We start from the raw sequence: 72,089 nt of genomic DNA, 5'->3' as shown, positions 1-72,089 counted from the left end.
GCAGCCTATGAAACAGGAAGACCCAGGAGAGTATCAGGTTGTGGAAAAAACATTTCCATAAAAAGGGAGTGACCGGGGCTGAGGGTGTAGCTCAGAGGTAGAGTTTATGCTAACATTGCAAGGTCCTGGATTCAAAAGAAAAGGAGGAGGAGGAGGAGGAGGAGGAGGAGGAGGAGGAAGGAGGACGAAGGAAGGAGAAGGGAGGAGGGCAGAGAGAAAGGAGGAGGAAGGAAGTTACCCAATTTGGATGACATTTAGAATAAGAAAATGACGGAGATTGACCACAGGATTTGGCAACCAGCACACTATGCCATTTTGATGAACTGGTGGTCAGAGGTGGACTTACCACAAGGCTAAGGAAGCTAAATGTCTAAGGTCCCACACTTGGGTAAAGCTCCAAAGGTCCTAGAAAGGGCACCAGCAGTATGCTCACATGTTCATATGTTTTTGTAAAAATTGCAAAGGAAAAACATATTTTAAGGCAGTTATCTCTTCTGACTCTGACTTCTCCATCGCACTTCCCCCTCATGTCAAGTGGCACTGGAGTGACCAAGGACATTTTTGGAAAGTGGCTAAGGGTAAGTTGAGTTGCAGACACATTTACTTTGGGTTTAACAGTGTGTATGTATGATTCGTGATCCTTTTCATATGTAATAGCTGCTATCAGTCGTTCTGGAGTACTCATGGCTTCTAGGAGTACTCCCACCACTCCTGAGGTAACTACCTGGTACTGTGAGAAAATGTGGGACCAAAGGTCCTACAAGTATGAACATGTCCAAGGTATCTGACATCTGGAAGGCATTGGGTAGCAGAAAAGAGACAGACTTAAAATAGATGTAGTGAGAAAGTCGTCTATATAAAATTCATAATTATTCTCATCAACACATTGTCAAAATTGAAGTTCCCTCCTGTCAAGAAAATACTTGACGATGCAGTGAATTCCATTATGGAAACATGCTTATTTTTCCCTTTTTTTATGAGAATCATGTAAAATATAGTTTATCAGAATTCCTCTTTTTAAGAACAGATCTGTAACAGTAATACAAATGATAAGGATTTCTTTGTGTAAAGTCATATGAATCTCAATTGCCAATGATAAAAGACTAATTTTGGTCAACTGTGCTAGAGGAAAGATTAGATTATCTTTTTATTCTCACTATAATATAGAATTTTCTCTTATGGAGAGGCAGAGCACACAGTCAAGAAATGTAAGGGGAAAACTATACAGAGGTATGCCAGGCACTTAATAAAAAATATCCAGTTTTTTTTTTCTGTATTTTCATAGTGTTTATGACTTTTATAAGCTTTTTCAAAATTTATTATGACTTATTTTGTCATTCCATATATTTCTTTTCATAATTTGATCATCTTTAAGAGGTCTCCTTACCCACAAAAAATTGTCCTGTAAAAGCCTCAAGATTCAAAACCTACATCCATGTCAAATGGAGGAAGTGAAAACTAGACTTAAATATGTTTAAGAAATAGAAGGAAGAAAAGAAGTAGCAAGTATGGAAAGTGCTTCCAGGGTGTAGTCCAGGAAGAAAGGGGATGGAGAATGGAAAATGCAAAAGAAAAATGTAAAAAAGAATGTAAAATGTAAAAAAGAAAATGTAAGTTGAAGGGAGAATGACTGGGAAATGATACCAGAACGACCCACACCAATTGTGTGGAGGTCTGGCTAGCACATTTCCCAGAGATTTCCATGATGAATAATATGGGAACTTGGAAAATACACCAAATGCAACTGAGTATCCAGAAAAGCCTCTCTTGGTGCCAGTTGACTTATGCTCTGATGTAGCAGGGACAAAGAGAGCCAGGAGGTGGATCAGGAATTGCATTTTAATAAGCTATGACACAAGTTTTTAGATTGTTATCATTGTTGTTGCTGTTGGCATCTGATTTTGTTTTAGTAGAAGAACCTATTCAATCAAAATCTTATAGGAACCTCCAGTAATATCAGAGACAAAGGATAATGATCCTAGTTTTCAAGTCCACTGGACTCCAAGCATTGTGACTTCCCTAGTGGCCCAGCTGCCCCTAAGCACAGGGTAAAGCACGGTTTGAAAACAATTGACGTGGGCACTTGGGTCACTATGACCAGCCTCACAGTTGCTTATACTATTAGAGCTAAAGGAAGAATGTCCGATGTAGGGAACATTCCTCAAGCTTATCTGACAGCAGTCACTGACACCATGGTCTAAGTAAGCCAAACAGTCTGGACAGAGAAACTGAGGTAATGGTAAAGACTCGCCATGGAATGAAGGTCTTCGGAGCTGCTGAGGCTGTGTTAGGAGCTGAGAAGAGGCCTCGCTTATCAAGCATCCTAGCAAGCTGTGATGTGAGCTCGCCTGCGCTGCCTTGCCTCATGCTATGTGCAGGAGCTTGCCGTCCTCCCAGTCCTTTGTCTCAGACTTGTTGCTGGGTAGAATTACTTAGGCATACTTGGTTTGTTTATATTATCTCGACGTATAGTTCACCTATAGTCTGATTGTTAAGCTTTAACAAGCGTGTTAACGTGATTGGATAATGTGCCTATATGTGTCTTGTACAATCCTAAGTAAAATTAGATCTGAGCCTGGTCTCTGAAGTCTGAGTGCACTGGGTAGGTATTGTACGTCCTCACCCTCAGCGGACCCCCCATCTCCGAACATCTACAGTCCAAGTCTGAATTTCAGATGAGCATGCTAATCTTCAGCGAATTTCAGTAAACAGGCCTTCTGTGCCTCCCTAACTTTGTGGTGTGCCCAAATATCTCATAGGAAAAAGAAGAATTATAGAATGCCCCAAAGCAAACAAGAAGTCTGGTAAACTGGGAATAGTTATCTTTGTGCCAAAGAAAAACTGGTGGTTAAATAATCAAGAAAAAAATTAACAGAAGATAGGTGTTTATGGGAATTAAGCTACATTGTTATCTCCTACCCACTCAAATTTATCTGATGCACATTATCAGGTACTGATTAGATATTCAGCCTTCTAGGGTCCTTACCTGGAAATGCTATTTTGGTGTGCCAGCAGTACAGCCCAATAATTTGTATGTTAATAACCAAGCAATTCATGTCATCTGGGAAACTGGAAAACAATAGACAAGAAGTTGGAAATGTAGATTATCAGACTGTACCCTTGCTATCCTGAATCAGAACTTGCATTTCTGGGGTTGCACCATGCTCAGAATATGAAATTGAAAAGAATAAACTAATCCAGATACTTGAAGATTTCAATACTCCCATCTCAGTAATTCTCAGAACAAGTAGATAGAAAGTCAACAGGAATACAAAAATTTTACTACCTCTCTCAACCAACCTGACCTTTTTTGAAATCCACAGAAGATTCTACCCATCAACATTCTCTTCAATGAACATGAAACATTGACCAAGATAAACCACATTGAGGATCATAAAATAAGCCTCCATGAACTGCAAAAATTAAAGTCACACAGAGTATACATGCACAAAACAGAATTAAATGAGAAATTAATAAAAGAAACAACTGGAAAATCTCCAAGTATATGGAAATACAAAGTATAAGGAATACAAAGAAGAAATCACAAAGGAAATTAGAAAATATTTTAAACTGAATGAAAATCAAAATATGACATGCTAAAATTTATGAAATGTAGCTAAAGTAGTGCTTACGGAAATTTATAGCATTAAGTGCTTAAATTAGAAAGGAAGAAAGGTCTATAATATTGTAAGCTGCCAGTTTAAACTGGGGAAGGGGGAATAAAATTAAGTCCACATTTCATTTCCTAGAAGGAATGAAATTACAAGGAAAAGAGCAAAAATCAATGAAATAAAACATGGGCAAAAAAATATAGAAAAGCAGGACTGGGGTTGTGGCTCAGGGGTAGAGCCTAGCATTCATGAGGCACTGGGTTTGATCCTCAGTTCCTCATAAAAATAAATAAATAAAATAAAAGTATTGTGTCCATCTACAACTAAAAAATATTTTTTTAAATAGAAAAAATCAGTATGACCAAAATTGGCTGTTGGAAAAGACTAATAAAATTAATAATCCCATAGCCAGACTGATGGAAAAAATTAAAATGAAAAAACTGGTACAAGCTGAATCTCTTTTAGCTGAAATTCTTGGGACCAGAAGTGTTTTAGAGTCAGAGTTTCTCAAGTTTGGGGATATTTGCGTATATTTTACTGGTTGAGCACCGCTAATCCAAAAATTCAAAATCCAATTCAGATTTCAGAGCATTTTAGATTTTGAATTTTTAGGTTAGAGATAATAAACCTGTATCAGGAATAAAAGAGATAATGTCACCACAAGTTCTATACATATTAAAAGAATTTAACGAATAAAAATGAAAAACCCTTAGACATGCTAACAAAAAAAGAGAGAGAAAACTCAAATTACTAAAATTTGTGATGAAAAAGGAAATAGTATTTATGATTGACACCACTGAAACACAGAAGATAATCAGAAACTATTTTGAAAATGTATACTCCAATAAAATAGAAAACCATGAAGACATCAACAAATTTCTAGAGACATATGACCTACCCAAACTGAATCAGGAGGACATACACAATTTTAACAGATGAATTTTAAACAAACAGTGAAATAGAAGATGCCATCAAATGCCTACCAATTAAGAAAAATCCAGGACCAGACTGATTCTCAGCCAAGTTCTACAAAACCTTCAAAGAAGAATTTAATGCCACTATTCCTCAAATTAGTCCATGAAATAAAAAAGGAGGGAACCCTTCCAAATTCATTCTATGAAGTTAGAGTCACCCTGATACCAAACCCAAACAAAGACACATCAAGGAAAAAAACTTCAGACCAATATCCCTGATGAACACAGACGCAAAAATTCTCAATAAAATTCTGGCAAATTGCATACAAAAACATATTAAAAAGATAGTGCATCACAATTAGTTGGGGTTCATCTCAGGGATGCAAGGTTGGTTCAACCTATGAAAATCAATAAATGTAATTCATCATATCAATAGACTTAAAGACAAGAATCATATGATCATCTCAATAGATACAGAAAAAGCACTTGACAAAATACAGTACCACTTCTTGCTCAAAACACTAAAAAAAAAAAAAACTAGGGGGAGTGGGAACATAACTCAACATTATAAAAGCTATATATGCTAAACATAAGGCCAACATCATTGTAAATGGAGAAAATTGAAAGCATTCTCTCTAAGAACTAGAACAAGACAAAGATGCCCTTTTTCACCGTTTTTATTCAACATCATCCTTGAAACTCTAACCAGAGGAATTAGACAGAAAAAAGAAATTAAAGGGATACAAATAGGAAAAGAAGACTCAAACTATCATTATTTGCCAACTACATGATTCTATATTTAGAAGATCTGAAAAATTCTACAACTAATAAATTAATTCAGCAAAAAAGGAAGGATATAAAATCAACACCCATGAATCAAATGTGTTCCTATACATCAGTAATGAATCCACTGAAAGATAAATTAGGAAAACTATCCTATTCACAATAGCCTCAAAAATAAAATATTTGGGTATCAATCTAACAAAAGAGGTGAAAAATCTCTACAATGAAAACTACAGAACACTAAAAAAAGAAATTGAAGAAGACTTTAGAAGATGGAAAGATCTCTCAAACTCTCGGATAGGCAGAATGAACATTGTCAAAATGGTTGTACTACCAAAAGCATTATACAGATTTATTGCGATTCTTATTAAAATCCCAATGATATTCTTCAGAGAACTAGAAAAAGCAATCATGAAATGAAATTATTTGGAAAAATAAGAGATCCAGAATAGACAAAGCAATCCTTAGCAAGAAAAGTGAAGCAGGTGACATCACAATACCAGATCTTAAATTATACTACAGAGCCATAGTAACAAAAACAGCATGGTATTGGCACCAAAACATACACATAGACCAATGGTACAAAATAGAAGACAGAAACAAACCCACATCAATACAGTTATTTCATATTAGAGAAAGGTGCCAAAAATACACATTGGAAAAAAGATAACCTATTCAACAAATGGTGCTGGGAAAATTAGAAATCTATATGTAATGAAATGAAATTAAACCCCTATCTCTGATCCTGCACAAAACTCAATTGAAAGTGGATCAAGGACCTAAGAATTAGACCAGAGACCCTGTACCTAACAGAAGAAAAAGCAGGACCAAATCTCCACCATATCAGCTTAGGAACTGATTTCCTTAACAAGACCCCTGAAGCAAAAGAAGTAAAATCACGAATCAATAAATGGAATGGATTCAAACTAAAAAGCTTCTTCACAGCAAAGGCAACAATCAATACTGTGAAGAGAAAGTCTACACAATGGGAGAAAAATCTTTGCCACATCCACCTCAGATAGAGCACTAATCTCCAGCATACATAAAGAACTCAAAAACTTAACACCAAATAAATAAATAACCCAGTTAATAAATGGGCTAAGGAACTGAACAGACACTTCACAGAAGAAGAAATACAATCAGTCAACAAATACATGAAAAAATATTCAACATCTCTAGCAATTAGAGAAATGCAAATCAAAACTACATTTCCTCTCACTCCAATCAGAATGGCAAGTATCAAGAATACAAGCAACAATAAATGTTGGCGAGGATGTGGGGAAAAAGGGACACTCATATATTGCTTGTGGGACTGTAAACTGGTGCAACCACTATGGAAAGCTGTATGGAGATTCCTCAGAAAACTTGAAATGGAACCACCATTTGAGCCAGTTATCCCACTCTTCCGTTTATATCCAAAGGACTTAAGATCCACATAGTATAGTGAGACAGCCACATTGATGTTTATAGCAGCTCAATTTACAATAGCTAAACTATGGAACCAACCCAAGGGCCCTTCAACAAATGAATGGATAAAGAAAATGTGGTATATATACGATACACTAAGCCTTGAGGAATGAAATAAATGGCATTTGATGATAAATGGATGGAGCTGAAGAATATCATGTTAAGCAAAATAGCCAATCCCAAAGATCCAAAGCTCAAATGTTTTCTCTGATATGTGGATGTTAATTCATAATAAAGGGGTTGGCTAGGGAAGAATAGAGGTATTTTGGATTAGATAGACAGAGGGGAGTAAAGGGACTTGGGAGTGGGAAGGACAGTGGAATGAATTGGACATTATTACCCTATGTGCTTATATGATTACATCAACGGTGTAATGTCATGTACTCCATTTATGTATGATATGTCAAAATGCATTCTACTGTCATGTGTAACTAATTAGAACAAATTAAAAATGCAAATACTATAAAATCAAAAGGTGAATATTAACTTATGTCAATAAATTTTAATACTTTGATGAAATGGACATATGTCTTACCAGACACAGACCACTTGATCTCACTGAAAAGGTAATTAATAAGCTAAATATCACTATATCAATTAAATGAACTGGATTTGCTGTTTGAAATCTTCCCATTTAAAAACAAAGGACTTCAGAGCCAGATGATTTTGTTGTAAATTCTGCTAAACACCTAAGGAGTTTAGGGGGATCCAGGAATCTTAAATGAGAAATAATACCAAGCTGAGGGTATAGCTCAATGGTAGAGCACATGTTAGCATGCACAAGACTGTAGGCTTAATCCCCAGCACCAAAAAAAAAAAAATTGTTTTAAGGAAGAATAAAGAAAGAATACCAATCCTACATGAACTTGTGTAGAACACAGAACAGAACATTTCCCACTCACTTTATGAGGCCAGCTTTAATACTTAGAGAAGGCAGGAAAGATGGAATTATTCATCCTAGTAGATTTATTCCATAACTAATTGGGAAAATAAGTACAAGAAAAATTCAATGACTACGGACTTTCATACTAAACTTCCCCTATTCTTTGGCACATTAAGTTTCCTGGACATCTTTATTTATTTGTGGTTAATTAATTAGAAGTTACCTACTCTTCAAATTTTTATAAAATAACAATTGATACTTATGTTAAATTTAAGTCCTATAAGCATAATTGGGACAAAACGGAAATAATTAGTGATTGTAAGAGTGGCAAAGCTTCATCTCTAGGGACTGGGGATGTAACTCAATGGTAAAGTGCTTGCCTAGCATGCTCATGGCCCTGGGTTCAATCACCAGTACCACAAAAACAAGCAAGAATAGTGATGAGTTTTCTTATGAAGGAAAAAGTAAAAGGACATGTAAAAATGCTAAAAATAATACCTAAGAGTGAAGTTTAATATGCATATTAAGTTATCTAGAATCAGTAGATTCTCCTACAACATGAAAACTCGTTGTTCTATTCTCACCAGAATTCCTGGGTCCTCCTAACCAGCTTCTCCTATCCAGTGTTCCACTAGCTCAACCTCAACCTTGACTCTCAAATCTCTAACCTTGACTCTTGACATAACAGTCTTTTAAGAGATCCTTTTCCACATACTGTTGAGTGGCCTCTGCAACACAATCTGACCCTGTCACTCCCTTGCTTACAGTCCTCTGGGGCCTTCCTCCCTGTCCTCAGAGGCTCACCTCTCACCGTCCCTAGCATGCATTGAGCCTTCCAGCCCTAGTGCACCACTTGCTCATCAGCCTCCTAATGATTTTCACTTACTCATCTTCCACATTATTCCCACTTCCCAAAGGGTTCTCCAGTCCCATTCCTGACCAGTGGGCTTCCTCTGGCCAGGGTTAGTTACTCATTGAAGGAGTTCTTCTCCCCATGAATCCATGAGAATGAAGTCAGAAAATGATTGATTCCTGTTGATAATGTCTGTGTCTGGCACGGGCTTGTGGGGGTGGGGGGTGCGGTGGGGAGCGTAGCTGGGGCAGTGAGGGGAAGAGGGGCAGAGGCTGTATTGCCAGGGTAGCAGGTCCATCCCCTGAATGCATTCTTCAAAAGTGGCAACTTTCTAATATAGAACACTGCAGACAATTTGGTGTGTCGATTATCTAACAATTTGTTGACTCTCAGACCTAAATTCACCCTTCAACACCTGCTCCACAATAAAGTGAAAGAAGATACGTGTGTTTCCTTTGCCAACTGCACCATGTTAAGCTTTCTCATTAGGGGGCTTGAAAGGGACCCTGAAGAAGGAGGAAGAGGATTTGGGTCTAGATTCTGGTGTGCTCTTCAGAAAGCTCCTCAAGTACACTCAGTGTCCATGACTTGTGGCTTATGCTGCATCTGGCAGCAGGCAGCCAATGGCCTGCAGTCTCCTGCAGCTCCCCGTAAGTCACTTTCTGTGACAGTCACTTCTGTGTTCTTAGGCATAGTACCTCCTGCTGAAGAGACTTCCTTAGCATCTCAGAAGGCCTACTTCTAATAAGGTCCATCAATATGGCACCTCAACACTTTCCCCACCATTGATAAGATCAAAAAGAGATACACCCTCTGTAATGAGGTCGGGGAACCTGACAGGGTAGGGGTGGTAGGCTTGGGGGTGGTCCCTTGAGGTTTGCTCCTTCCTTGGTGCTCTGTCTCTCAGCCCTGGAGCCGTGACTGTGCCCCACTACTGCTATTCCTATATTCTTTAGAGTCTTCTTGACTCCTCAGTAGCAATTCCCTGTTACTCCAATCCCTGGTAATCATTAATACTTTAACTCTTCCTTCTCAATACCATCCAGTTTTTGTCTCCCTGTTGGATCCTGACCAATAGTTTCCAGAAGAGGAGCCATGTTAACCTGCTTTCTCTGATAACAAAACCCAAAAAATCTTTCGTCTGGCACATAGGACAAGTTCACATGTTTTCAGAATTAAAAACTGAATCCATATCCTAACACTATATTCATAATTTGAGCCAGTTAAAAGTCAAGATACATAAAAGGTATAAGAAGATAACATCTATGAATGACAATGAGTACTACTTCCTAGTGACGAGATTCATGCAGTAAGGTACGCAACCACTTTCCACACATGTGCAAGTCTTGGGAGCCAAACCTCTTCCTTTAAAACAGCACCTACTTCTGTGCCACCCCCTCTGCCTCATACTTACATAAAAGTACAGTCCCTGGAGGTTTCCCTAACAATACTCAAAAGGGCAATGGTAGCCAGGTGTGATGGCACATACCTGTAATCCTAGTGGTCTGAGAGGCTGAGGCAGGAGGATCACAAGTACAAAGCCAGCCTCAACAAAAGTGAGGTGCTAAGCAATTCAGTGAGACCTATCTCTAAATAAAATATAAAATAGGGCTGGGGATGTGACTCAGTGATCGAGTGCCCCTGAGTTCAATCCCAGTACCCCCAAAAAGAAAAGGAGTAATAGTTTATCTGCATGTCTGTCTGACACCATGTAATATTGTTAATTCTTTTGAGGACCCACAACTAAATAAAAATCAAGACAATAATCTGGATCTTTGGGGCAAACGAGGAAAGGTCAAGAGTGGCTATGATTTCAGGGTGCTCCTGACTGGGCTACATTTCAGCACTAGAGGGCAATATTCTCATTCAGAATCTACTCTCTATTTGTGCACAACTAATTTTTATTATTGTTTCTTACTCCCAATTAGGGAATTAGTCCAATTAAAAAGAAAAATTCAAATAAATACATGAAATTAGAGGTCATCCAGAATTCACTTAGGGGCTATGAAGACCCGATCACTATGTTTTTTAAAACCCTGAAAGTAGTTTTTTAGTTCTAATTTTTGCCTGAGTTGTTAGAACTTATAACTTTCAATGTGAATAATTCTGTAAGCAAAGCTCAAAACCTTCATCAGCCTCTGCAGTACTCTGCTATCAAGGAGCCATCAAAACAAGCTCTACTTTTTTTGAAGAGTGAATTTTTGGCTGGAGATGTAGCTCAGCGTTTTGCATGAGGCCCTGGGTTCTATCCCCAGCACTGGGAGAGGGGAAAAAGTTAATTTCATCCAGAAACTGTGAATTTAAAAGGAAAGAGGTTATTTCCCTGACATTTCCAGATGTGGTCAAACATAGAATCATTCTAAAGTAGGGAATGAGAGAGGATGGAGACTTTGTTAATTAAGCTTCATTAGGAGACTCATAAGAAAAGAGTCCTTCTACTTCCCAAATACTTGGGGATACATAATCTCATTTTTCCCAAGCAGCAAGCTCTTCCTTCATGTCTAAAATGCATAAATATAGGTTCCCCAGCAAACTACTGAACAAGGTCAGATTGCTCTTTAGGAAAACTGTCTTGGGAGTACGACTATGAAATTTATGTAAAGTTGAAATGTATGATACAGGCCTTCATCCAATTCTCAATTAAAAGAGTTAACATTTGCGGGGCATTTATTTTTCTGCTAAATGAATTATTCATTTAACCTTCACAGCAACCCTGAATTCCATGAGGTAATACCTTGCTCAAGGTCATTCCTTTTGAATGGAGGAATGGAACAGAGCCTGACCCCTACACTCTCTGTAATTTGCTGTCATTGGCAAGTCATAAGAGTCAGAATGTTAGAGCACATGGACGACAGAAACCAGGGTCCAGTGGAACTTGTCTTTAAATAAAGTCTGCACAGAGCCTCAAATTTTTAGACAATAAGTTATGTCTATAATTGGAAGGATGAGGGGAGATTTCTAGCTCATCCTTTCAGTACCAGTACCTGGTATCACAACTTGTTTTGCTAACTCTGAAACAGTCTTGGCTTCACCCAGCAAGGTACAGAAACTATAATTCAGTTCAACTCCCATTTCAAAGATGTGGAAACTAATTTTAGAGAGTTACCATTCAGATCCAGCTCAGAGAACTGAGCTGAAGTCACAAAACATTGCTCTTTCCAGTGAAGTTATATTAAAAACACAATAAAAACAACAGAAAATGATTCCTTAGACTGGTATAAAAAGTTTAAACTTCTCTAAGAGGAGGAATTGAGTTTCTATTTCTACCATGGCAGCTCAGTCAAGTCCCTGAACACAGCATATCTTTTGAAGGGATAGGATTGGGATCCATGTCATGGAAATTGCATTAAATGTTTACTGTTTGCAAACGCCAAGGCTGCTGCGTGGTTCTGCAGCTTATTCACCACACCACAGTTCTCAGCTCAGCAGAGTAAGGTGGGGCCCAACGCTCAGGCACCACCTCTGCCTGGAAGAGATGCCCTTTTAAATTGATACAATAGGGTCATCTGCTTTCCAGGCTGTGTATCCCCAAGGCAGTCTCTGACAGCAGGAAGCTGCCTTTCTCAATTCACACAAAAGCACCACAGCTGAGCCCTGAGAGTGAAAATGTCTTTTATGGTTTATCTTATTTAATCCTCATTAAATCGCTACAACCCTATGAGGTAACTCCAATGAGCCCTTTTTCACAGTTGAGGAAACTGTCTAGTTCCAAGTCTCTCATTTACATAGGCAGTAAAGGCTGAAGAGGGAAATCAAACCCACATCCCTTTACTGCAAGCCACTACCAAGATATCCTGGTGCAAACAAATGAAAACTCTATGGTCACCAACGTCACATAGCCACATGCAGTCCCAGTGAGCGCTTTTCAAAGTCCCCATATGCACCTTCCTCTCACCTATGCCCCAAAATAAGAATACAAAAGGAGACTAAATAAACTCTAAGTCTGATGCATTAGCTATTTCATTGTGAAATATTGCATACATAAAAGCACATAAAACAAATGTATAGTTTAAAGGATAAATTAAACACTCATGTAATCACCACTCAAGGCAGGAAATTACAGGCCCCTAGAAGATGCTTCACCAGTCACAGCTTCTTCCAACATCCCTAGATGTAACCCCAGTCAGACTTCTATGGTAATGGACTTTTTAAATATGTTTGGTTCCCACATATACGTTCCTAAACAATATAATTGAGGTCACTCAAGAAATAGTCATTGAACATCTAATGTATGTCAGGCATTTGAAATAATAATAAAGATCCTTCCCCTTGTGGGACTTTTGTTCTAGTAAATTTAAACGGGTCTGTTCTTAAACCTGATATCAACATTGAACACATATAAAGCACCTGCATGACATTGTGAGATTCACTCCCGTATGTAGCTGTATTTCATTGCTGTCTATAGTATCCCATTGCACAAGTGTTTCATGGTTTATTTTACTCTACTACTGATGGACATCTGGATTCTAGGTTGGGACTATGAGTTTTCTTATACATGTATTAAGATGCACATAACCATGAAATACCTATGCACAGAACTGATAAGTCATTGGGTATACAAATCCTCAAATTTACCAGATTATAGACGATTTTCCAAATGTATCCTCCCACCAGCAATAAATGAGTTCCCATTGATCCATATGCTTACAAATACTTGACTATGTTGGACTTTAAAAATTTTGCCAATTTATCCACATGTGATGACCCATGCCTATGATCCCAGTGGCTCAGGAGGCTAAGGCAGGAGGATCACAAGTTCAAGGCTAGTCTCAGCAACTTAGTGAGACCCTATACAACTTAGCATGAACCTGTCTCAAAAAATAAAAGAGTAGGGATTTGACTCAGTGGTTAGGTGCCCCTGATTTCAATCCCTGATACCAAAAAAAAAAAAGAAATTAATTTGTCAATTTAATGTGTTAGTGATATCTCAAAGTGATCTTATTTTGCATATCTGTTTATTGGCCTTTTGAATTTCTTTTGTGGTACGCCTTTTTTTTTTTTTTCCTTTCTAGTGCTGGGGATTGAATTAGGGGCCTCATGCATGCCAACCAAGCACACTGCCAGAAAGTAAGGAACACCTGGGATTGCATGAGACAAGGAAGGATTCTTCCCCTACAGATTTCAGAGAGACCTTGACCCCAACGACACTCTTAGTTCAACAGATTTCCTTTGTTCAAAGTCAACCAGTTTGTGTTACTTTATTGCAGCAGCCCTAGGAAATAATACAGGGAACTTTGAGACTTAAAAAGTTTAAGGGAAATAAATTGATGATTGCTTCGGGGGAGGGGAGGTAATGATGCATTCTGTTCCCTTCCCTGCTGCCAATCCCAGAAAGATTGACTCAAAACTTGGACACCATCAGTGATGATTCAGGAACCAGGTAGCAAAAGATGACAAAAGCCAGAGGGGAACACTCTCACTGCACACTGCTACGAACCACAGAGCAGTTCTGGCACCACCAAATAGCATTTCCCCAGAGTCGCTGACTGCAGAGCGGATCATTAGAACAAACCTGTTCCTGAAGACAGAGCTGATGCATTCGGGAGTCCCAGTCTACAGTGAAAAGTCATTAAAATAAACTAGGTGTAAATGTTGAAGTGCTAATAGTTGTACCACAGGCTGATGGGGCCTGATATATGCTGAGCACCTACTATATGCCAGATATGATGCCAGGCAAGCTACTGAGGGATCACACCTCACAGGCAACCTCAAGGTAATTATTAACAAAGAAAAAAAAAATCTAAGGACAAATTTTGATCATCTAATCTGTTGGTGTAGCTCAAAAAGTAAAATGGAACTTGAGAACAAAGTCAAACTCAGGAAGTTTTCTCTAATAATGTGGAAGCTAGAGAGAAGGAAGGGCAAAAGGAATGGGGTCGATATCATGAAAATCGGAGACCAGTAGAGGAAGGGGACCAGGGGAGGGAACAGGGAGGTAATGGGGAATGCAACTGACCAAACTGTGTTGTATGCATGTATGAATATGTAACAACCAATCCTACTAATATGAGATATTGCAATGCACCAATAAACATTTTTAAATAAGTACATAAAGCTGCTGAGGTGCTAGAGGTATAACAGTGGCTTTGTGCCTCCTCAGAACATAGATCATCCTGAGTTCAATGCCAGCACTACGACAAACAACAAAACCTGTTAAAGAGGAAAATTTTTCTCTTTTTCTTTGAACATTCTCTGTATTAACAGGGCAATTAACCACCAAGGGGAGGGGCGGGGGGAGAAGAAAACAAAAGGAAAAAGTACTTCCTCAATCTAACGAGATCAAAGGAAATGCTCCTGTTACTTATTGATGGGAGCCAGCAAATAAATTCCATCTGGTGAGAAAACCAAACTCCAGAGTTTATAAAGAGACTGTTACTTTGTGAAGTTTGTTCCCAGGCCGTAAAGATGAGAGGGAATTAATATTTGTTGCTTATTTATATGCCAGGTAAGACATTACTTCATCTAATCCTCAAAAACCCTACAAAATAGGTATTTCCCCCCAATTTGCAGATGAGGAAAGTTTCTGAAGGGTTGTGAAGCTTTGTCAAGAATAACAGCTGAATTTGAGCCCAAGTCCACCTTGATGCAAAGTTCTTTGTACTGCACCAAGAACCCCAGGCAGTGGGTCCTGAAGGAACGCCCAATGAGAACACTGCTGGCGAAATCCAGGCAAGCCACTGAGCCAGAATTTACAAGGACACTGAGAAGTGGGGGTTGGGAGAATCTGCCGTAAAAGCTATTACTCTTTATCTAGGCCTTATTAGGCATTCAGAATAAAAGCTGATTGCTAACCAATTGCTGACACAATTTTCTGGTGTATTTAACGAGCAATCAAGGATACCAAAAGGACTCTATCCAAATTATCTCTTCTACCCACTAGTCTTCAAAAAATTGTTAATGACTTTTCTTTTTAAAATGAAGTCGCTGGTTGGGGAAAGCAAGGGTTAAGGGCCTGGGAAATGGCACTTTTTGAGGTACTAAGACAGACAAATGTCCCTGCAAAGTAGGTGGTTGTATAGATTTGGGAGGCTGGAGACAAGGAAACTGTGGAACTACAGGGGAAAATGTGGTCACGGAAGTCTAGTGCAAAGCTGGGAGGAGCTAAGGGATTGGTAGGTTGATGTGAGAGGGCTCCACAATATTAGGAGCGGTTAGTTGATACTGAAATGAGAAAATCCTACAATCCTGAAAGCAAACAGTTGGTCTAAGATGACTCAGAATTCTCCTCCAGAATGTTGTTATGAGAACAATGCAATTATCTGGATTCTCTAATGTTCCTCTACAGACTTAACTCATCTGCTTATAAGAGACCAGATCTTTAAGTAAAAAACTTCCTTATATTTGCAATCCAGTCTCTTAATGAAGACCAGGATAGCTGTTCTTATTTCAGCTAATATTTTAATAGTACACATAAGAACCTAATCTTTCAGTCCTACCCTGTCACAGTGTATCTGTTTCTTCTATCAACTCCTCAGATGTCCAGCTCCAAGTGGATAATCATCTAAATGCCAGAGTTTACCTAATGGTCCTATTTGCAAGGAATTCAGGTTGCAAAATCTTAGGAATAGCCTTAGAAGAATGACCATTTGGGAAAAAAAAAAAAAACTCATGGGTTATAATAATCTCAAAATAGAAAACAAAATCCATAAGTGAGGTCTAGATGAGTCCATTTCAATTCTAGATTAATTTAGCAACTGACATAATTGATTTAACTAATTGAACATTATTTATCTCCATCAACAAAATATTTTGTTCAACATGGTTTTTTTTTTTTTAAATAAATCAATGCTGCTTTCACTTCTATTGCCACTAAATTGGACTACATGTAAGTGAAATGCTGAGATATGGAGAGAAAATGTTTACAATACACTGGAAACCTTTCTAGTTCCATAAATAACCTTTTAAAGCATCAAGTAATCTTAGTGCCCAAACTATATACAAATGAACTGAGGGTGGGTTGAATCAAGCTTTGAAGTCTGTAAGTCCAAGGTTTCTGGAAGGAGGTTATTACAACTCTTTGTTGAATTAAAACTGATGAAAAAAGAAAAAAAAAAAAAAAAAAAACTTTGGAGGAGTTACAGAAATTATCCCAAGTGGAACTCAAATGAAACTGTTCACACATTACATTAAAATTATTTCTTAAATGACTTATAATTTAGGGTGAAGGACAAAGTGTATAATAGAATAAGCTGATGATGAATAAAGATACATTTGATGTGACAATAGTACACACGACTCCACTAAGGACTCTACAAGGTAATGCTGAGAATAATTCTACACCTTGCCATCATGGAATTCTCCTTAGCTGGAATTTCATTCATTTTAGAATAAATCATCTAAATCTGAAAATTGCCCATGGAGATAGCTTCTTAACACCCGAAGAATCCTTTAAAACTCTTTGCATTACCAACTTCACAGTTTTCCTTTGAAAGTACTGAGTCTACTGAAGATATTGAAAAGATTGGGAATTTTCCATCTTCCCCATTTACTATATAACTCTTCAAAACTGTGTGAACCTTAGTTAATTCCAAGGGCAGGGCAAGTAACAGGTGTGAAGTGAACCTGATATGAAAAGGGCATGCCCTGCCCCAAAGCAGAAAGGAATCAAAAAACAAGCTCCCTCACCCACTCAACCTCAAAATGGACATTCGTTACATTTACAGATGAGGGAACAAAACATAAGTACATCCCTCCCAGAGTGGCCAATTTGAAACCCTGTACCAATGACATCCTTTGAAACATTTATAAAAACGAAGACAGAACAACCTAACTGAAATCCTAATGCCATCATTAAGTACTTGATTCCTAGGAGTTAATGAAGGCTGGGGTGTAGCTCACCGTAGAACACATGTCTAGCACTCCTAAGACCCAGGGTTCAAGCCCCAGCACCCCAGCACCCCCAAAATACTAGTAATGTTTATCATTATCACATATTTGATAAACATTTCTCAATATTTAAATAGGTTTAACAGGAATATTGGAAAATAGTTCAAAGTTTAAATTTTGGGACTAGTTTTTCATTAAAATCTCAGCTCTGCCATTTATAAGCTTTGATACCTAGACAGGTTATTGATCAGTCTTCTTCACCTGTAAAATGGGTAAAATGATACACTTTTCTTGGGATTGTATGAGAACTAAAGTAAGATTTATATAAAGCAGTTGTCATAGATTGTAGAACACCACTCAAAATGGTGATTTGTGTATATGTATGTGTAGTGCTGGGAATTGAACGCAGGGCCTTGCATACACTGGGCAAGTGTTCTACCTCTGAGCTACAATCTAGCCCAGCAAATGGCAAGGATTTTGAAATAATAAATCCCTTCCAAAAATTTATTCAGTTAGTTGTAGATATATTTTGAAATTAACTCATTCTAACATTATGAAGAACAAAAGGATCAAAATCAAGCAAATTCTACTCATTCACATTCTGTAAGTTATAAAAATTTCTGTTTGTTTTAAATAGCTGAGGTGCCTATAAGCCCTGCATTTAATTTGGGAAGTTGTAGGACAGGCCCAAGATGGCTATACTTAAGCTCCCTCCCAAAACTTCCAGCCAGCTATGTTTTTAGTATGTACTCAAAGTCATGAGCATGTGCTCACTTATATAGCCTGTTGGCACATATACAAGAGGCCTTTGGAGAAGACTGGGTGGGGCAGGCTGCTGCCTACTCTAAATAAAGCACATCCCCAATCCCAACTGCAGCTCGCATATTCTTTTTCCTGCTGGGATCCCAAATCTGTTTCCCAAGGTCTGAACCCCAGTAGGGTTCAGAAGTCCAAACTCTCTCCTATATTGTATGATATATTTGGAGTTATCAAATGTTTACCCAAAGCCCAAACTGATTTAGAACTTCTTAAAGAAATAATTTTGACCTTACCTGCAAATATGAAGAGGCCTGCCTCAGATGATGGTTCCCATTCCAGTTGAACCTGCTAAATTTTCACTGTAAACTAAATTATACTGTCCAAACTCCTACCCCAGTTCCTCATCCATGTATGCACAGAGGAATTGTTCTGCTCACCACAGTCCAGTTATTCATGGAATCCGTGATTCTGCAGCCCTGGCTTCACCTGGAGCTCGTTTAAACACACACACACACACACACACACACACACACACACACACTCACACACACAAAAAAAAACAAACAAAAAACAGGCTCTCAAACCCCACCTAAGACCAACTAAATTAGAATCAGCATTTTAACAAGCACCCCAGTGACTCACGTGCATGCTAGTGTGTGAGCATCAGGGCTCTATAGTACAAGCTGCTTTTTAATAAGTAAGACTATCAGCAGATGCAGGAGCCACCAGAGAAATCTGCTGTGAACTAACTTTACTTTGGACCCTAAAACCTGACACAGACTATGTAAGTCCTTTTCTTTTGAATTTTATGAGTTCTTGTTCATTATTATGCAATAACAAAGAAACACATCTGGGTCATATTGTCTTACCAGTTTATTTTTTATCTGACAAACTGAATTATATCTCAAGTTATTAATGTAACTCTCTGGTTTGTTTTGTAAGATAAGCAAATTATTTGGGGAAAATCCAGTCCTGAACCACTCACCAAAAAGTGTAAGGGGTAGAGACTAAAGAAAAAAGGCAGATAGACTCAGCACGGCACAAAGGACAAATTATTAAAGTCTGTGGATGAGAGTGTGTCTTGGATGGCAGCAATTCAGGAAGATCCCTGCACCTCAAGGCTGGAGAAGGGAATCCATAGGCTGAGTTATACAAAGGTAGGTGGCAGCCAGCTGGAAAGCATCTGGCCTTTCTCAAAAACAATTAATATCCAACGTCAGTTAAGAATCAGTACAGGCGTCAGTGGCTGGCACGACATGCTCAGTTGACTATCTTAATAACTTAATTTGTACTATATGGCTTGGGGACGTATGTCAGGGTCACCTAGCAAGCTGTTATGATGACGATGGCTGTGGTCATGTGAAGGTGGATAGCTATACAAATAATAGCAGTTGAACATACTACTTATGATTTCCCTAGTACAATTTTCTATCCAAATGTATCCCCACCATTTGTAAAATCCTATTTTCAGAAATGCTTTTTAAAAGTAGAATATATGTGAGAAACCACCATACAGTGAGTACTTTACACCAGACACTACAGTGAATACTTCATATACATCATCAAATTTATCCACAGTACCTGGCACTAGAAACTATTTTACAGGTAAGATGGAACTCACAGGTTAATAACTTGCCTAATATCACATGGTTATTAAATGACAAACCTAAGATATGAATCTAAACCACTTAGGTTCCAAAAATCTGTACTAAATACTGTTACTATTTGTGCAACATATTCCATAGAATGTTGTTAGATTCAAAGCCAGATGGGCACTAAATGCTGTGACAATTCCTATAGTCAAAAATAAGACAAATACCTCTCATCTAAATTATTTGCTCAAAGGGTTTTCTCTCTTTCCCAAGACCTGAAAACTACTGAGATCAACTTTTTAGATATGGATCACAATGTGCTGTTACAACTTAAGAATTTCCCGCCACCACCACTGCCCAAGGGGTCCTGCTATGTGTTGCCCAGGCCTGGCCTCTAGCTGCTGGGCTTAAGTGGCCCTCCTGTCTAGGCCTCCCAGTAGATGGGACACAGGCCCCTGCACCCAGGTTTAAGAATGTTTTTTAAATTCACTAGCACTCAACAACTTAAAGGCATATTAAGCATGCTTAAAGGATTTCCAACATTCGAATATCAAAGCCTTTGGAAAAACTGGCAACTCAAATATTATAAGAAAAATGATTCCTAGAGCATAGATGCTTCCATGTAGTACAGAGGTACTCTGCTTAAAACAGGAAGGGATCATCTAGAGTGTAAAGAATCCAAGTGCAGGCACAATTTTAGGCGCTAACGGCAGCTTAAAACTCTTGGTAGAGGGCTAGGATGTATATACCACAGTGGTAGAGTATGTGCTTAGCATGTGCAAGGCCCTGGATTCGATCTCTAGCACCACACACATACATAAAAGGCCCTCAGTCTTTTAAATATTGAATCAATTATCATATTTACAATAGAAGTTCAATTTTAAGTTTTCAAAAAAAATCTGCAAAATATAAGGAACATGTTTGCCCTATACCATAGCTCTACTGTTTAAAAATAAAACAAAAACCATGGTATTTATTGCTTTTTCTTAAGAGTCAAAGAGCTATTTCCTAGGGCATCATAAATATCTAGAAAAAGTTCTATTTATTATGGATCCAATAGATAAACAGTAAATGCCCGATCTTCTAGCCAAAATTACCATTCCAAAAATACTTTTTTCAGTTTCAAAATGGCCAAGTCCTATCTACCTCCTTCATCCTCTTGAAAATCACCCCAAAAGTAAACAAACAGAAAGGAAACCACAACTACCACGCAACTAGGAGACATCTGTATCTGTGAACTACAATGAAGACAGAGATCAAGGAATGGCAATGAAGGTCAAATCTAAAAACCTGCAGAGGGAGAAGCTCATGAAAATCCAGTGGATTTTACCCACCCAGGTCCTGAGAGGATCAGAAATCTCAGATACTCATGTGCCATGAGGGCAGAGGTGAGTCTGTACTGAAAACCAAGGGAGATTCAGAGTCCAGTAGTGATAAAATTCTTAGTGAATATCCTGCTTTGGTGGAGCTTACACATTAATGGAAGCAGACTATTATGGTTCAGATATGAAGTGCCCCCCGAAAAGCTCACGTGTGAGACAATGCAAGAAAGTTTAGAGGCGAAATGATTGGGTTATGAGAGCCTTAACCATTAATCCTCTGATATGGATTAACTGGGCAGTAATTATAGGCAGGTAGACAGTTAGGTCCTGGGGGGCATGCTTTTGGGGTAGTTTGTTCTTGCTGAGTGTAGCTTTCTCTCTGGTTCCTGATTGCCATGTTCTGAGGGGCTTTCCACTGCCACACCCTTCCTCCATGATGTTCTGCCTCACCTTGAGACCCAGAGTTATAGAGCTCACCATCTTTGGACAGAGACTTCTGAAATTGTGAGTGCCAAATAAACTTTTCCTTCTCCAATTGTTCTTGTCAGGTCTTTTGGTCACAGCAACAAAAATGTTGAATAAAGCATTGACAAAAGTGAAATTCAGTAGTCCTATGGAGGGACTGGGAATGTAACCCAGTGGTAGAGTGCTCACCTGATATGCATGAGGCCCTGAGTTCCATCCCAGCACCGTTAAGACAAAACAAAAAAGAAGTCCTGTGGAAAACCAAGCAGGGAAAGGGGAGTAGAATGGGGGTGGACAGGTATAGCTTCAATAGAGTGGTTAGATGTTTCTTATCAAAAATGTGACATCTAAAAATAGACAAAAGTGGTGAGGGATTGTATGAATATCAGGAATAGCAAGAGTGATATGAAGTGGCTTATACATTTTTAGAAGGATCACTCAGGTTTTCCAGTTGAGAATAGTAAGTAACAGGGCAAGGGCTTGAGAGAGAAATTATTATTGCTCCACCTTATCGGGTTCTCTTCTTCCTGGGCACTCACCAGTTAACATCCTATGCCTATTAGTTAGCACTATGTGATTAGTCCCAGTCAAGGAAACCTGAGTACAAATTATGTATTAAGGTACTTATAGCTATTAGGACTCCTGTAGGTTCTTTTTCTACTATAGTAACTTTAGAAACCACGTGCTCAGGTGGTGTCACAAAATGAAGGGAACTTGTATCACCAATGGAGGAAAGCCTTTACTGATCTACAGTGGATTTTGAAATAATAAATTTTGGTTAAGTTTACAAGTTTCAGAGTTTGTTAATAGCAGGACTTAGCTGTACAACTAATATAGGGTTAAAGAAGACAGACCTGTGAGTAAGCTAGTTAGGAGGTTGGTGGTGACTGGAGGTAGCAGAAGCTGAATCCTGAATACATTTAAAAGTAGAGCCAACAGAGACTGATATGGAGCATTTAAACCCCACTTTCATTTCCCAGCTAGCTCCACCCTATATTATCAGATGATTACCTCTCCCCTCCACCTGAGTTCCTACCAATAGCAGCAACTTACAAAGAAGACAGGTGGTCGAGTTTCTGCAGAAAACTAGATGTTCCTCACTCAGGAACACTAAATCCATAGGAAAGGTCAGGAGAAGGAAGATTTACTTACTGAGTGATAGAACTTCACAGCTTAATCCCCAGTCCAGTTCTGGAGGACCATTATTCAGCAAAATGATTAAAGGATCTTTCATTAGAGAAAGAGAAAGGATGTGCGGATACTGAACTGTGGGGAGGATTCAGTAGAAGCCACCTTGTACTTGACTATGCCATAATGAAGGTCCATAGTCAATAAACCTTACACACAAAGTTACTAATCAGTCTTACTTCTTCAATCTTCACTATAGACAAGAAGGCAGGGTGAGGGGAGTGTCTAAACAGGGAATGTGAAATGGTACACTTTAGAAGGCAGCTAAGTAGTTTCCAAGAAAACCATATGATCCAGCATTCTAGCTCCTTGGTATTTATCCAAGAGTTGAAAACTTACATCACAAAACTTTGCATATGGATGTGTATAGCATTTATTTATGATTGTGAAATAAGCCACCAGTGGTTGAGAAGCAAGGTTTATATTCAAAGCATGAAGTAGACCCCTGTTATAACACTAATGTAAAGCTTAAGAGTAGCAAGAAAAAAATACATCAATGAAACAAAAGTTGCATGCTAATAAAATGTTTAAGGTGAAGCAGTCTAGTATCTGACTAATTGGGGAGCTCCAAAAAGGTAGTGATGTGAAATCGAAGGGGATAAAATCAATGAAGAAATAACACAAGAAAACTCCCAGAACTGACAGGAAATAACTAAATCCTCAAAACATGCAGAGAAATAACCTGCACTAAGAAATATTATCAAAGTTCAAAACATCATAGGAAAAAAAATAAGCTAAAAAGCTTTGAAAGAAGACAGAAAGGTCACATGCAAAGAATCAAGAATCAAGGGCCAGAAAGGTAGCTCAGTGGTAGAACACTTGGGTTCAATCCCGAGTACTTAGGAGAAAGAAAAAGAAAAAGCAAACGCAAAATGGCATCAGACTCAATTACCAACACTGGGTGTTAGGTCATTGGCGATGTAGAGCACTTGTCTAGTTAGTATATGCAAGACCCTGGGCTCAGTGTCTAGTACTGCAAATACATAAACAAACAAACAAATACTGGGTGCTAGTAGACAACAGAACTATACCCTGAAAAACTGCCCAGGAAAACAGCTTTGAACTATTAACTGAAAGAAAATTCAGAACACACAACATTTTTTAAATTCTTTGTTTCCTGAACCTTCTCTCAAGACACTGACTACAGAATATGCTGTACTACAATGAGGTCACAAACCAACTAAAAGAAAGACCTGGGATCCAGAAATGAGATTCGATTTAGGAAAGAAAGGTTATCCCTGGGTGGAAGGCAAAGGCAACCCCCAAAGACAGCCCAGGAACCAATCAGTCCACATTGAGTAGGATGACAAAAAGCTCTCGCAGAGATTCTCCAAGATAAACAAATAGAAACACTTTGTAAATGCCTTACTAGAAGCATTTTATAGTGTTTTGGAAGGTGGAAGACAACAGATTTAAAGACAACTAAATAAATGTCATAATTTAACTCCAAGAAGAAAAAAAAATGAGAAATGCAGTCATAATTCACCTACTTGACTTTATATTGAATACATGGTGTTAAAATAATAATTTAACATTATATGACATTGTCAAATGATAATACTAGAAAGTAATCTTAATATAGAGATAAATAGAGAAGAAACAAGAGTTAAAATCACTAAGAAGCTGAATGAAGGTGGCAGGTTGGAAGTTGATGTTTTATGAATCTTTTGTCATTATTTGACTTTATAAACTGTTTAGTACTTTAGATATTACAATATATACATTTTACTTTGAGGAGATTATAACATACTTTCATAGTGTTGACTAATAGGAAAGTTAGAAAAACAATGTTGCTCCAACTGTCTTAAGATTACAAGGCAGATATAGTATTTTAAAGGACATTAGCTCTGTGCCAAGACTCGTTTTAGGAGCTCAAGACTTAAAGAAAGCAGATCTCCATGTGATATATCTGGCCAATCAGTATAGACACACGCTACATTTGAACCACATGCCAATATGTATATCAAGGATTGTTTTAAGGTCTTTCAAAAGCATGCAGTGGCCTGTAGAAAACAAACCATTGAGTTTAGCTAGGTTTAAAAAGGGAATCTAAGGCTGGGGATATAGCTTAGTGTGAGAGCACTTCACTCTGGGATCAAACCCCAGCATCAGCTATAATTCATGTATGGCACATTTCAATGTATTTTGACAGTATTCTATAATCTTACTTCTATATTGCAGTTAAATCTAGCCAAAACTTTAAGGATACTTTTTTTTTCACAAAGCTCTTATTTTTTTTTTCTTATTCTTTTCTATTCCAATACAAGATTTCAGACAAAGAATAGCAAATTTGTAAAGCACTCATCAATCATCCTATGGATGATCTCCACATGAAAGTTACTAACTGAAAAACAAATATCAGAATGCTAAATGGGAAAACTTGCACACATTTTTTTCTAAGTCTTCAAGTCAGTTCCTTTTATTTGCAATGTTCTGACACTTCAGATCATAAATATCCTTCTTCAAAACTGGAATGGAACCATCATATGACCCAGCTACATACCACTCCTCGGTATTTATTCTAAAGAATTAGTCACTCATACTATAGTGATCATATTACAATGATTCATGCATGTCCATGTTTATAGCAGCACAATTCACAATAGCCAAACTCTGGATGTCCATCAATGGTATCCATCACCGAATGAACTGATAAAGAAAATGTGGCATACACACACAGTGGAGTTTTCAGTCAAAAATAAAAATGCACTTATGACTTTTGCAGGAAAATGGATGGAACTTGAGACTATTAAGTGAAATAAGCCAAACTCAGAAGTTTAAGGGTCATATGTTTTCTCTCATGCGGAAGCTAGAGAGAAAAAAAAGGAAAACAAAAGTTGGGGGTGTCAAGGGTCTCATGAAAATCAAAGGAAGATCAGTAAAGTAAAGGGACCAACAGGTGGGAAGTGGGGAGGTAGGGAGGAACTGCTGGGGAGTGAGAACTGGTCAAATTATATTGTGAAACTGTGTGCATGTATGAATATGTAACAAATCCCATCATTATGTACAACTATAATGCACCAATTAAAAAAATGTGGAAAAGAAAAAGACCCTACTTCTCACTAAGATCTAAGCAGCAGTAGCAGTACTTCTCCTCTGTCCTCCTGGCTTTACAGGCAGTGGTGGCTGCAGGCTGTGGCCAGTCTTTTCTAGTGCCACCTTATTGCTTGTATCTTCCTTTACCACTACCCATATCTTTAAGCAATCCTTTCTAGAACTTTTCATTTTAACCATCTAGGGAGAATTCCATTACCTGTCAGAACTCTTAAGAATTCACCATCCCAAAGGCTTTTGTTCTTGTCCACTCTACCAGGAATGCTCTTCACCTCAGTTTGCATGGCTCATCCTTAGCAATTAAGTGTCAACTTTCATCACTCTCCTTTGAAGGGCTTCCCTGATCACCAAATCTAACGTTAGCTCCCATATCAAGCATTCTCTAGCACCTTCCTTATTTTGGTCATCTCTCCATGCTGGAAGTCAAATTCCACAAAGGAAGGAACCTAAAGAGGCTGTCTTGTTCACTTTATTCCCAGTGTGTAGTAGCACAATGTCTCATAGATAGCAGGAATTAAGATTGTTGCAAAATGAATAAAATAGTTCCAAACCTAAATTTTAAACTAAATTTCTTCAAGTTTTTAAAAATATTTTTTTAGTTGTTGATGGACCTTTATTTGTATGTGGTGCTGAGAATCAAACCCAGTGCCTCATACATGCTAGGCAAGTGCTGTACCACTGAACCACCTCAGTCCCTTTATTTTTAAAAGCAAAAAAATCCCAAGAAAAACTCCAATTCGTCAAAATGTTTCCATACATAGCAGATAACTCTTGTGAGAGCATAATTTCTTTAAAGTATTCTCACCTATGACAGTAGTCCTCACTCTTTTCTACAGCAGTAAGATTGATTACATTTTAACTACCCCCATGGGACATACTCCCAGAGCCCAAGCAGATGAGAGTTCCTGACTGAAGATTTAATAGGTCCAGATTATGTTTCTATCCCCAAAAGGAGATAGAGAGCTAGGAGACAGAGATTACAGAGACTCCTACTATTTTTTAAAAAGCAACTGTGGAATGAGAATTAAGCAATTATACAGTATCATAGGGATAGCCTTGAATCTACTCTTATTAAACAAAATTAAAACCCATCATTAGTAACAACTTGTTATGATCCATCACTGAACACAATACCAAAACCCCATAAAACAAGGAGCATGAATGTAAAATAAATGGTCACTCATCCAGGCAAAATCTAATCTACTATGGATCAGAAAAGAAATAGAAAATGATCAACTAGACAACTGATATATATCAGTTTCATGTTAAGCTTTTCTCATGATCAGTTCCACAAGAGGATTAAAGGTAATAAACAACCATCCAAAATAATTTCATACAAAACTTTAGCTCTAAATAATTGTGTGCAGCTATACAACTTTTAACATTTTGTTTCAATTTTCCATATAAACATACTAAAAATTCCTGAAGTACAGATCTGAATAATTACACTTGACTTTCTTTTAATTTTTATTAAAAATGAAAGAAATTCTGAACAATTTATATATAACTATACAACGTTTGAAATGACTTTCTTATTCCTATTAAAGCTTTATATTTAAAAATGCCTACGTGATATGTGCTTACACAAGGCTTAAGAGTGTCAAACTTAACCGCACGTACAACTTCAGCAGCTTCATTGCACAGTGATCCACATAACACTGCATATTTTCTTAGTTTAGCCTATGTGATAAAGTGCTATTCATAGATGAGAGAGTAACAAAGACTATTAAATTCTCCACTATATTTTCTACTTAGTGCTACTAGCCTGAATAAGAGATTTTTTCACTAAAAAATAAAAATAGAAACAGACCCCAAGAGTTTTGGTTACACCATTAAAATATGTTAATAGTATTCCATAAGTGATCTGTGCTAAAATATATGACCGTCTTAGTTTCTGAACATTTTAACTTAAAAAAATAGGCAGCTTAAATAAAAATCACCTATTTAAAAGAATATCTTTCAAAAACGAACATCTAATTGAGAGAAAATGTAGTTCAAATGAAAATAAATTGCAAATTTTAAACGGATATATACAGTCATTATGATTTTAGTAATTAATTATTCCTTAACAATTAAATTTGTTTACTTGCTTATACTACAAACACTCATTACCAAACATTGAGCCATAGAAAATGCCATACAACTGAACGATTAGTACTCCACATTTTGCAATATATTTAATGCTACTAAAAATATATCATGAACTTTTTCAAACTCGTAAACTAGGAAAATCTGATATGTAATAGTTGTGTCATAAAATGAAAATCACAAGACAATTGGAGGGAAAAAATAATTATGACTGTAATAACAGTCCATCTTCACTAATATTTCTGAAATATTTAATGTAATTCTTTAATGTAAGCACAAATATTTTCATACAGTAAGAAAAACTGAAGATAATTTTTTCTGAAAAAAAATTATATGCGTGAAAAGTTTCATGGGTTAGCCAAGAACTTTTTGTTTCCTATCAGACATCATGTTTACTACACATGCTAGTTAATGAGCATTACAGCTAAAGGAACTCTTTCAGATGTCCTGATCAATACAGTTTGTGGTCTTTAAAAAACAAAAACAAAAAACCCAGCAGTACTCATTTTCCAGGCTACATGCTATTAATACACTTTGAAATATATAATTTTCCACTTAAATATGCTACTGTTTTTATGGTCTTTTTCTTTTTATCTATCTATAACTTTGTTTAGATGGATAAAAAATAATTTGTTAAAATCAAATGAAAGACACACTGCTTAGTACTCATTTCTACCCACAGCCATTTAAAACTATCTTAAGACATAAACATGATATAAAAATGAAAAACCAAACACACAAAAAAAACATAATAAATAGTTTTGTATCCCTTCCCCACCCAAAAAAGCAATACCAGCTGATATAAATAAATTAGATTCCCTGTACATAAAGAGAAAGATGATCCAGTTACAAAGTTAACCATTCCATATTAACCAGGAAAGAACGTCTTCACTCTGTCATTTGTGAAAGGCAGAACAGTAACATGGAAGAGACAAGGCTGTTTAGGTTTTCTGTTTTTTTTGTTTTTTTGTTTTTTGTTTTAAGAAGAATCAGACACAAAAAACAAGTGTGTGACCAAGACTTGGATGTTATCTAATTAGTTACAAAGGCTAACATCAAGGCGTTCCTTTGTTAACACTTTTCATCCCAGTCACACTGGATATTTCAACTACATGTCTTCATGGTAGTCCAGGTACTTCGCTGTGATGGGTTCTTCAAGCTGAATTCCTCCACTGCCCATTAATGCGAATGCTGGATACATCGTATGTGAACAGTCCACCTGGCGCTCGTAAAGGCACTTCATATGCTCCATATCATAGAAACTCACTCTGCCTTTATCATAGTCCAGGAAAATCCCTATACTTGTTGGCATGGGAAGAATTCTATTTTCAGGTTCATTAGAAGAAGTAGGTGACTTGGGAATAAAAAATTTCTTCATGCCTACAGTAACTAATGTAAAAGGTTGTGAAGAATCAAAACAGGCATCTTCACTTCCGCTGTCATGCCCACTGTCTTGCTCATATCTAAAACACAATACACAAACACAGTATCTGTACCTTCATCCATTAAGTCTTCAAATATCTTCAAAACATTTTCACAAAATAATATAAATTGACTTCAAGTAGAAATAACCTCTACTTTATGAATTTTCTATTAAAAAAATCAACTTAAAGCATACTCAGCCCCCAATTCCATGTCATGAGACATTATCCATTTTTACTTCAATTTACACACAAGTGAGAACTTAAAAATTCTTTAATAACTTTGGTCTACCAAAATTAAAGAAGCGGGGAGGGGAGTGAAATGACTGGTCAAAGATGAAATATTCATGGCACACAATCATATATAAGGAAATACAAAGGCAAGATACACGTCCTAATTCAAGGCCAAGTAAAATAAATGGGCACTTTAATGAGAACAAAAAAAAATAAAGCTTGTGTCATTCTCCTTGAGAACTGTTTCCTAATTGAACTGTCTAAATCAAGAAATCTTCCCTGCCTCTATTATAAAACAATGAAAGCTGACTATATGATCCTTCTTTCTCTTTTCATTTTGGTACCAGGTATTAAACCCAGGGGAGCGCTTAACCACTGAGTCACATCTCCAACCCTTTATTTTATTTGATTTTTTAGACATGACATCACTAAGTTGCTTCAGGTCTTTCTAAAGTTAATGAGGTTGACTTTGAACTTGTAATCTTTCTGCCTCAGCCTCCAGAGAGTCTTCCATTTTTTACCTATGTATAGTTTGCTGCTTACATATTTGAGATCACACTGCAACAACAATTTTAATCAAGTTTGATCACTTCTAATATTTCTCATGTTATGAACTTTTTAAACATTAAATCTAGTATTGTATCAACTGGGTATGCCACTATGTTTAGTTAACTACTTCCCTATGAGAATAATATCTGACATTATGTAAATTTCTCATCTCTGGGCAAAAAAAAAAATTGGTCCTATCATATTGTTAATCTGGTAATACTGTTCACATAAGTGGTCAAAAATTAACTATGCCAGTTCTTCTTATCCTATCCAAAAGAAACTAAACTGCACAATCTCCATTATTCAATCTCTTAAGAAATCAGAATTCTTTGCTGTCAAACATGTCTCACATGACCCAATTTTGTTAAGGACATATGGGAAATTTTAAAGAAACTGGGTCCCATAACCAAAGAACATCTTGTATCAACTGTGCAGTATGACAATTAGAGGCATCTCTCTCTCTCTCTCTCTCTCTCTCTGTATATATATATATATATATATATATATATATATATATATATAATTTTTATAATTTATTAAGGTACCATGTACAAGACTTTGAAAACTTAAAACTGTGAGGTGATATCATTATCAAGGCATCTAAAACAAAATTATTTCCTTGGAGCATCAAAAATTTACTGCTGCTCTCATTATTCAATGAGATAACCCAACTCCTTTCCTAAGCCAGCCACCCAGCCACAACCTAAATCTAAGAAGTACATACTCCAAGTATAAGAGGTAAGTTTAAGTATATTTTCAGGCTTATCTTGCTATCCAAGGATATTTACTTTCAAAAATATTATCACATTCTACATCAAAAGATCTACCTTGGACTAACTGCATCCCGGGGAGAATGGAGCCATTCTTGTAGTTTATCACTGGAAGCAACTCCTACTTTCACCAGGTATGAGTACGGCTCCACACGGAAGGCCCAAAAGTGTTTTCCTTTTGTAATTCCAACGTCTCCAATGATATAGTCTAAGCTTGTATAATAGCCAACTTGGATACGTTCCGCAGCCAGGAGAATATTGAATCCAGCTCTACTCTCTACCCGGTCTCTCTTCAAGTTCAGCAGGAGGTGTTCATTATTATAGCCACATTTTTCATCAAAGAGGAAACTGAAAACTAAAGAGAGCTTAAAATTAATGTAAAATCAGCCTGAAAATTAATTATTAGCATTTCTATGATTTAAGGTTAAATTTGACAAGTTTTTAAACAAGAGATTACCAAAAAGAGATGGGAAGAGGAAAGTGTCATGCTACTCAAACAACTATGTTAACCCAAAACCCCAACTTACCAATAACCTCCAGTATATTCTCTATACATGAAAATCTTCAGAAATCTTCAGAAAGCAGGAGAAAGTATTTTCATGTATGTGAAAATTTATGAATGCACCTCTTTGGAATAGAGATATCCAATCTATCATAGATATTTGCACTTACTAGATCTGTTCTTTTATCCTTAAATTAAGAGGCACTGCATTTTCATAAATATCTACTCATGGGGCCTGGAAGATGGCAGAGTAGAGGAAACCTGCATTCCAAGCTGTGCCATGGGCCTGAGACCACAGCACTAAGTGTACAGCTTCTTGGGGGGGTTGTATGAAAAAGAAATTTTGTCAAAATTCAATACTGAACAAGAAATTTGGGTACGATAAACAAAGAATAAAGAATACATCAGAGCCCAAAGAATAAAGAATACATCAGAGCCTTACATCAGAGCCCACCTGGCTGCCACATGGGCATCACTAATGTGGATTCACCTCAGACAAGATTGGGGGATGGGGACATGACACAGTTTGGGTACAGAAAGGCCTGAGATTAAAAAAAAAAAAATTACTGCCTAATCTTAGCTAATCCAGAGGCTGCACTGCATGCTGGAACATGAAAAGCACGCTCCATAGCTCCATATCTCAACTGGCCATGGAGACCTGAAGCAGGAGCCATCTTGAGGCAATGTTGCCACAGTGGCAACTGCAGGACGGAGATCAGGACAAAAGAAAAAAAAAAAAAACAGCCAGAATGTCCCAGCAGGCGACTTTCTAATGACCTAGGCTGAGCCTGATGGAACATAAGTGAAACAGGTGTGGAGTAACCAACCGTACCTGGGGGCATTCAAGTCATAAGGGCAAAGGGGAACCCAACTTCCTTCTCCTTTGCATTGGGCAGCTCACATGACCAACTAAAGTGGACTGGGACCGAGAGCTGGAAAGGCTGTGCTCCTGGACAAGCAATGAGTGGAGGCTCCTGAGAACCAGACCTGCATAAGAGACTGGCTAGTGTTTAGCCCTAGGGGCAGGTCATTTTAGTCTCTCCAAAGAAGGTACCACCCAACAAAGCTCTAAGACCTGTTGAGATGTCAGCATCACCTGCTGGAAGGCCCCTCACAGAATGATGCAGAAAACTGGGAGTGCACAAAATGGACAAAACCCCCACTGACAGTGCTTCCCAAACCCTCCCTCTCACACTGGTGAGAAGGAAGCTAAGTCTTATAACAAACAGCTTCAGTGTTAGATCACTCCAGCTGGCAGCTCAGGGAGCAACATGAAAACAGCAAGGAGTTAACAACCCTTCACCCGTTGCTCTATCAGTATGGAAAGCAAGACTGTTGGACATAGACAGTGACTATCCAGTAAGGCCAACTATTTTGACAACCTCAATGGAGATGGTTCCTTCATTCTTCATTAAGATAGTTTTAATTTTTAAAAATTTTTTAATTTATTTTTATTCTTTGTGTGTGTGTGTGTGTGTGTTTGTGTGTGTGCGCGCACACACACGTGTAAGAGTTCCTGATATACTGACTGGTTCAGGGACATATTATACATACTTTTATTAGTTTCTTTATCTCTCATTTTTAATGTAATTATTTTTTCCTAGCATTGTCTTTTGAGCGTTCAGGTTTATTGGTTTTGTATTATTTTCATTTGTTTATTTCTCTCCTCCTGCTAATGGGCCAAATTCTATTGTGCTCTTGCCTAATACTTTGCTTCTTCTATTTTTTTTCTTCCTGCTATATGAAGAATCACCTGCTACATCTCCTCTGCATCTCTCTGTTCACTTTCTGAAACTGTAAACTCTTTTCTAACTTCTTTATCACATCCTTTCCCCCAAATTAGCTTTACTTTTACCATCTTTCAGAACTAATTGACTTATATAACTCATGCCCCACCAGGAATGCTGATACAATTATTACTACTATAAATTATATAATTGCCATGTGTTGTTTGCTTTAAAGCCAGATCTGGTTCATGGTTATTGTTTTTATTGTTCATAATTCCTGAACCCATTATTCCTGTTTACTGGTGGTCATTAATGTTGAAGATGTCATAGTAGGCACTGGGTATTTACTTTAATGCTCTGTATTGTTTGCAATAGTTGTTACTATTATTTATTTCAGCCCAACCTGTGAGGTGCTAAGAACCTACACTGACACTAAAAGTTCACAGGTTAGAGACTGCTGCTGAACTAAACATTCTCTGACATTACTCCAACTCAAAGAAGTAAGGAGACAAAAGTCCTAAACCAACAAATCCACATACCTACTCTACAGCTGTCTGATATTTGACAAAAGTGCCAAAAACATACCTTGGAGAAAAGACAGTCTTTTTAACAAACGATGCTGGGAAAACTGGATATCTATATGTAGAAAAATGAAGTTAGATCCATCTCTCTCACCCTACACAAAACTAAAATCAAAATGAATCAAAGACCTACAAATTAGACCACAAACTTTACAACTGCTTTACAAGAAAACATAAGGTCAGCATTCATCATAAGGGTGTCGGCACCAAATTCCTTAACAAGACCCCAAAGCACAAGAAATAAAACCAAGAATCAATAAGTAGGACATCATCAAACTAAAAATCTTCTGCACAGCAAAGGAAATGATTAAGAGCATGAGGAGAGAGCCTACAGAATGAAAGGAAAATCTTTGCCAGTTGCTCCTCCAACTGGAGATTAATATCCAGACTATATAAAGAACTCAAAAAGTTTAACACCAAAGAAATTAAAAAGAACCCAATCAACAAATGGGCAAAATAAACAGACACTTCTCAAAAGAATAAATACAAATGGCCAACAAATATAAGAAAAAATGTTCAACATCTCTTAGCAATCAGGGAAATGCAAATCAAAACTACACTAAGATTTCATCTTAGTCAAGTCAGAATCGCAATGTTCAAGAATGCAAACAATAATAAATGCTGGCAAGATTCTAGGGAAAAAGGCACACTTGTACATTGGTGGAACTGTACACTAGTAACACCACTCTGGAAAGCAATATGGAGATTCCTCAAAAAAACTAGGGATGGAACCACAATATGACCCAGTTATCCCACTCCTTGGTATTTTCCCCAAAGATCTAAAATCTGCATACCACAGCAATACAGTCACCCCAGTGTTTATAGTAGCACGATTCACAATAGCTAAATTATGGAATTAACCCAGATGAATGGATTAAGAAATTGGGGTACATATAATACAACGAGTTCTACTCAGCCATAAAAAAGAATGAAATTATGGTATTTGCTGGTAAATGGATGGAAATAGAGAATATCATGCTAAGTGAAATAAGTCAAACTCAAACTCAAAGGTTGAATGTTTCTCTCGTGGAAGTTACAGTAAAATAAAGGAAAGGGGGAGAGAAGGATAGGATAACATAAAGAACCAAGTGAATGCAAATAGATGAGCAAAAGGAATCTAACAGAAAAGAGGAAGAAGAATGGGAGAAGGGAGGGAGGAGAGGAAGGAAAAGTGGGAGAGAGAAGGGAGAGGATCATGAACTGAAACTGATATCCATGCATATATGAGTTTGTCAGGATGATCCCAACTACTACATATAGCTATAAAAGCTCTAATTTTTAAAAATCTACTCATTTTCTTAAATACCTACTCCAAATTTTAAAATTTGGAAAATGTTTGCCTTTTCCTTACTGAATCAATATGGCAGACAAGAGAAACATGGTAGTATTTAAAAAAAAAAAATGGTTGGAGTGACCTAGCTTTGCCACCCTGATCAAACATTTAACTAAGTTTGACCTAAAATTTAATTTCCTCATCTAAAGAATGGAGATAATATAACTCTTATAATCCCTTATCAACTTAAATCCATTAAATATAACACTGGATGATAACCAATGTAGAAATAACCCAAATGTCCATCGACCAATGAATGGGAAAAAAATGCGGTGTACATGTATAACAGAATATTATCCAGCCTTAACAAAGAAGGAAATTCTGACACCTGCTATAACATGAATGAAACATGAAATACCCCAGATGTGAAAGGACAAATATTGCACAGTTCCATTTATATGAGGTACTAAGAACAGGCAAATTCATATATGGAAAGTAAGAGATTACCGACTCTGGGAATAAAGGGAATAGGGTGTTATCGTTCAATGGGTACAGACTTTCAGTTTGGGATGATATGAGGGGCGGTAGTTGCACAATGTTGTGAATATACAGTGTCAATGAACTGTACACTTAGAGGGATGACTAAATTGGTAAATTTTATATTATACCACATAGTATACCAAATTTATATCACAATTTTTAAAAATGACTGCTAGCAAGCTGAAGTCATTCTCCAAATGCAGGCAGACCAGTCTTTTTGGTAATGCCAAGTGTCTTGGCATAATTATTCCTGCTTCCTGTCAATATCCAAAATCTCCAGGTTTGTACAATAAATTTAAAGGGTCACCTTATTAATATGGCTTCTCTTGGAGAAAAAGCCAATAGCCCTTACCTCCTCCCCCACCCAACTACATTACTGAATATAGCAACTATGACCAAGATTCTTTTTCTTCCAGTTTCGGTTAAACACACTAGAAAAGAAAGAGGAAACAGCATAAACCATATAATGTTTACTTAATGCTTGCAAATTGAGCCTAAAACTATTAGATTTTATCCAGTGTTATTCCAACACTAAGTTGGAAGTCAGAATTAGGTTAGACCAAAGTTAAATTTCAGGAAACCATACTAATAAAATTTAAAAATATGTGCCTATATCCTATTTGTTAAAGCTTTTCATGAACTGAACAAAAAACCAGAATTATACTATTTAAAGATTTTAAAGTAGCACTGATGCTATTTTACCCCCAATTTAGCCCTGCTAACTCAAATGTCTTCGTTTCAAGTTTTTCTCTGACTAACATCAGTCAAAATCTAATCCTGTTCTCAGTCTGTTTAACAAAGTGAAAAGGTGAAATTCAACTATTCAGTTCATTTCTAAATCCTAGCTGGGTATGATATCTTCTTTTGTCTGTAGTTTTTTTTTTTTTTTTTTTTTTTTTTTTTTTGGTCTTTTGTGGTTTTTTTTGTTTGTTTGTTTGTTTTGGTACTGAGGATAGAACCTAGGAGCACTTAACCACTGAGCCACATTCCCAGCCCTTTCTTTTTATATTTTATTTAGAGACTGACTTGCTTAGGGCTTCACTAAATTACCGAGACTGACTTTGAACTCACAATCCTCTTGCCTCAGCCTCCTAAACCACTGGGATTGCAGGCTTGCACCACCATGATCAGTTTGTCTATACTCTTTTAAAAGCAAGAGCTGGTTTCAATGTAGCTCTGTCTAGGTGGAGACACTGACTACTTGATACAATCAAGGTCTCATTCAAGTCAACTCTTTTTAAATTCTCAGTATTTCCAATACCTGGAGCTGGAGGAGTGTGAAGAATCAGTTCTCTGCTGCAGGGACTACAGATGGAACCCTTGTAAGCTCTCACTCTGAAAGCATAGTGACAGTTTTCCTCAAGATCAGAGACAACTTTACTTGTGCCACACACTTCTATCTCATTCCAGGGCATCATTTCTTCATCTTTATTAATCTTCCGATACTCAAGAACATAGCTGTCAGCTTTGTCCTTCTCTGGATGGTGCCAATTTATCAAAGCATTGTTATAAACTTTGCTCTGTTCTTCATTGATCTCAGGCACATCTATGCCTAAAAGAATTATAAAATAGAAAAAAATGTTAAAATACTGGTATTTCCAAACCTGTATTTTTCTGCAATAAAAATGATACACTGACAAGACTTCTATACTACCCAAGGATTTTCTTTTTTCTTTTCTGCACTATTGAAGGACTGAACCCAGGACCTCACACATGCTAAGCAAGCTCTCCACCACCACTGAGCTGCATCCCCAGATGTTTTTAGTTTTAATTTTTGAGAAAGGGTCTCATAAATTCTCCCAGACTGGTCTAAAATTTTCTGATCATCCTGCATGGGTTCCAAATAGCTATAATTACAGGTGTGTGCCAACAGACCCAGCTTGTCCAAGAATTTTCTGAATTTATAATACTATGTGTAAGAAAAAATATATATAAGAAGGTATATGTGTATTTATAACAAAATGAGAAAGAAAAATTAAAAAGACAAAATTTAAAACTGAACAACAGCTTTAAATATTATCATTATTAATTCTCAAACACCATAAACTACATATTTTAACTATATGCCTTCCATGTACAGAACAACAGCTCTGGACTTGAAATTTTTCAGCTATATCCTCCCATGAACAATTATTCTAATATTTTAAAATCTAAGTGCTGCCTATTTCAAACAAATTCTCAATGGACATTATGTAATTTCCTTTCATATTCTCTCCTATAGAACTGCAAAGCAATTTAATTTTTCTTAATATAAATATGATACATATTTTTGAAAGAAAACCAGTAACTAAAGAAAACAAAAAATGAATTTAGGCAATTCAAAGATAACAATTTTGTATAGCTTCTGTCCATACTTTTCCCCTAAAATATTCCATTGTTCAGGTACATTAACATTTACTTCACAAAACAGGTTTCTAATATATCATTAAAATGAAGTGATTAAAATATTACTGTTAAATCTTTGTGTGTATGCATAATCCTAAAATTAAATTTCTAAACTTGGAAGGTGTAAGAACAAGATGCAATAAAAATTACACATGCGCGCACACACACACACACACACACACACACACACACACCATTTTTTAACAAGTAAAGAGGAGGATATAAAATGAAACAGTTTCTTCTCCTTATCCCCCAGCTACATATAAGCAGCATATAAATATGTCTGTGAAGGATGCATTTATATACCTGAACATTACACAGCCACAATTAGGTCTGGAAAAATTATCTAAAATACATTCTGAAGTTTAAAAAAAGAAACAAGTTGTGGAATATCATAAATACCCATACCCTTTTCATTCTTTTCTAGAAGCGTAGCTTGCAAAAAACAAATGTGCACACAGGGAAAAATTAAGGGAATGTATATTAGCAGGAAGATAGGTGACTACTATCCATTCTCACCTATCCTTTAAGTGACCTTTGCTGTACAAGATTACCCACTCAAAAGGAAGGCTCTTGGACTCATAAAAACAAGTCAGGTATACAGTTTGGAAACAGGGAGTACAGTGGATGAAAAAGAATAGGCATTTATTATTTCAAATAATAAGATACAATAAATCAGATTCAGTATATCTTTTAAAAAAAAAGTAGTTACAAATAATCCTGCAGAGTTTTTAACTTTTAACAAGACAAATTTCCTTTGAATGTACAAATCTACAAATCTATCTACACAGCAATTAGACTAAAGCTTTTTAAGGACTGTGATCATTCACCATCACTAGTAGTTGATGGAGACAAATGAGATAAGATGTGGGAAGGTAAAAAGGAAAAAAAGACCTCCCTGAGGAGGATAGCAAAATGCAAACTAAGCAAATATTATGGGTTGAAATGTGTTCCTGTCAAATTCATAGGCTAAAGTTCTAATCCCTAGAATGGAGTGCTAGCCTTAGAATGCAATTGTATTTGGAGACTGGGTCTTTAAACAGGAAATTAAAATGTGGTCATTGCAGGGATCCTGGTATTCCTAAAAAGGAGAGATCAGGACACAGACCTGTACAGAGAGAGGAACAAGTGAAAACACAGGGAGAAGATGACCATCCATAGACAAGGAGAGCAGCCTCAGAAGAAACGAACCCCACCAACCTTTTACTTAAACTTCTAGCCACGAGAATTGTGAGGAAAGTGCTGCTGTTTAAGCCACTCAATCTGTGGCCCTTTGTTAATGGCAGACCCAGCAAACCAACACAGCAACATAAACACCTAAATGTCCTATGGTCAATTTTAGCCACGATTCCATTTCTATGTTTCTGCCCTTGAGAAATTCACATACATGTACCAAAAAAAAAGAAAAAAACCCTGATAGAGTTCAATACCACATACTTACAATAGAGAAAAAGTAGAAACAAAATGTCTCTCAGTAGAGAAATGATTTATTTACTTACTAAATATTATAAACACATACAGCTAAACGTTTATGCAACTTTACACCAGAAATTTCATGTGTTAATAAATTCTTATACTTAATTTTTTAAAAAAGCAATTTACAAGAGATACATATAACTTGATGTCATTTATGTAATGTTTAAAAACACACCAGCCAATAGAATATATTTTATACATAAGAATATAATCATAAAAACATAAATGGGATATAACCTTAGGACATAATAATCCTGGGCAACTGAGATGTTGTTTTTAATTTCAAAATAAAGAAAATGGGGGGAGGGGTTGTTGTTGCTTTTGTAGTACCAGGGACTAAACCCAGGACCTTGTGTAAGATAGGCAAGCACTCTATCATTGAGCTACATACATACAGCCCTTTTTAAATTTTATCTTGAGAAAAGATTTTTCTAAATTGCACAATCTGGTCTTGAACTTGAAATCCTACTGTCTTAGCATTCCAAATGGCTGGGATTACAGGCATCCACTGGCAAAAATTGTTTTTTCATTACAGTGTAAATTCAGATTAAAATGATGTTTTGCCTTTGCTAAGACTTACCACTAGAGAAAAATGACAATTCTCCAAGAAGTTCTGTTTGTTTAGATGTATTAACAACATAGTCTTCAAAAGATGTCTGAGCTGCGGGTCTAAAGCTCTTCAAAGATTCTGTAGCTTTATGTATTCTGCAGACAGACACATCTTATATAAATATGATTCTTTAAAAAGCAAATCAGACTAAATATCTGCAATGTAATGAACAAAAGAAAACTTACACTTCACTTAACACTCAAGCAAAGAATGAAGCAAGGCATACTTCACATTAACACAGCATTATGAACCACTCTGGAGTTAAAGTGGAAATATACAGTGGCATTGAATGACATTGCTAGAGAGATTCTAAAATAACCAGTAAGAGAAAAATACCTTAGGTGGAGCTGCTTTGCTGTCTGTACAAAGCAAGACTGATCGGTCTCCTTAAGCACTTCCTGAGCATAACCCACAAGCCCATTGTTCTCTAGAAGTCCTTGATATTCTTCCACTTGAGTTTGAAATTTGTCTAATCTTAGTTTCTTAGATGCATCAATTGCTCTCAGAACAGATGATTTCCTCTCTTCTAGAATTTCAAACAGTTTTTCAAAATGTGTAATTGCTTCTTCTTTAGCCCTCTCTCCGTTGCACTATTATAAAACACAGAAGCATTACCTCATCAGTGAAACCCAATGTCTTTTCACAAAGTTCTACATAATCGTATTTATACTATGTGATGATGAAATTATCAAAATTCAACAGAACAAATTCAGATATTATAAAGAAAAAAATTTCTGAAATTTTCAAAACAATAGTTCAGCATCAAATACCCTTAGCAAAGAACAGCTAAAAAAAATTTTTTATGCTTACTTTGTAATTTTATAATACTGTACTTCATTAGGCTTTTTCCCTCCAAAGTTCAGCAATAGACAATTTATTTGATTAAATAAAAATATAATTTTCAGTTACATATAAAGGAATCTGAAGCAGCAATGAACTTATTTAATCAAAAATATAGGAAAACACATTTCTAGAGTTTAGAATTCACTCAGGAATTTTTAAATCCATTTTAAGCTACTCTAATTTTATTAAACCACAGCCACAAAACTACAAAATAAAATAAAAACTCTTCGCTACAATATAAAAATGTCTCTTCAAATTAATTTAATTATAATGCTACATGACCTTATACAAATTATTTAACTTCTCCATGCATGAGTTTTTCTCTTTTGAAAACTGTGGACTGGGCTAGGGTATGTATAGCTCAGTGATAAAGCATATGCCTACCATGTGCAAGACTGGGATAAATGCCCAGCATTCTCCCCTACCCGCCCCCCAATTTTTTTTTTTGTGAAGATTACACAAGACTATTTACATAAAATACATACTACAATGTAACATACTCTAAACATTCTTATCATTATATACATAGTTTATTTACTTTGCCATAAAATTATCCTATCTGTAGTGTTTATTAAACATTGTGAACTCAAAAGCTCAACATGATTTTGAAAATGAACAGATCACTTATCATAATAGACCCAACAAAAAAATATGTCTATCAGAACATTCTTAAAAGCTGACGATCTGTGGTAACAGTGCACTGTACACTTTCCAATGGCTTCTGGCCAATAATTAGAATAGAACAAAATTTTTTCCAGATTTCCTCTGTTTCCTTAACCCCAGAAGTTACACTTACTAAAAAGCAAAGGGGCAGAGAGCAGTGACTGATAGAATTTCCAAGATATGTTACATTAAGCTCAGAAATATCATTATAAACAATTAAGACTTTTTTCCAGCCAAGTGTAATTGCAGATACAAAGACAGTGCCACTATGATCACTGAATAAAAGAAAAAAAAAGGAGACAAATTCTCTAGTGTAAAAGATTCTTACTGATAAGCCTACAAATGCAGTTCAGGCCAAAAGTAGAAAAAAGTTCACCAGTTTCCCCAGGATCTTAAGAAATCAGTGTAACATGAACACTTGATGCCTAAGTTCCTCGATTTTCTACCCAAAGGACAACAAACCCAAAAACAAATACTGGGTTTCCCTATACTTTGAAGCAAAGGGCAGCATGACTGAAAGAATCTATGGGGCAAAATGACCAAAGATTAAACAAAAAAAAAATTGTGAGAAGTAACAGTGTCATACTAGCCAGGATATTTTTAATTATAACTTTTAAAGACATTAGGAGGTAGTGGTTCTCAGCTTTACTTCAAATAGAGAAGAGAAATAAGCATACATCAAAGCCAGTGAAGAATATTTGGAATTTTAAAATAACGTAGTCCTATCCTCAACTACATTTTAAATTCACTATTACTTTTGTAAAATTTTTTAATGAAACCTAAGACAGGTTGTACATAGAAGTATAAAGGTAGATGAATGCAACCAGTATCCAGCAGAGCATTCACATTAAAGAACATCACTAGCATCCTAGAAGTCACCCTTAAAACCTCCACAGGCACTAATTCTCCCCTATCAATGATGACCACCCTGAATTTTAAACTCGTGATCTGGTCTCACCACTGGGGTACTTTTTATGTCATCAGAGTATGTACTCCTTTGTATCTGGCATCTTCTTTTCAATATTATTGCTAGATTGCTCTACACTGTTGTGTGCAGTTACACATCCTTCACTCATATTGCTATTTGTATTTCACTACCGATAAGCATTTGGGCAGTTTCCACTTTGTGGCTATCACAAACAATGTAGTCACAAACACCTTAATACTATCTTTCCATAAACAAATGCAGAGCATGTACTCAGGAACACTGCAATTTTAAATATATGATCCTATCCATGCAATGTAGTGTATGTATCTATGCGATGTATATATCTTTCAAAGGCAATCTATTAATTTATTAAAATATAATTGTAAAAGCTATAATTTCCATTATTACTACTTTTTGATACTCTGTTATGTGTCCCATAGTCACTCTTTCCTCTGTTCCATTATCACTTAATCACTATCATAGCACTTATTACATAACATTATAATGTATTTTTTACGTTTGTTTTGCTAGTCCCAAAGAAGTAGAAGTAAGACCTAACACAACTTTGTGTTCCCAGTTCACATAACACTCTCAGGAATTTATGAACAAATAAATGAATGTGTAGATGAATAAATGAAAAATACGTAAACCAGTCTGTCACTTACCTCTGTCTCTTTCATTAACAAGTTCAGTTCAGAAATCTGACTCTTCACCTGACCCTCCTTACCAATAAGGTAATCAATATCCTTTGAAAGCTTTTCCTGTTGAAACATATTCATAACATAAATGTCCAAAAGCAAGCTTAACAAAGGCCTTGCAGAATTTTTTTAATTATACAGTACTCATCCTCTATGATGAACAGACAGTAAAATCAACCATCTGGTGGCAATCCTTATGAAACCAGGGTAAATAGTTACTGGCCTTTAAGCAGAGAGGTCCCAGTGATATAGGGAAGATTAAAATCAGGTTGGAAGCAGACACAGTGGCGCATACCTCTAATCTCAACTGCTTAGTAGGCTGAGGCAGAAGGATCACAAGTTCAAGTCCAGCCTGGACAATGTAGCAGGACCTTGTCTCAAAAAGGGCTAGGGATGTAGCAAAATAGCAGAGTATCCCTAGTACCACTCAAAAAAAGAAAGTCAAGTTGGAAAAAATAAGGTAGTGATGCTTAGTCAAAAATTCTAAATATAGTACAATAGTACATTTTTATTGTTTCATTAGCAATCCCAGAACTCTTCCTCCTAGGTCCTCTAAGTAAATGGAAGGGCAAAAATTCAGTCTTGTCTTCCATAAGATTTTATAATTTACTCACACCCACCCATGCATAATGGAAAAAGCAACAAACAGCAATTCAAAATAATCTTCCTAGCCTAACTCAGCCTATATATTCATTAAATAATTATACAATAATGAAAATACAGATCTATTTTTTAAATAGTCAATTCCCAAAGTTTACTGAATTGGTTATAAGGGAGTCTATCATTTTCCAAAGAAAGAACATCATGGGTTTTGGTGCAATTCCTAGTCTAGCCTAGAAATGGATACTATGCATTATATCTAAAGTATATCTAAAAAAAACAAAGCCCTGGAAGCACCAGAGCATAAAAAGTTGGACAAATGTTTTCAGAGTCTAAATAAGAATAAGTACAACCAGGAAACATCTCACAAGCTGCGGCCCTGACAGGATCTAAGCAATTCAGTGTTTCAATCACTGCTGACGATCTGAAATGGAAAGAGTGGGCAAGAAAGGAAGAGGGACAGAGACCACTTTTAGCAATTGAAGAAGTGAGTCTTCTACCCCTATCATCTTCCTCTTTTTTTTTTTTAAATTTAGACCAAGGAAAGAGAATGTGTGCAAAAATAAAAGTGACAAGTTCTGCGGGCCCCATTGCTATTTCAGAGGAATTAGACACAAGGAGTATCCTTGATGGCTCACTGGAGAGAGGAAGGATCTGTTAGGCAAAGGAACAAGATTTCTGGCCATTAAAGACAGAATGGGAACAGAAATCTATAGGATTGAAGATAAGAAAAGACATAAAATCTTGTGTTTTAACCCAAAATTTTACAGATGCGGAAACAAAAGCTCATAAAGTACAAACATCTTATAGTCAATAACTGCATTAGAAAGTCTCTCACTGCTCAGGACACCGATCACTATTCCATGGGCTGAGGAATATTTCTCCAGCACCAAACTTCAAGTTAAGTAGCAGTTCTTCTAATACTGTCCCTGTTGGGCCCAGGCTGGGACCAGAAGTACTAGGTACTGCTGTCGGTACTCATTTTCTTTTTTTTAACTACAAAGGGCAAAGAGCTAAATTTGGTCAGGTAAATCGAAGGGAGGCTTAGTTCTAAGACAGCCTAAATTACAAAAAGGCTAAGATAAGTCAATCGGGCTAAGAAATGTTGATTCTTCCAAAGAGGTAAGGACCAGACAAGAATAGATGACAAAATCCAAAACAGTCTCAGAGCACCATCATTCACTCTCATTGAGTTTTAAGGCTTAGAAAAAGTCCACTGCCAACTATATCCTCCTTTGTCTGAGACAGCCTCACTCTTCCTAATGCCCTCAGGCAGACTGCATCTAAACAAAGTCCGTTTTAACCAAGAATCAGTATGTCATTTATTCACAGGCCTCCAAAAATAGAATCAGACATTGACAATAAAGATAAAATGAAAAACGACAAGGCTCCTACCTGAAGGAATTTTACCCGATGGCAGAGTAATTTTAAATAACTCAGTACTCCAGTTCTCCAGGAACTGGTCAGGGGCTAATTTCACCAGGACTCACAATTTCTCAGAAGCTTTCCTCTCAACAGTGGTTCAAACCTGATTCTCCTGAACAATTAAAGAACACAGAGGCCTAAGTCCCTTGAAGAGGACAGAGTCAGCCTCTGTAGTTGTACCAGGTGCCCCAGGTGAGGCTAACACCCCAAAAGTTTGAGAACCACTGTTTTCCTCTTTGAATCACATCCTTAATTAAAGGTACTATGTACTATAGAAACATTAGAGACAATAAACAAAGAAGGAAGAGAGGAAGGCAAAGTCATTCAATACTCACAATGAATATCTTTTATGTAGAAACGATACATAACTAGGATGGTCCCTGCTCTCAGCTCTACAATTTTAAAGATGATGGCTTTGCTCTACTCTGAAAAGGTTCAAAACAAAATGTTGGGAAGAAAGAGTATATAATGATACATTTTAGTCAAGTACCAAAGCTATTTCAGAAAACATGACAATACTATTCAACACAAATTTCACAAAAATAGTATAAATAATATCTCACATACCCTAAAAAACAAATGCTGTATTATTTACTTTCTGATTCAATGAGGACTATTTGTAGGAATGTTTACATTTTTTACTTTTCTAGGTCCTCACTGTTAATAACTTATCTAAAATCAAAACCAGAAGAGAGGGTAGGTACAGGAAAAAGATTCTTAAACTCCTCCTTAGAAATGTAAGGAAATAATCAATGGGAAACAAAACTAGCCAAAATTCCTCGGGAAACAATCTTCAGTAAAATGTCCATTACCTACTGCAGATACAGCTGCAGAGAAGATAAACTAAAGATGAGCCAACCAACTCTCTGTAATGAGAAAACTGAAATGGGCTTCTATGTTCTATAATCTCAAGCTGTGTGAAAAGTTATGAAAATACACTCCTGCCCAGAGAAGGAGAAACACAGTTTGCTCTACACAGTATCTTAAGTGTGCACTATTGTTGAAGACTGATTCCAGGTGGCAGAAAAAAATTTGAACAGTTTGTGTAAGGTTAAACCAATAAGAAACTGAAACCTTTAAAAGGGTGTTAAAACCTAATTACAAATAGTGATATGTGGTGCAGACTATGGTGGCATCCAAGTGACAAAAAAAATGTATTTACTCTCCCACTTGAAAGAACCCAACAAAATATAAAACAGTTCTCAAGACACTGGTATCAAGAAACAAAAGACCTTTTCTTGAAAGATGGGCAACAAGACGAGCCTGTGATTGCCCTAGCTTACTTTCTGGATGTTTCTAAGAAGGCCCAGTACAGAAAAGAACTCAAATGGTGACCAAGGTCTCCCATGAGTATAGATGATGCTGGGAGTATAGGAAGCCCATGTCCATAAGGCTTAACACTGAAAAAGAGAGAGCTGTAAAGAGATGTACAAAGCAGAGTACAATCAACTTGCATGTTTGAGGATACTGCCAGGGGACAGGGAAAATATGACCCAAAAGGATCAAACAGGGAACAATTCCAGGAACTCACACAAGGCTGGGAGTAGTGGCTATTCCCCACCAGCCAGACAAAAAAATTATAATTAAAAACCTTCAAAATTATAGTCCATCAGAAATGGTAACCAAAGTCTCTTATAATCAAATAAAATTAGCCCTAGAACTAAATTCCATTCTGTCCTGCCTAACAAAGTTTAAAAGCAAGACCCCAAACAGTTTCTAAGTAACTTAATCACATACCTAGTGAAAATTCAAGAATATATGAGGCTGGGGACGTTAGCTCAGTGGTCGAGCACTTGCCTATAATGTACAAGGCCACCCCCAGCACCCCTCCCTGCCACACACACACAAGGACTATTTTAGGAGTACAAAAAGATCCAACATCAAGGTAAAATTTACAATACCTGGCAGCCAATCAAAAATTACTAGGCAAGCAAAGGGAAATATGAAGTATAATGAGAAAAATCAATTAAAATTAGCCTAGTCATAACAGAAGTGAAAGAATAAGTAAACAAAAAAATAAAAGTTTACCTGTTTTCCACATGTTCAAAGACAACAGAGGGAATACTGAGCATGACATAGATATAAAATACAAAATATAAAACTGTATATATATGCAATTAGATATAGATAAAAAATATATATATTGTTAAAGACCAAAAGGAAATAATTAAAATAGGTGGTAAGTTCATAGATGAATTAATTCCTCTTTAATATATTACTTAAAGGAAAAAAGAATTAATTTAAAAAGTATGATTACACCACTGTCTACTTTGCCACTGATCAAACTTTTCAAGTTTTACAAGGGTCATATATAAAGTTAATAGGAAGTAATTCAATCTTAGCTATTAAGGATCCCAAATGGAATAAACCAAAATTTATGCCAAATTCTAAGGGTAAGAAATAAGAATCTGGGGCTGGGGATATAGCTCAGTTGGTAGAGCAAGGCCCTGGGTTCAATCCCCAGCACCACCAAAAAAATAAATAAATAAGAATCGTTTCTTATAATAGATACAGTCCTTCAGGATGTGTCATTCCCATGTCCACACTTGGCATCACAGGCTTTGGGTTCATCTGGGGGATCATAATAGTGTCCTGCATCCTTCTGTCTCCCTCAAGAGTTCAAAACCAGCATGTAGGCTTTAACTTGTATTGGGCAAAGTCCCTCAGAAACACTGTCAGTCGATAGATTATTAAGTAACACTTTACGTTGTTAACTCATTTCTGTAAAATGGATCACTTTTAAGCCATGATTTCATATATAAAAACTTAAAGACATAAAGTAAAGTTACAAAGAATCAAAATTCCAAAACAATAAACAAGTCCTACCTTACCTTTAAGGTTTTGTAGGCACTGCTCATGGTGGTTACACGGTGGTTAGAATGATTACCACCCAACTTACAAAGATGACAAACTGGCCTCCTACATAATTCACAGTACATGTTTATTCTCTCCGTTTCATGTTCTGGGCACATTAAAATCTATTGAGTAAGGAATAAAAGCATGATTAAGCATCTAGGTTTCAAGCCATCTGATGAAGCCCCAAATACAAACATTTTCATTATAAATTCAGTAAATAGAGTCACTTAAATGAATAAAAATATTAAAAAATAAAAATTTTCTGAATTAGAATTACCATTTTTCAGTTTTAATATATAGATTTTTTTTCTCCTAAATGTGGTGATAAGAAAGTGAAAGTTTCATTCCTAGCAGACTCAAGTAGAAAGATTAACCAATCTAGAAAGGCCCTCTGACCACACAAACCAGGCAATTCTTAATGATCTTCATGGATATTTCTGTAAGATACCAGAACAACTTATGAGAATCTATAGTCTTGACCACTCCTACAAGAAGTTTGTTGCTAAGAGAATCTTGGAACACATTATGATGTAAGCTTCCAATGTGTTAGCTTTTATAAATTAATTACAACCACACACTGACCAACTGTGGTTTTCTACACAGTTTTTACATTTTTATTTACTCTGTAAATTATCATTGTAGATACATTTGAAATTTTGTGTAAAATAATTGTTTTCATTTCAAACAAGAGAATTTTTTAGTATGTTAATGAAATCAAAAAGTTGTTTTATGATTCCAAGATACTGGATTTTAGCCAACTAAAATTTGTCTGATAACTTATAAGTATTTAAGAAGTCATAAATTTTTAAAAATCAATGACCTTGAGCATTTAAAATGAGATGAACATAAATTGCTATTTGATAAATTTATTGCCAGACTGAGATAGTTTGAGAAGAGTCATTCAAAATTGGAGTGTAGATTGTTTTTGCTTTACTCTACCAGTCCTACATTATTTAAGAAAAGTTCATACTTTCAAGATAACTTTGGATATTTTTCCTCTTTTTTAATATAAATTAAAGGCCTTACACTTAAGAGTGAAATTATACTTTCAGATTCTTACAAGTTACTAAGTTGTAAGAAATAAAAACTTTAAAAGAATCAATTATAGTTTTTAAAAATCCATATAAATCTGAAAGTGAAGATAACCAAAAATCATTCTGCTTTTTAGTCATACAGCAGGGCAAATGACAATACACAAGGTTCTTGTGAGCATTAGTAAACAAATTGCCCAGAATGCTTAAAAATTGAATATTCTACCTGAGATATTATAAAAACATTATATCATAAGCTTCAGAATATTAAGAATATCCAAAGTTGCAATTGTCCTTTATTTATTCATAGTACAACTTAAGCTAGCTAAAACCATCAGAAAAATGTGTTTCCCAAGCAAATCTTGCAGGCAATTATGAGTTTATCACACTAAAGCATAAAAGTTTCTTAAAACATTCCAATCACATGGGCTGGGGTTATAGCTCAGTGGTAGAGCACTTGCCTATCACGTGTGAGGCACTGGGTTCAATCCTCAGCACATATAAGTAAATAAAATAATAAAGGTCCATCAACAACTAAAAAACCATTGAAACAAAAAAAATTTCTAATCACAGAGATAATCTTTCTCCTATTACTCAGACTTATTAATATGAAGACTTATCGTATAGGATTACACTGGATTATAATAGAATAAAACCCAAGTTCTGCCTTCTGAGCTAGGGATTTTTAGCCCCATACTCTGCAAATAAAACGACTAGGTCTTAAGATTCTTGTATTACTCCTACTTTTAATGTAATTTTCTTTCTGTCAACTTCTAGACTCACAATAACCTCTTTTGTAACATTAAGTATAACATTCTAACTTACCTTGGGTCTAAAGTTAGTGGTGGGGCCCACATACTCATGCTGAGCTTTTACTGTTCCCCAAGGATGATAAATTTTGAAGCATTCATTGCAGTAGCTTGCACTACAGTCCATGCAACTTTTTGTGGATTCTTGAGGTGGTGGTTTACAAAGGTCACACATAATGGCTGTAGCTGCCCTAGCTGCCTGCCGGTATCTCTCAACAATAGTTTCCAAAGTGAAATTTCGAAACAGACCATTGATTCCTCGTTCTCCAAGATCCACATTATGTTCACAGCCAGGGCAAGGGAAAGTAGTTGTCTTAGGTGTCAAAGAATTGCGCTTCCAGCCTGTGTAATTATTAAGTCCTTGTTTAGTTACATCAGTAGGAAAATGATTAAAATGAAGAAAAGAGGAGCAAGTTTTAGAAAAGTGTATCTACAAATCTAGTCCAAAAGCATAATACCCACAGTGGTTCCATTTGAGTTGATTTGCATTCTTTTCTAAAAACTATTTTTCTTTGGTATGCAAAAGACAAACTCAACTTATTAAATAGCTATTACATCAAATAGAAAAGGAAAATACTGTAGAGTAAATCCCATATAAAACCCATATTAAAGAAAATACAGACAAAGATAAAATATATAATACAATACTACATGGAATCAGGATCTTTTAAAATTACATAATTAACATTTATAGTTACTTTTATGTACCATATCCAAAGGCATTTAAATGAACACAGTCTTAGCTGACTGGGAGGCAATGTGTGAATGCAAAAAAGAGAAGAGGTCTTTAAGCCAAGGCCTGTGAATAGTCTCCAGGCAGATCCATGAACTACTTGATACTCTATGTAAAATCTTCCATCCATCTATTTATATATGATTCAACAATCTATAACTTTTATTATATTCTCAAAGGAATATATGATCACAAAAAATTTAAGAACCACTACAATAGAAGGTTTCGCACTGTAGTATTGTTTTATCTAGAAAAATTCAGTAGGCAAGATCATTAGTTAAGGTGCAATCTATAGAAGAGTGGAAACTCACTCATACACCTAGAATTTTATAATGTTAAGAGTGACTAACCATTTATTATCTTCTTATGACCTGCAACAAAGAATCATTAAGATTACTTATTGGTTATAAATATAATAAAATTATATTACAAATAGTTTTATAATATAAAACACCATTTTTTGTTCAGTATTATCATCCTGATTTTTAAAAAAATCAAGAAACCAAGGCATGACAGTCCTTACCCACAAGTAGTTCACAGGAATTCAGTTGTCCATTGAACATAGGTGCATGCACACCACATTCCTTCCTCTCATTTAAGAACCTATTCTTAAAGTATGTAAGCGTGATTCCCCACAAAATAATTCACTTAATATAAACACAAACTTCTTAATTTACAACCTCCTTACATACTACAACATATACAGAACCAAAAATGAATGGTTAAACTCAGTCTATCATATTTAATGTCTATATTAATATTGCCTTTGTACATGACTATGCTCACTCTCTTGATGCCTGGCATATCACTACATGTAAAATGTAACAATCAGCCCACAATAATACTTATTTGAAGTGACTTTATAACATGCTAAAATGGCATTAGGTCCCAAAAACTAATTACATGACAAACATGCAGAATATTTTAATATCTCTAAAGATATTTTTACTTTAATGCATATGAAAACATATGCATTTTATATCTCATAAAAATTTGAAATTTCCACCCAAATATATATTCTTGTAATAATTCTAAAAACATGCAATACAGTCCAGGATGTTTCACACCACAGCAGGCATATAATGAAATAAGCAGCAAAGCTGTTTTTAAAACACATGCCAATGAAATTTTCATTTAGTTAAAATACAAACTGAACAACTCTGGAAGAGGTATAGTGCAGTGGTCAAGTTTTAACAAATGGAAATTCACAATTGCATGCTTCCACACATGAACAAGGTGATGGCAATTTAAATGAATGAATAACTGATCTCAACAATGTTTTTTTAAAAAAAAGCTATTATTGATTTTATGAAGGTTGTGATCAATTAAGTAATGAGACAAAACAAAAATCATGACAACAAAATCATGCTTTAACACGTATACTGGTGATACTCAAGATTTTGGTCATGTTTAGAAATTTCAAAAAAGATGTTTCATCCCTTTTCTGTATACCTCTGTTAACTTGTTTTTTACAGTCATAAATAAAGGGTAAAGCATCACATTGGACTTCTTAAATCAGGTAAAATATTAAACCAAGACATAAGTATTTTTAAACTAACTTATTTGAATAGATATGTTGGCTATTATTCTGTGTAGGTGTTGAAAGCTCTCAAATTTTTCTTATGAATGCTGAAGAACTTACATTTTATTTCATCTGTCCTATACTTCTACCATTATTTTCATAAAAGCAATATATATTTAGGGCAAAAAGGTAAACAGGACAGATTCAAGGATATTCTGGGGAAGTAAACTTAATGAAAAAATTAAAACTGTGGAACTAAGAATACAATGTAATACAGAATCAACTTTCAACTTTCTATAGCTACACTATCTACAACAGTAGTGATTAACCAATGTGGCTATTTAAATTCAGTTAAATAAAATTTAAAATTCAGTTCTCTGGTTGCATGAGTTACAGTTCAAATACTTAAGAGCCCTAGGGGCTAGTGGCTACCAGACAGCATGGTGCAGGGTTGAATATTTCCATTATCATAAAAAGTTCTAATGAATAATACTGCTTTATTGCATGATATAATGAAGAAGAAAACTAATGATGGCTTGCAGGGGTAAGGAAGTAATGTAGACCAAGCAATAGTCAATTTGTGGGACCATGATATTTGCAAATTATATTAATACTATCAATTTGCAAAATCTAGCCTTTTCCCTATATGTCTTCACTTCAAACACCAATTAAATAGTGAGCAAACTGCTTTATAGCAAATTCTCCAAAACAGTCAACTTTTAGTCATATATTTTACCATTTAAATGTCAAAGAGAAAATAAAGTATTTCAAAATAAAAAGAGTCAATTCATAACAAGTTCCAATTTTCTGCTAGTTACCATCTTCTTCTATATTCTGGCAGCAAATAACTTCTCTCTGTTACACCTGGACAACTGATGGACTACTACTCCCCACAATGGACATTCATGTTGGGTTTCTTGTGTTTGCCAATGAGCTGGTACCTTGCACTACAACCGTAATGTTTCTTTTGGCATATTCTGACTATCTAATGTCCATGTGTTACATTTACTCTTTGAATAATATATTAGCATTCTTCAACTTGCAAAAACTATTTTTCTCAGCTAACTTCTGAATCAAAAATAGGTAATAAGAAATAAAGCTGAGTACAATGGGTGACACCTATAATCCCAGCAGTCAGGAGGCTGAGGCAGAGGATCGAAAGTTCAAGGCTGGCCTCAGCAACTTAGCAAAACACTCAGCAACTAGGTGAGATCCTGTCTCGTAATAAAAAATAAAAAGGACTAGGGATGAAGCTCAGTGGTAGAGTTCCCCTTAGGTTCCATCCCTAGTACCAAAACAAAAGAAAAAGAAATTAATTTATTTTAGGAAAACTGTTCCTTTCTCTCCTAGTTACTAAATTTCAACATTTAAAATTGTCAGAGACTCAGTAAAACTCACTAAAGAATGACATGTGACTTCTAGAAGTGGCTCTAAAACTTAAAATCAAGAGATGCAAAGGGTGGCAAGAAAAACAGAAAAGGGATAACATTTCAGGTCTTTCTTATTCTCCAATGAGCAAGAGGGTACCACCAGCATTTCACAAGAAAAGTAGTCCATTTTACTTTAAAGGTCAACTGGAATTAAAAAAAAAATTGATAGGTTGGTCCATCTTTCACACAGAATAGTTCAAAAAACCTAAAAAGGAGGGTACATTATTTACCCACAAGTGGGTAAAGACCTCAGAGTTAAAACCCTAATGCCAAATATGTTAAAAACATTAACCTAAAAAGACAGCATGTGCATATAACAAGCAACAATTGTTATTAACTGCAAAAATGATCAATGAGTTTAATTAAAATTTCCAATACAAGAGAAAAGTACTTGCTTATTTACCTTCCCCAATGTTGCTATATTAAGCTTTGTTCCACTAAGTAAATGTAAGGAATGTTCAGTTACCATATATTAAAAAGACAAGCAAAGGTAATACATATTTTCTTCAAAAATGTCTTATGTACACTGACAAAATGCAAGCACTAATAATCAGTGCTCCCCCTTCAAAACATCAGAACTTGCTTTAAAATTTAATCCTGTTGACCTTTAAGTCATCTCAGTCCAATTTGTTCACTTTCTACATAATTTTGAAGACTTGACCACTGATGTTTAAGAACCTTATATATACACACAAGATAACAATTGAAATCTAACACTATACTGCCTGCGGCCACAAAAGCAATAAAGCATTTTCTACCTCTCCACCCCAAAGATCTCCGTTGTGAAGCTTGTGAACAATGAACAGAAAGCTGGATTTAGAATTTAATTTCAAAGAGAAGATTCACAACTTGTTAACAAAAGATAAAGCAGTAACTGTGTCCCACACATAATACAATTATTGAATTAACAGTAAAAATGTGTTTTTCCCAGTACACATGGCATTTATGAAGCCAGCAATATAAAACATTCAAGCTAATGGAATTCAGAATTCATCATTGTTGGTGCAGTGCTTAAGAGACCTATGTTTTGTCCTATAGATTTGTATTTTTAAACAATCCTATTTCTGGTAACAGAAAAAAAAGTAAAATCAATTTCTCAAGTTTGTTTTTTACTGATCTAAAAGCTATAAATAAATATTACTGAAACTGGGTATATTTTCTGTAAATAAACATTACTAGAACTGAGTATATTTTTTCCATTTTTTATTTCAGGAAAATTAAAATAGGGAAAACTTGCTTATATATGATTAGAAGTATGAGGCAATACAGCTCTTTTTACATAATATGCAATTGTGTTATACAAACTTTACACTCCTTTGAAGGAACTCTTTATTTTAAAAACTCTATCAAACGTCTAAAGCTACATTATCCAAATGAAATACAGGAGCCAAAATCAAAATATAGGTAATTTTAAATTTTCCAGTTGACACATTAAAAAAAGTAACAAGTGAAATTAATTTTGATAACCTTAATTAATCCACTATATTCAAAGTACTATCATTTCAAAATGTAATCAATATAAATATTTTAGTTTTTATCCTAAGTCTTTAAAATTCATTTTATACTTACAGCACATCTCACTTCAAACTAGCCATATTTCAAGCACTCAACAGCTGCATGTTGCTAGTGGCTACTCCACTGGACAGCCCAAATCTAATCCTTTATTAAAACAATGGCAAAAATATTTTTTATAATTCTATTCTTCCCATTCTAATACCTATGAATAATGTTTGTTTTCCTTCTCAAGTATGTATAACTGATAAAAATAAAGAAAAAGCCTGTCAGTAAAAGAGGTGGTTAGTGACACTACTGACCCATGAATCCACAAATCTACAAAAAGAAAAAATTGCAGACAAATGTCCAAACAAAGGGTAAGCAACAGTACATCAGTAATACAATGAGTTCTATTAGTTTAAACCTGATGATCATATGATCATGTGGAGGACAATCCTAAAATTTATATTCATTGATACAAACCTCCAGGAATGATTACCACATTTGGGCCATTCTTACCTTTTGGGTCCTCTTCATGTATCTGTTCAATTACTCAGTATGTGTGCTTGACAAAGAATTATGCTCTAAATCTGGTATCCCTTGGAAGCTTTGTGCAATGTGAGGCTATTTACTATACACCTTTTCAGAAGTACAAGTCTATTTTATTCATCCCTATTTGGCATTTTCCCCCTTCAGCATTAGTCTTATCTGGCAACCAATGAGGACTCAAATATTTGTTGATTGAATGAGTGCAGTTGGTATTAGATAAGACACAGAACTTCAGTGCTAGAGACATCTGGCAGATCAATGACAGAAGTTGCTCAGTACACTACCCAAAGCAGAATCCCCCTCTACAATATTAGCAGATATTGGTCACCTGTACATTATTTAAAATAAAGACTACATACACTGATGACCCAAAAGCTGGAGGTGGCAGAGTGAAAGACACGTTTTAGCAGTCTTGCCCTATGTTGAGTCGGCATGGTGTTCTTAAACAATTTGAATTAACTGCCAATATTTTCAATTAAAAACCATTACCAGGTTTGTGACAAAATAGTAAATCTGACAATTTGGTGCCCTCAATCCCACATAATTCATTTGGTGCCAAGTAGCTTCTGCCCTCTCTAATGAATGAGGCAACCATTCTAATCCCCATAGTCCCAACCATGGTCCACTGTCCCCAACAGGGAGGTCTAGAATCAATTGGCTGCTGGTTTTCTTACAGTAGTTGAGTTAGTGGGAAAATGCATTATTTGTCTTTGCATCTATACCAAAAAAGTAAAATGAAGAAAGGTTCTGTATTTATTATGCTTGTGACCTAAAAATTAACACTTGATTTAAGTACTTCTAGTGACAGGGTCAGATATGATTAAGCAGCCCACTCATTCTCATAGCCATCACAGTCTACAGTCATCCTTTTCCATGTCAAACATTCTTATCTCCTGTAATTATTCATCATGGAAAAGTTTTCAAACTCTTCACCATCCTAACTCACTCCTCAGGATATAACCCATCTTCATGGTTCTTTATATAGAAGAGAGGGGAACACCTCAGTAACTATTTTTAACTCAGCACAAATATGGTAGAAATGAGCTCTTGTTCCACAGTGGGATGTATGGAATGGAGCGATTGTTTTGGAAAAATGCCACTATTATTGCATTAGTATTTATTTTTTACTATGCTGTGCTTTCTGTATGAATATTGTAGCAGAGGTCTGTCATTCAGCATCCATTCAAATATTAAGCACCTATAGAGTACTCTGTTCCTAAAAGCATCTTGATATTAAAAGCCCACATAAAATGCAAGATTTCATGAAATATGAGTGCAACTAATTCTTTAGGTAGAAATACGCTACTTAATTGTCTGTGATGAGTATTGATATACAAAATTAAAATTTTAATGGTCTATCAGGCAAGGATCCCCCAACCAGCCAATGAAAATCTATCATTAGAGCTGGGCGTGGTGGCACACGCCTGTAATCCGGGGGCCTGGGAGGCTGAGACAGGAGGATCACGGGATCAAAGCCAGCCTCAGCAAAAGTGAGGTGCTAAGCAATTCACTGAGACACTGTCTCTAAATAAAATACAAAATAGGGCTGGGGATGTGGCTCAGTGGTTGAGTGCCCCTGAGTTCAATCCCCAGTACCCCCTACCAAAATAAAGAAAATCTATAATTAGAACATCAAGTTTTATCTGTTGTGATAACTGTCTTTTTTCCCTTCCTCAGTGTGCCTGATTTATAGCCAGGAGGAAAACATAAAAGTAAAAACTTTACAAAGAACACAATCCTCTCTGTGCTCATCCTCCCTGCCATCTCGCATTTGCTAAATGCTCCTTTATTGGTATACTCAATACAATTTTTATATGTGTAAAATATCTTCCAAGTAATTAGTAATTCAAATTTAAAGAAAAACACATTTTCAAAATAGCATAATATCACCCTTAAAGGAAAATTATCCACTCTGATGGAACACATAGATATAAATATCACACAAGAAGACTCCATATTTTAGGATTGAGCCAAAAAAAAAAAAAAAAAGAGATGATATTCCTTAAAATGCAACTTAGAGAAAAATATCCTTCTCTGAAAAAAAAATGTTTACATGATTAAAAGGTTACTCCTATACTACAAGAGAAACACACAGAGGATTGAACTTAAAATCTCAAAGTTCAAATTGGGCAGAGCTGAAGCTCTGAAGTCTGGAATTTATGGCTACTCACGTACTACATGTTTACCTGGAGGCTTGGTGTTTTTACCCACCTTGGTCCTCAGTACTGATTTTTGTACTAAGAATCTCAGCATCTCCAGTGATTTTACATTAATTCTGTAATATATTAATCCTGCAATAGCTATATATTAGTACCACTATCTCAATAGGAAACAATTTAAATGTTGGTAATATAATAAAGGTAAAATATATGTGCCCTACATCAAATCAGATCTACTTCTATACATTATTACAGAATTATACTATTTGTGATGTTCAAAATCCTTATTTTTAAAAAGTGGATTAAGAATGGCTAAAGAAAATAAAACTCTCATACGATACCAAATAATTTGTCTATAAAAAGTTTTCCAAGACTAACTATTATGTAGTTCCCTTTTTAATTCTGCAGTATTTATTTGGTTATTACCATATATGAATATTTCTCTAGCAAGTATCTCACTAGTTCATTATTTATTATATCAAGGATACCACAGGGTCAGCACATTCCCTAAAACACAGACACAGTTAATAAGAGGTTTATCACAAAGTTAGTGTTCAATATCCAACATATGCTTTAAGTGCATATCAAAACACAAGAATTCATTCTCACATTTTAATTGGGGGTAATCCATTATTAATTATAGTTTTAATTTATCCACCTGGAAAAATTAACATACAAAATGATGAAAACAATTTTATTTACACAGTTATACCTAAACATATATCCATAAGTTCCTCATACCAGCCCCAACCCAAGGTTCTGCCACATACCTGGTCTGTTAATTCTGTCAATTTTATCCATGCTAGGAGAGGGAAGCCGAAGTCGAGGACTGCTCTGATTGGAGTTGTCTGATCCCACATCATTGAATGAATCGTCAAGAGTCAGTAAGAGTTCTTTTACACATTTATGACAGATACTATGTTGACAAGGGAGAATCAGTGGGTGGGTAAACAACTCCTTGCATGCTGGGCAAATGAGCTCTCTTTCGATATTCTTAATAGTCACCTTAAAATGAAAAAAAAAATCAGAGTCAAAAGCTCTTAGACGGCAATATATTAACATGCTTATAGCTCTTGTAGAAATGCATGTGGTTTAAGAGAATTAAGAGATTTTTTTAAAATTTGAAGCTCCCTCAGACTACCCAATTCCATGCCATCAACCTCCCTTCAAGATCGTTAGCTCAGAACTGAGAATCCAGTGTGGCAGGCATCTGTAATTCCAGTTACTGGGGAGGTTAAGGCAAGAGAATCTCAAATTCAAATCTGGACTGGGAAACGTAGTAAGAACCTGTTTCCCAAAAAAAAAAAAAAAAGGCCTGGGTACTAGCTCAACAGTAGAGCACTTCCCTAGTACATGTAAGAGCCTGGGTTTAATCCCCAGTACTGGAAAAAAAAAATGATCAGACATGAGACAAAAAGAAATTATAAGAGGAAAAGTTGGCAGAAAATATCAGGGGACCATAATATTCTATCAAAAATCAAAAAGTCATTCAAATCACCATGAATAACTCACTGATTTAGGACTTCAGCAATATTCTAAAAGTAATTACTTTAATAAAGTAGTTTAAATATAACACTAAGAACAGATTGTATTCCTACTTGGCACATTCAATTTTGAGACTGGCAAATAACAAAAGCTGACAAAAATTAGGCTAGCCTGTATGTTCACAGAATCCTAGTTGAAATCTATTTACAAGCTGAATTATCAGCAATTTTGTGCATTAAATGACCATTTTTCATATGCTGTAATGTAGCTAAAATGCATGAGGCTCTCATGCTATATATCAAAGCTGTTACCATAAAAGCACTTAATGAATATTAAAAGGATGTAGAGGACTAAAAGGCACCATTTAAGTGCTTCAATACTATAGGTTTCCATTATTTCTTTAAATGAGAAACATTTTAGATTCTTATACCTAAAAAAGTTGAACAAATTCATTCTGCATTCCCTTCCTTGCCCTATGTGTTTCCTCAAATAACCTGAATTTCAAATGCTATGTATCTATTGTCAGCATCTCTGCAATTTAAATGACGTCCAACATTAAAGGACTCTTGAAATGAGAACCTCATTTCAATTCTTAACCTTACAATGATTTCAACTAGTAGAAATACATGGAAAGTTAAAGTTTGATTAATCCACGTATCTTTTTTAACATTTCTTTTTTTATTTGTTCTTTTCATATATACCTAACAATAGAGTGTATTTTGACATATATGCATGGAGTATAACTTACCTTAAACAAAAATGCATGCTAAACTATTTCCCTTAAAGTGTCACAAAGGATTTTAACAATCCTTAACGATTTATTAACACTACAGTCAACTGCTTTTATCACTGTCTTTCAACGTAGTTCTCTTGCTACATCACTAAAATATTTTCTAAAGGCCCATATGTCAGGATTTTAATAAATCTGTAAATGAGATAACCACACCTACAATTCACACTAAAGATACAGGGTATTCAGTTTATCTCATTTCACAAAGAGTTTGACAATAACATGAAAGAAAATATTGTACTGAATATCCAAAATTGATTTTCACACCCCATTTGTGTATAAAATAACTTGGTTAAGGTTTACTTCTCACTGGAAGAAGATCTAAAATCCATTTTTCTCGTACATGAACCATTCACTGTCTTGAATTTGGCTTTATAATCACAATAAAATAATTCTTACACAAAAGAAAAATTAAGTGTCCGTTTTTTGTATTAAAGGGGAAACAATCTAAGAGAAATGTGATGTAGAGGCTCATTCGCTCTTCAAAGGTGTTCAATGGAAAACTTCGGAGTAAGTGTATATACTACTCCTAGACGGCTGCCAGGACTCCAGCAGGCCCCGCCCAGCAAGGAGGCAAAGCCAAAAAGCCTTCGCTCATTGCGGCAGCACCTGGATAGGGTCCGCCGGGGGAGGCGGCAGGGACTCCAGAGCCCCAAGACGCTCCCAGACAAAGCGGGGCGGGTCACGCACCCAACTCCCTAAAGCAAATTCCCCAACCTGAATCCAATTAAAGAGCCCTGTTGGGATTCCCTGAGGTGCTTAGGTGGGCAATCACCAATCACCGATCCGCGCCCTCCACAGGGCCCAGGGGATGACAAGTCCCACCCTCCCAACGTGTTTAATAAAGGGCGGGGATGGCGGAACCAGTGCCCCGCGGGGGCAGGCGAAGAGGAAGCGGGGCCACCACACGCCAGCCCTCGCAGCTCCGGAGGAGAGACTCGCTCCCGGCTCGGGCGGAGGGCAGAGAAAGCCCCGGGGGTCCCCGCGCGCCGCCACCGAGGCGAGAGGCGGCTGCGCTCGGCCCCCACTCACCAGAGTCTCTGAAGCATCCCCCTCCATGGCAGCCTTCTGCCAGGTGTCATCAACGGCAGTCCAAACAGGCAGACTGGCGGCCCCAGGCAGGGTCTGGTGGGCGGGTCCCTGCGGCGGTGGAGCCTCGGTTCAGAGCCGGAGGGCAAGCTGGTCAGCCGGATCCGGCCAGCGGACCGACGCGGCGAGGAAAAGCCGGGGCGGGCAGGCGAAAGCACAGGCGCGGGAGAGTCAGCTTTGCTCCCAGCGACGGCCCCGGGAAACCCGCCCCACGGCCGGCTGCGGCGGCGGCTCCTGCGGACTGCAGCTGGGCGGGCGGCCGCGCGGAGACCAGGGCGGGGCGCCGCGGGGGCGGGGCCGGGGCGGGCCGGGGCGGGGCCGTCGCCCGGGCAACAGCGCCCGCCGCACAAAGAAGGCGGGGCGGCAGGCAGCGGAGCGCCCGGGACGGCGGGGGCCCGGGGTCGGCGGTGGGTGTGGCTCCGCGTGGGGTCCCGGCGTTCTCTGCCGTCACCCCTCCCGCTCCTTGGCCCCTCACTCCCACCCAGGCCGCGGCTCATTGCCCCCTCGGGGGTAGGAAGCTTCGACGGGCGGAAGTGAGGGCGGTGGAGCGGAGGGCGGCGCCGGGGCGGGGCCCGGTGGCGCGGTCCTGCTGTGCTGCGGCAGGATGCAGCCGCCGCATCCCTCGCCGCCCGCCTCGGCGCGCCCCTTGGTGCTTCACTTTACTTTCCCTGCAGGCTTTCCCAGAGCGCGGTTCCAGACACTACAAACTAGCAGCACCCTCTGGCTCTGAACTGAGCAGAGGGGGCGAGGGCACCACAGAGCCGCGCTCCCGAGGTGCCCAGAGCGAGACCCCGCCCACTCCCACCGCCACCGCCCGCAACGCCAGGCTTGGGGGTTTACCCCCTTGGGTCTACGTCCTCGCCCGACTCTTCTCCCTCTTTGGCGACTTGATTGGCTTCTGGTGGAACCTCACGTTCCCGCAGTGATCGATGAACACTGCTTTCTGCTGCTTCTTACCAGGGCGCGGTCCCGTCACGCACCACACGTTCCTGCCCAGTGGCAAGGGGACAGCCCGCGGGGTAGGAGTTCCGCTCCCGGGTGCTGGTCAAGAATTGAATTGAAGAGATGGGGGCAAGGGAGTGCCCCAACCCCGCAACACCCCATATTTTTCTCCCCTTAAGAATAGAGGGCAGAGGGTCCTGAGCTGCATGTGCACGCAGAGACTTAGTGTAGTTAGTTTCATCTGCCAGGATTCAGGCACGTTTCTTCTTGGCAGCTCGCAGGGAGAGTAAGTTAACCTGGGATTGTCGGAAACTATTATTAGATCACACCACTGCCTTTCCAGTATTAGACTTAAAGAACCGGTGCCCTAAACTGAGTGAAGGGACCACAGAGCTGTAGAGACGCATCTCGTTTAGGTTTTGAAATGCTTCCCACTTTTAATTTCCTGTTTGGGAGAGGTCTCGGCTGTGGCAAGTTCCGCCGTCTTCCCACAGCAGCGGTAGCCTCTTCTCCAACCCGGCAGCTAAATGACGGTAGTAGTATAGAACTGAGAACAGGAAGGAACTACTGCAATTAGCTTTAATGGAATATCCTCAATTTACAGATGAGGGGCAGAGAGGATAAGCGCCTTTTCAAGCAAGACTGGGTTGTTCTGATTCGGATCCATGGCCGCAGGTGATAGATCCCAGAGGGCTTCTTCCTTCTCTAGGGTTCCCAAGAGTCCTAATCAACAGGGAAATGAGGAAAACAGCAAATGCCTGTGTCATTTGGGTACCTAAATCGTGCCCTATGCCACGAGCCTAAATAGATTTGTAAAGGCTCAACCATTGAAGTAATAAGACTTTTCTAATACTGAGCTTTGGGTTAAATAAGTCCCCACCAGTTGTAATTCCACATCAACACACCTGAATAGTGTTGTGGGTCCAAAAAATTACTAGTTGGCAGGGTAAAAGAGATTAGACTGTTTCGTGAAATGAACCAAAGATAAACTTGTATAGACAATTCTTGGTGAAAATAAATTTTAAAGCCCTTCTGTTATGCAAATCAGACTTCACTGAAATAGTTTCACCTATTTAACAAGTTCCAAAAATTATGTTGAAACACTTGCCAAGGGCTGGGGAGATAGCTCAGTTGGTAGAATGCTTGCCTGGTAAGCTACAAGGTCCTGGGTTCAATCCCCAGCACCACAAAAACAAACAAACAAAAAAAAAAAAACCTTACCAAAATGTGGAGAACTAGGCACTTTCAAACTTTTTGTGTCAGTGTAGATTGGTACAGCTTATTTGAAGGGTAACTTTGCAAAAATTTTTAACACATTTTTACAAAGTGATTTTTAGCTAAGAATTTCCTATTGTATTGCATGTGTACAAAAAAATATGCATACATACATAGATCTTATTTGGGAACTTGTAGTAACTACTTATCTTCCATAATGTGTTTCCACACCAGGAAATACTATGCAGCAGTTAAAATGAATGTACTGATAATAAAGAATGCCTAAAATACAGTGTTTTTAAAATGTAAAGTCATATGAATTCTCTATGCTGCCACTCTTGACAAAAACATTCATGCTGGCATATGTGCTTGTACAGTTAAATAAAATAAGTGTCTCTAAAGCACAAAAAGTATTCACATTATTGCAGAGAAGTAAGGGGATGGAGTCAGGAGTGCAGGGTTTACTTTGGTATTTGCATTTTTTTTTTTTTTTTTTGGGTGCTGGGGATCGAACTCAGGGCCTTGTGCTTGCAAGGCAAGCACTCTACCGACTGAGCTATCTCCCCAGCCCCTAGTATTTGCATTTTTAATGCGTCCATGGTTAACTTCTAAAACATTTTATGTAAAAACATCCTTTCTATTTAATATATATACTTTTAAAAGCAAAAAACATGGAGGAGTGCATTGGTAAGATGAGAGCAAATATGCAAATGACCATTTAAAACCTCCACTTCCCAGTTCCCTCATGGTTTCTACCTTGCTGGAACAGTCCATGCTTTCATCAACTTCTCTCAACTCCCACACAACCTAGTCTCCCACATACAAGCAGCAAGACCCTTCCCAGTTCTTCAGTTAAAATTCTGTAAATGTGTGTGTGTGTGTATGAATATCCTTTCCTCTTTCCTCTCTACCTCTGGTCAACCTTCAAATCATACTGTTTCTTCTCAGATTCTGTTCTTTCTCATCCTCCTGGCTAACTCCCCTGCCCAACCTGAGACTCCTCTCTGCATGCCTAGAGTGCAACAGGCCATTAGGTATTTACAGATGACTTCCTATATGGGCAATATTATCCTTGTGAGTTCAATCAGAAAGAGGCAGAATAAGCAATAGTACTGGACCACAAGCAGCTTGGCTTGAGAATGTAAGGAGGAGAGGATATATATGTATGTGCATGTGTACACCAACCCTGTTTGTGGCAGGGTTTACAGGGATGATAAACTTGCAATAACACAAAATAAGTCAGATAAAGGATAGAGGGCTGGGAATGCCATATTTTCTGTAGACTTTGAAGCTTTAAAGGCTTTTACAGAGAAATGGTTGTCCCCTGACTTTTACAGAGAATGGTTGTCCTCTGGCACCTATCCCTTCCCAGTTAGGAATGCTAGCACCTTTTTTCCAATAGTTTCTTTTAAAATCTGGGTCAAAATTCATGAGAAGGTAGCCAAGCCCATTCCTATCACTCACCAAGTCCACAGAGCTTCAACTCTTGAATTCATTGTGATGTCTTGCACTTGTTGGTGTTACTCATTTGCTCTTTCATCACAGAAGTGTGAACTGTCTTACATCTACCTTCTTCATGAAGTCCAAAATGTCAACAAGCCCTTCTAGGCCTCAAACATATACACACAATTCAGGTTTTGGTAAAACAGAGGCTCAGTACACATTCATTATTTGATATTTAAAATACAAACTTGTTATTTGTAGGTTATATACTACTCATTAAGTTGACCTAGTCTCTTCACATATGAACTGTTTGGTCTGAGATCAGACACTCAGGGTATCATTCTATTAATATGTCCTTAGCAAGAAAGAGAAACAAAGTGATATGACCACATACCCCTACACCTTGGCCCTGCTGGGAACCCCCAGTCATTTTGCAACACTGGTATAAAATCAAGAGAGTCCTGGACTTCAGGGAAATAAGGTAAATAGAAATTAAGTAAATCACAGGGGCATACAGACTGTCCATACTGCTGGGAATTAGGAAGTTAAAGGTAAAGCCATAATGAATGGCATCGTCTATCAATTATTGACCCAAGCCTCTGACGTGCCAACTTACCAGTCATAAAGTGTTTCTATGGGAACAAAGTCAGGGGAGAGGAGTCCAGAGAGCAAGGAAGTTTAGATTTCCACTGCCTGGCCAAATCCCACTCATCTTTCAAGTGACAATTCTAGAGCCTCCTTCATGAATCTAGTTTACATTGATTGTCTCTCCTTACTCTTGAACCCCTTTAGCACTTAAGAGTCTTTCTGCTCGGTTTAACACAATTACATACTCTCATTTCATACCACTGATGTTTAACATTTTGTAACTCTTATCTCTCCAACCATTTAAGCTTTCATTTAAGACAAAATCCAGTAGGTATTTAACTACTAAACAGTAACACCAGACCCCAATAACTTGAAACTGGGAAAACGAGAAAACACACTGCTACTCTAACAGACTTTTTTCTGATAATAGCCGGACTGTGCTTGCTGCATAACTGATGGGCAAAGGAAGGGGTCTTTTGATGAACTTGAGGCGAACAACATTGGTAATATTTTAAAGTTTTCTAGAAGGTCCCCTTTAGCCAAACCTTATTATCCTTCCTCCTCAGAGTTGTAGAGTGAGCAAATAGAAACAAAGCACACCCAGTAAAATTTGAATTTCAGATATGTTCTGAGAATTTTTTACATAAATATGTCCCAGAAATTGCATGAAACATACCTATAGTAAAATTATTTGTTGTTGATATGAAATGCAAATTTTACTTTATAGTCTGTATTTTACCTGGAAATTCTACCTCCACTTACTAATGATCGTGCAGTTTAGATATAAGATATCTCAAGATCTAACCCTGTTACCATAATAGCTAATGGTAGCAACTTTTATTTACTAAGGGTCTATTATGTGCCTGTAACAATAGTAGGAAGTTCATATAACATATTCATTAATCCTTATAATAATCCTGTGAAACGAGTGTAATTCTCTTCAGAGGGGACAGGTAGAAACCATCACACCTCCCTGCCTCTACCCAGAGATTAAGTAATATGCTTACAATTGCATGGCTAGATATCAGTCAGACTGAAAACTGAATGTTACCCTAGCATACCTTATTTGCATTGCCCACAGATATGTATAAAAGATGTAATTTATAATTTTGCAAAATATACAGCTCATTCTTTTACAGTGTAGTTTAGGAGATCCCTTTATCCTCAAAAAATTTAGAACAATATAGTTTAAAAAGAGAAAAATTATGAGTCATGAAATTAGCTATTTTCAAATGATATTTCAAAACTCTAAATCTTCTTCCCTACCCTTCACATTTCACTCCATCCCAATGTATAAAAAAAAATTTTGAAGAATACTTTACAGTGGACACACCTTACCTTTATCACCCCAGTTTAAGTTTCAGCTGTGTGAGCAACTATCTATTCAGCCTTCTGAAACACCTCATTTGGTGTTTTTTTGTTTTGGTCCCAGGAGACATTTAAGACTTTACATTAGTCTGGATTTAAAAATATTCTAAACCTAATTCTTTCAAAGTATAAATATCATTTCGTTTTTAGAGTCAATTTTATGTTTGTAAAAATTCTCGAATTTTATGTGCCTCAAAGATGTTCAAAGTTAATAATTCACCACATAATGGTATCATTGCCTGTTTCTCTAACAAAATTAAATGTGAGCTTTCCAAAGCCCCTTTAATTTGTTCACACTATTCTACTCCTTAAATGTGTCCAAACAGTAAGTATTAAATTCTGAGAAACAAGAAGTATTTTTTGGATATTTATATGTAAACATAAATATGATAAATACTGGAAATACAAATAGGTATATTAGACTTAAATGCTATATTCTTTATCATCAAATCTTCATTGTTTGAGTCCAAAATAATGCATGATAGTCTAAGAGAAGAGGTATATAAAGATGATAAAAAATTAATGAGGCGAATCTTTGAAGAGATCAAAGCAGTTTGAAAATACTGCCTGAGTAATCTTGGATATTGACCACAGATTGGAAAAGCTCTTCCTAAATCCAAAGAGATGAGTTGCAAAAGAAGCAAATTTCAGAAATGGCAAAAGTTTCACTGATAGTGAAATACAAGGGAATACATTTATATTGATTTTTAAAACTCTTGAGAATTATAAGACTTTTTTGCTACTGTGTACCTACCTATATAGTATTGTTTGATGAGCTGAAAGATTGCAATGGTAGAGATTACTGTGTACTTTAAAATATTAAAGTAAGCATCACAGTAAGAGTAAAATAAGCCGATCAAGTTTAACATGTGGGTTTTAGGTTACCCTAAGAGGAAAGACTCACCTCCCACATCAGTGAATACATAATAAGTTAATTTAATTTGAAATAGTCACATAAATTGCTGCCACTGAGCAATGGATTGAAAGTGGGAATGAACCTCCAGCATTTCCTCTGTAAAGTCTTCGGAAAAGTTAGAATACTTTGTAACATGCATGTATTAATTTTGTAAGATTTTAAAGCCATGTATTTTAAATTAACTTATGTACAATTTGAGAAGTCCTACGAGAATTAAACAACATCTGAAGGAAAAGTGAAAGAAATTATTATGATGTCACTCACTGGTCTCGACTTTGGGAGACCAGGGAGAACACTGGCAGACTATAGGCCTCTGATCTCCTTTTACTTTCATAATTAGACCAGTTTCACATTATTCATTACATTACAAGCCTGAACTACAAAGTGAAACCTAACTCCTCAGAGGAAAATAAAGCAAGTCAGTCTCAAAGATTTGTTATTTCATGGCTAATATTAGGTGTCCAAAGTCTGTGTGCACGAAACAAGGGGTTTTAAATGGAGATAGGGGCTAAGGAGAGTGGGTAGGGAATAAACTTGAGTTGGTTAGGAGCCAACTCCTGATCCCTCCAACCCAATAAAAAAACAGAGAGAGGAACTGTTCTGTACTCTTACTGGGGGAGCCTGCTGTCTAACTTGAGACACCTGGCCAAGAGACACCTGGCCTCCCACCTATGGAAGTTAGGTGTGGCCCCCTGCTAAAGCCCAGAGAAGCTCTGACTAGTCAACAATGAGAGGCAGAGGAAACCAGTGCAGAAAACGAGAAGATAATTTTGTATTTTCATGACAAAGAGCACATTGTGATGAACACGTTGCTGTTCTGAGGGGACTGTTTCTGTTTTTGTGTACCTCAATTTATTCTAACATGTCTCAGTATTCACTAATGGTACGCCCTACCTCTCCATCTAATGTTTGTGGTAAGTTCAGCGGCTTCATGGTCACCCATGTTGGTGTTGTTAACATGCCCATCCCTAGGCCCACCCCAGAAATATTCCCTCAGAATTTCTGGGTTTGGATGCAATTGATTAGTTTGGATGCAAGTGTATTAGTTAACCAACTAATACAATTCTGTCTTATTTTGAAGAATGCCTGAACACAAGCCTAAACTCACCTATTTATCATCCACTTCACCATCTTATCAAGAGTGTCTGTTTGAGATCAACAAAAGGCATCCCCTCACCACCCCCCAGCTCCCAAACAGATGTCCCTGTCAGGCATTGGCACTTAGAACTGGGCAGTCAGCGTCGGTCTGTGCATCCTGCTCTCCAAAGACTCAAGTTCTGGACTTCCTCTGGCTGTGCTCCTCTTCGCTGGGAGCCAAGTCTATCTTCTGTACTTCTTTCTCTGGGGGCGGGGTCCATTTCTAGAGGGAGGAGGGGGTTGCGGTGCATACTCTAGGTCTGGAGATGGTCGAAAGGTTTGAGACCAGGAAGAGCCTGGATGTACGGGCCAGGGTGTTCCCTTGCACACGCGGAATACCCCTTGAGGTGCAAGATGGAAAAGAAGTAGAGCAAGGATCCTCCATTTATACTTCTGCCCCGGTCTATAAATTGAAGCGGTGCTCCGAGGGACCCTTCACCCCACATCTTGGAAATGTTAATGAGTATTCTATTTCAGATGACTGTATTCGGTTGTTGGAGAATAGGAGAAGTCAGGGAGATGTTGGTTCACTCGGGACTCTAAAGAGTCCTGTGGGCTCCTAGCCACCATCTGGTTTAAAACTAAAACTACTCCCCGCTCTATACCATCGGCTGAACTTAGTGGGGTGTGGAACTGAAGTTTCAAGGGTTCATCATCCTCTTTTCTGATGACTGCGCGCAGGGAGTTGGGTTCTGCTCTTCTCTCTCCAAGCGTACAGGGCAAAAGCAAATGCCATTTACCACCTTCTCACCAACTGAGTCGGGTGGGTAGTGAGCGGTGCTGCCTCAGTTATTTCCCGACGCGTCCAACTTGCAAACCACTTAGAAGGCTCTCTGGGCAGTTTTTCTTATGCTCTACGGAGCCCAGCTTCTTGCAAGGTTCTCTACCCTGGACAGGCTTCTCTGAACGGAGGTAAGGGCGTGGTCGCCGAGAGCCACCCACCGCGCCTAGGTCCCAAAAGGGTTCAGAACAGGTGCGGAGCTGACATCTGGCTCCTCCAGCATCCCCTCTACCCACTAAAAGGAGGCGACTTGAAACGTTACCTACCTGGGGGAGCGCCTAAGGACTTGGAAGAAGCGCTGAAAAAGCCAAGGCAGAGCGAACTGGGTTGCTGCCGCTATTTATCCTCCACAACCACAGTCTGAGAGCTGAACCCGACCCCGCCCTCCGGGCCTATTCGCTGGCGGGTTGGACCCTCCCTCGGCCTCCACGCCTTGACAGGGGAGGTCACCCACTCGAAGTCACCACGCTTGGGCAGCCTAGGGTACGTAAGGGAGAGTCCCCTTGACCAGCGAGTGGTCATCGTCCCCACATCTTTGCACAGTGGGCTCTCGCCCCCGCTGTCACCCAGCTGGCTCCTAACGCGCTCCAAAGTGTCCCACTGTTCATTTCAGTGATGCCTCGCAATAAAGAAAAGGCTGCTACTTTGCATTCTGCAGCAGCTGGGACGCCTGGGCTGCGGGCACGGACCGTGGGATCTAGCCCCCGTCCTCCCCAGACGCTGAAACGGACCGGTGGCTACAGGGCCGACAGTACCCAGAGTAAGGACGCGGGGCATGACACCGCGCGCCCGAGCACTTACCTTGCCTTTAGCTAGCAATTCCATGATGTAGCCAAATTCACTTATCTCCCCCGACTCCGACATGGTTACGACCCTTCACAAACTCTGGAGAACCGAAACGGGTTCATGGAATTCTTTTTCTTTTCTTCCCTCTCCTTTCTCTGTTTTTGGTTTGAGTTTTGCCAAGCGCCCCTCCAGTATGCTGTTAATGAGGAAAAGTGAAGAAGTGGAGGACGAGCGTCCGAAGAGGGATTGGGTGGGATGAAGGCTACAGACGACTCCTGGGCAGCCTTGTCCGGTGTGCTTGGCTCTGGTTGAAGCGTCGGGGCAGCGCGATCTAACCGAACAAATGAGGGCGGCGACGACTGTGAAACCCTCTCCAGGCGGAGCCGGCGCGCAGAGGCCCCGCCTCCTCGGGGGTCGCGGCCCGCGGTCCTGCCGCCGTGGAGACAAACAAACGCGCTCACAAAGCGGGTCCGCTCCCGGCGTGGCGCGGACCCAGCTCCGACCCCCTACTGGTTTTTTAAATTGGTCCTCGGTCGCATGCCAGGGAGGCTGACGGTCCCGGCCTCCCAGCGAAAAGACCAGGAAACATCCCCATCACACTGTCTGGAGGTGCGAGGGCAGAGAAAAATGAATGCAGAGGAGGCACAACAAAGGATCTGGCTGCTAGCTCCGGAAAAAAAAAAAAAAAAAAAAAAAGGCCCAGGAAATGGCAACACCGCATCTCAAGTCAGCCTTCCTGAAATCCAATAGGTAACAAAGACCAAGCCCAGGGCTTCTGAGATGAGACAAATAAAAGGATTGTATTTTAAACACTCTAAGTGTGTAAGGTCGATGGTATCTCCATATCCTCTTGATTCTCGACTTTCCCTTAACAATACCAACCAAAGGGGGGCGGGGCGGGGGAATGACAGCAAAGCTCCTGGACGCTCTCACCTTCAGTTACTATCCACTCACTTTTCTAATTGTTTCCTTGATTGAGTTTAACAGAGCAGTTTCTTTCATTTTATACTTCTATTTATAATAGCAGCTTCCCTAGAAGACTGCTGCTGAAATGACCTCTTAGACCATACCTGCCAATCTTTACCTCTTTTGAAAAGAAAAGGCTAAACAAAGTCAGTCGTAGTCTATTACTCTGCTCTGGGCAATCTCTTATCTTTCTTGAAAAGGAGAAAAGGATAAGGGCTTGAGTTTTAATTAAAAGGAAAAAACTGCCAGTGATAATTAGATTAGACAAGAACAAGATTTACTACAAGAGTGAAACCACTTTTCTTAAGCAGGTTGGCAGAGTTTGCCCTGGGTTGGGCATCAGAAGGCAGGGTGGTGTGTGGAAATGACCTATTTTACAGGCACCTGCGAGTTTGCCAGGCTCAATAAGCCATAGGTTTTGTTTGTTTTGCCTCTCCTTTCAGTCATTTTTAAATTTCTCCTCTTTGGTCCAGATACTCTCTCCTTTCCTCCCCTCCACCCCATTTATCTTCCACCCCTTTAGTACACTTCTCCTTAATGCTCCAGTAATGTTGCTCAACTGCTGTACCAAAACTTTGCTTCTTCAGAGTGCTACTCTCCTCTGTGAGCTGCCAGCCATTTAGAACAAGCAACAACAATTACTGTGCTGGATGTTCACAGTCAGGCCCCTGCAGAAGGTAAGTCACATCACAATGTTTCTTGGACTACAGCTTAGATCTTTCTTGTCCTCAAGTTTTGTGCTCTTGCTTCCATAAGGAAAACAGTAGAATTCATAAAAATCTGTAGCATCCATGAATGGATTCTTTTCCAATATTAGTAATACTTGATGGGTTACCAGAGAGAGCTATTGCTCTAAAAGTAAAGGTTTTTCACACCCAGAAAGGACTCTCACACACGATTAAAGACACTGTATTAGATCTGAGAAGCTAATCTTACATCTGTACTACATGCAAGAGGAAGGGAGAAACAC

The 72,089-nt window shown here is 37.5% G+C and overlaps 1 protein-coding gene across 3 annotated transcripts; it reads right to left on the bottom strand.

Annotated features, from left to right (window-relative positions):
• Nucleotides 1-27,120: 27,120 nt before the first annotated feature.
• Trim36 (tripartite motif containing 36) lies at nt 27,121-70,466 on the bottom strand. 3 transcript variants are annotated; one of them, XM_047556935.1, is made up of 10 exons: nt 70,169-70,466; nt 58,384-58,618; nt 49,743-50,068; nt 47,862-48,008; nt 42,973-43,068; nt 40,210-40,463; nt 39,844-39,968; nt 36,664-36,954; nt 30,837-31,134; nt 27,121-29,268 (listed from the first exon to the last, which is right to left on the bottom strand). In XM_047556935.1, the coding sequence occupies exons 1-10, from the start codon at nt 70,229-70,231 to the stop codon at nt 28,914-28,916; spliced, it is 2,190 nt and encodes a 729-aa protein (XP_047412891.1). In that variant the 5' UTR covers nt 70,232-70,466; the 3' UTR covers nt 27,121-28,913. The 3 variants fall into 3 exon arrangements, with proteins under 3 accessions (XP_047412891.1, XP_047412888.1, XP_047412890.1); XM_047556932.1 differs by lacking the exon at nt 70,169-70,466 and adding an exon at nt 60,921-61,206 and having other exon boundaries at nt 27,122-29,268; XM_047556934.1 differs by lacking the exons at nt 27,121-29,268; nt 30,837-31,134; nt 36,664-36,954; ... (4 more) ...; nt 49,743-50,068; nt 58,384-58,618 and adding an exon at nt 62,332-62,442.
• Between the last annotated feature and the right edge of the window lie 1,623 nt (nt 70,467-72,089).

The sequence above is a fragment of the Sciurus carolinensis genome, chromosome 6 (genome assembly GCF_902686445.1).
Source record: "Sciurus carolinensis chromosome 6, mSciCar1.2, whole genome shotgun sequence".
In the NCBI taxonomy this organism is placed as follows: domain Eukaryota; kingdom Metazoa; phylum Chordata; class Mammalia; order Rodentia; family Sciuridae; genus Sciurus; species Sciurus carolinensis.
Note: the sequence above shows the minus strand (reverse complement) of the source record. Positions and strands in the feature narration are given on the sequence as shown.

Excerpts from the sequence above, each read along its gene's own strand:
- Trim36 (XM_047556935.1), bottom strand. The coding sequence starts at position 70,231 with ATGTCGGAGTCGGGGGAGATAAGTGAATTTGGCTACATCATGGAATTG. Across the intron at positions 50,069-58,383 it reads TGACAGAATTAACAGACCAG|GCTGGAAGCGCAATTCTTTG; the intron begins GTATGTGGCAGA and ends ATAATTACACAG. Across the intron at positions 40,464-42,972 it reads TGTTAATGAAAGAGACAGAG|TGCAACGGAGAGAGGGCTAA; the intron begins GTAAGTGACAGA and ends GTTTTATAATAG.